Below are 71905 nucleotides of genomic sequence, written 5' to 3' on the forward strand. Positions count from 1 at the left end.
ACCGGCATCACGAGATACATCAAAGAGGAGTGTCATATTTGCCCTACAATCTCAGGAGATACCATCACTATTTTCTGTGAACGATGCAAATCCAGGGCGACGAGTTAGTCGAAAACGAATTTACCAGGAACCACACAGCTCCCACATTTCGGGCTGCCATCTCAGAATACACATGTTTATATTTGTATCGCTTTTCTGTGTTGAATGTAACATATCCCAAATATTCTGATGTTTGGGTAGCAGAAAGGATGATCCGGGACATTATCACTGCTGCACCCCCTCGCTATATAACTGCTGGTCGAATATCCGAAGTGAAAAAAAATTCCAGCTGAGACGATGGTATTAGCAAATGAATGTGATTAGTTAGGGAGGTCACAGTGGACGTGAATATAGTGGTCAGTGAGCACTAGCGGTACAAATGGCTAAATTATAAGAAGAGTTGCAACATTAGAGAATTAGTGATTTCTGGGCAACGGTTAAGTCACTCTCCTGCCTCCTGGAAAGAAAGGACGATAAGCCACGTTTGGTATTTTGAAATTTTTATCAATATTTTAGGTCCAAATTGGATGCATTTGAGATTTCCAGTGGTCAACAACTTCTGCACCAAAAATTGCGGACATAGCTCCACGTTATGGTATAGCCCCCTTATAACAGTACCAGCCGATTTTAAGTTTTTGTTCTAAATTTACTGTAATTTGGATTTAGGGTTTGCAGTGGACTGGAATTCCGTAACCGGAATAAAATTATTCATGCCGATATTTAATGTAAACTCTCTGCCGTTACAACTTAAAGGAGAGAGTGAGAAAACTCATGGGGAGTTAATATTCATGATCGGGCTGATTATACGGGTATGTTTTGAGGCACACTTCACCTCTCATTTCACGCCTCAAGCATTTTATCCACCCCATTTAGTCCTATTTTTGCGACTTTCTTGGGGCTAAGATTCATTAGGGTATTTAAAAAGAAGAATACACCCTAGTCCATCCATAAAATAATCGAAAAATAAGCGTACAAAATGCTTGAGGCGTGAAGTGTGTCTCAGAACATACCCGATAATTTAGTTTAGAATATTTCATGGTAGTGGGCATCAAAATTTAGGGCCGGCCTAATTTAATGCTCATTATTGATCGTTTGTAACATTACCTTAAATTCGCCTTGGTTGCAGTGAATTAAACACACACAAAAAGATTTTAAATCTTTATTATTTGTATAAATATTCGTACAAAATATATGTTTGTATAAAAAATAACCATTAATCCAATTTATATACAAAACAGTGTATAATGAATGAGTCAATTAAAATATCTTAACAATTCATGAATTTACAAAAAGTGAGGTTAGAATTTTATTTCATTAAAGAGAATAATTTCGATGTGTTTATGATGAGAGCAGAGAGAATACATACAATAAATGTCAATTAGGTGAGGGAGTGATATTTTAGTTTATAAAATTTAACAATTTTTTTTTCAAAGGAAATACGTTTAAAGTACGATTGAAATTCGTATCAATTCCTTTTAATTGATTTTGTTATGAAAATTTGTACAATATGCAATGCAAATAAATGTTTTTAATTTTTTATAAGGAGGAGACAACTCCTTTCTTTAATGGCTTTTATTTACACCATTGTTGTTATTGTTGTTGCCATGCCATTTATAAGAACCATAATACAGGAAATTACTCTCATGCAACTTTTTATCAGCCTCTTTGGGCCCGCGTGATCCATAAACATAGGGTATGGGTTTGATTTTCTCATCCTCGATTTGATGGAGAATGGGTGTAAAGATGCGCCAGGCTTCACGCAGCTCATCGGAACGCACGAAATGCATTTGTGAACCACAGAAAACATCTAAAATTAAACGTTCATAGGCATCGGGCAAGTAGGAATCTCTGTAGCGTTGTTCATAGGTTAAATCCAGTTCGGTTTCTTCAATATCAAACGTGATACCCGGCGATTTGGTCATCATCTTGAAATACAAAGCTTCACCGGGTTGAACACGTATCACCAATTCATTACGTTTGGCACTGCCTTCGAATATATCACCAGGAACATCTTGATATTGTATACGAACTTCAGCCTTACGTTCGTTCAGCGCTTTACCGCAACGCAATATAAACGGTACACCCTGCCAACGTTCATTGTTTATGTGCAAAACACCCAGGGCATAGGTTGGTGTCGTCGAACCAGGATTAACAGTTGGATCATCCAAATAGCCCAGTCTGGCCTCACCAGTCCCCTCGGGATTGCCAACATATTGACCCAATACCATATCATCCAATGTCAATGCCTTAATCGCCTTCAACACTTTGACCTTTTCATCGCGAATATCATCGGGATGGCAACTAACCGGTTTCTCCATGGCCACCAGTGACAAAATTTGCAACAGATGATTTTGCATCACATCACGTATAATACCAAATTGATCGAAATAACCACCACGTCCCTCGGTGCCGAAGGGTTCCTTGAATGTTATCAAAACTGAGGCAATATTTTCACGATTCCAGGTGGAACCTAAAATCTTATTACCAAAACGAATGGTCATTAGATTTTGTACCATTTCTTTGCCCAAGTAGTGATCAATACGATAGATTTGATCCTCGTGAAAGAGTGAAGCCAAATGATCGCTTAGTTCTTTCGATGAGATGTCATCACGGCCAAAGGGTTTCTCGATAATAACACGATTCCATCCCCTGGAAAGAAAGAAAACAAAAAGAATAATTTAAAATCGAAATCTATGTAAATCAATCAACCGGGAATAATTAAAAATCCTCACTTATAAGGACCAGGACATGATAGATACAGACGAACTACATCGAGCGAAAATAGGACTATCTCAGAAAATAATCTTTAGCGGTGTTTAGTAGCGATTCGTTTTGTTAAACTCCACATATTCAAAAGTGGCGCCCAACCGTTCAACCGAAAATACGTATCGACTAGATACGCGAGTCGTGGCTAAAAATTAAGAAGGCTAGATGTTACTGGTCCGATCGTAATCCTGTATTGTAATCTGAGACTTTCCTACACCTTTCATTGCACCCGGTTTCTGTAACTGCGCGACGCAGTATATTTTCTATTTGTATTTATCTTTTGGTATATTTGTATGAGTGGTGTCTAACCTTTGAAGCTATTCGATAGGAATGTATTGATCTGTCTTTCAAACATGCCATGTGGCACGTTCGTTTTCCCGCGCAATTTAGTTCTACCTCTATCTTCAGGTCTAGGAATGTGACTGCTTCGATTGGTTATAAACACAAAGCTATTAAAGTTAGTTGAGTGGGTTTGGCAGGAGCGTACAAAAGATGCAGTATGTCGTGTGGGCTTGCGCCGAATGCTGGGTAGTTATTTTGCACTGTGTCATCAATCATTGCTGTATAGGAATTTAGACGGCTGCACCATCCTAAACGTAGCTGAGCCAAAACTACTCAGATTTGTCTTGGCAGCTGACTTCGAGGACTATCAAAATCTGCTTGATAGGCTTGCTGATCTAGGGGTTCTTATCTTGTTAGATCTCTCTCTAGATAACGAAGATCCCTTCTGACATGCCAGGATCGAGGAGTCCTATTCACCATATGGTGATTAGGATTGGTCTCATGGTAATACCGGAGCAAGTACTGTAACGAGAGCATTTCATTGTGCTGTCGTACTGTAAGAATCTTCGATTCTCATGCAGATGGCCCACTGATGACATGAGGACAGCTTTCATTTCATTTCATTTATTTCAGTCAATGGAATTACAATTCCTTACAGACTAAGATAATAATTCAAAAATAAATAAGTTTTAAATATTTTAATTTTAAATATTAAAGTTTAAGTAAAAGCATAATAAATTAAACATTTAAACGATTCTTTAGGAGCACTAAAGTCAATGCATGGCTTCTGATCTTTTTGAAAGTTGAGATTTATTAAGTTAAGATTTCTGAGTGCACGCGTCAAAGGCCCATTACATGCATAATTAGTCCGATGTAAAGAAATATTAAGCAAATCATTAAATCGTAATCTCCTTGAGGGAGCAGAAAACGGAATTAAGGACAGCAAATCAGGTGAATCAACATTGTCATTAATCAAATCATAAATGAATACAGAAGATTGGAATTTTCTACGACATTCCAAGCTCTGTAATCCTAGTAGCAAACATCTTGATTGATATGGTGGAAGTTCAACAAACGAAATTGGTTTTAGAGCAAATTTCGTAAATCGTCTTTGAATTCGCTCAACACGACTAATTTGGGATAAGCTATAAGGGTCCCAAATAATGGATGCATATTCTAGCTTTGATCTTACAAAGGCAGTATAAATCAATTTAATAGTATTGGGATCAGAAAACTCTGAACAATTTCTCTTGATGAATGCGAGGACTTTGTAGGCTTGGGGAATAATAAAATCCATGTGAGGAACAAAAGTCAAGGAGTAATCAAAAATTACCCCGAGATCGTGAATTGAAGTTACTTTATTTAGTATAATGTGACCAATTTTGAAAGTGGTCTGAATGGGATTAAGTAATCTATAATATGAAACATGAAAACATTTAGATAAATTGAATGCAAGATTATTATGAATACACCATTGTAGAACATTATCCAGATCTTTCTGCAAGTCGATCGCATCACGCAGAGACTCAATTTTATAAAAATAACTTCAAATCATCGGCATAGAGAAGAAACTTTGCCTTGGAAAAGCACAAAGATATGTCATTAATAAATAAATTAAAAAGTAGTGGCCCCAGTATACTGCCCTGTGGTACCCCAGAAGTTTGAAAGTAAGACTCAGACACAAATTCCTCTATTCTTACTTTGCATAGTCTATTATGCAGATATGAAGCAATCCATTGCAAAAAATTAGAATGCAACCCTATTTGTTCTAATTTAGATAATAAAATTACATGTGAGACTTTATCAAATGCTTTGGCGATATCCGTATAAATAGCATCCACTTGAAAACCACGCTCAAAAGCAGATAAACAATACTCAGTAAAAAGGATTAAGTTGGTAGTAGTAGACCTACCAGAAAAAAATCCGTGTTGATGAGGAGTAATAATTGATTTGCATGTGAAAAACAGTTTTTTGTGAATCACGTGTTCAAATACTTTAGAAACGCACGATAATTTAGCAATAGGCCTATAACAGGTTATATCATCCTTACTGCCACTCTTAAAAATCGGTGTGATGTATGCAACTTTCCATCTGCTAATGAATACACCTTCTTCAATAGAACGATTAAAAATTAATTTTAAGATTGGTGATATGAAAACTGAACAATTCTTCAAAAGGTGAGCACACAAACCATCAACGTCACTTTTGAAACTATTCTTGATTTTACAAATAGCTTCCAAGACATCTTCTTCTGAAATTAAAATGTTACCCAAATTTATGGCAGATACAGAGTTTGGAATAACGTTATTATTCACAGTTGACGAATCAAAATTAGTCTTGAAAAAGTTTGCAAACATATTGACAATGTCAACACCTGATTGCGACGTTGTACCATTATACCTCATAACAGTAGGAATATCAGACGATTGTTTTTTTGATTTCACAAACGACCAAAAACTTTTGGGATTTGTTTTAATATCGTTTTCTTTATCTAAAATAAATTGCTTGTAGAGGAACTTGTTTAAAAAGTTAAATTCTCGTTGATAGTGTTTAAATTTTAACTGGTCATCTGAACTTCCATTTAATAGAAAACGTTTATGGAATTTATTTCTCTGATTTTTTAGCTTTTTAAGACCTTTAGTGTACCAAGGTAACTTATATGGTTTATTTCTTCTAATAGACACATTATTTTTAAGAATATCTGACATTTTTCCAATAAATAATTCATAACAAACCTCAACTTCATGATCTGCAAAAATTGTCAACCAATCAATAGAGCCAAGAATCGAATTTAGCACTTGGAAATTACAAGCGTTATAATTAAAGTCTGTCAGAGCAAACGATGTGGATTTTAAGAATTGAAAACAATCGATTTCAATAACAACTGGAGTATGGTGCAGGTTGGAAGAAGATATCGGCGTCAACGATTCAAAAACTTGAAATTTAAAGTCATGAGGAACAAAAATAAGATCGAGGAAACGATGCAACTGGTTTGAAATATGGTTTATTTGTACCAGATTCAAACTCAACAAAGTATCAATAAACTCAATTTCATAACTCTTATTAACATTTGTGGGAGTTAAAAAATCATTGCTATCAAATTTGGACCAAATGATACTTGAAAGATTAAAATCTCCTAGAACACAAAGACAAAAATTTGACTCCAAGCTTGCTTCCAACGAGACAACATTACCCAGATGTTTTAAGTAAATACATTCATTACTACATGGAGGTATATAAGATAAACAAATTTTAAGATTTATATTCAAACCAATAATAGATACGGCAACTTGATCCAATAATCCGTTATCATCATCTACTTCATGTAAAAAAGACTTATATTGATTTTTGACTGCAATAAGCACACCACCACCTCTAGTAGATCCAGTCATTGAAACACTCCTATCTTTGCGATAGACAGAAATATAAACTTAGATTGAAGAATTCAGCATCATGAAAATCATTGTTTAACCAAGTTTCCACTAGTGCTATTACGTCGAAATCACACTGGTTGGTAAAATCTGAAACCGCCTTTGACTTAGTGCGCATTCCAGACAAATTTTGATAATAAATTTTTAAACCGTGTACGACATTAATTACAACGTCGTCGGTTGCGCAGCATTTCTTTGAAAATTTACAAATGGCCGAATTCTGATATCCTTAGGCCACAATTTAGGATTTACGATTTCCTCATAGCAACATGGAGAAATTCCAATCTTGAAATTTACTCTTTTTAAAGTTGTATGATCAGCATCTTTCTTTACTAACATGTAGCAAACAACATTGACCCTTTCAATTTTAGAATTTTTCACAATATAGTTGATGATTTGTTCACACGTTACTGACGGTTTAAATGATGAGACGTGTAACCACTTTTTAGCTACTATAACATCCAAGTCATTGGAATCAACATTTTCTCCATAAATTATGTTATTCCTCCTTCTTCTACGCCTCTGAGCACGCATCCAATTTGATGTTGTTTGCGTGTTTGATTCAAACATATTTGCATCATTATGGGGTTTCTACACGGTATGTTTTTTACATATTCATGCATTGCAAATGTCTCTTTTTTTTCGCCCATATGTAATTCCTTCTGCACGGCAAAATTTTATTTTTCATTCGTTTTCTGTTGTTTTCTTTAATTATATCGCGTACAAACAAAACAGCTGTTTATCATTGTTTGTACAGACGAGAATAGAGCGCGTTCTATTCGAAAAATTTACATATGTATGCACATAACACTTTCACGCATTGAAATTTCTGTATGGTTCACACCATGTGTACAAAATTCAGATACGTAAAAAGTGACAGTTGGCATGGTTTAATAAGAAAGGTTAGCCAAAGCTTTATGTCAATTTAAATTTTTTCATTCGAGTATGCCTAAAACTTCAAAACAATATAAACAAACTGTGTATGTGTGTGTGGTGTTTGAATAATATGCCAAACAATTTTAAAAACAATCGAATTCAATGATTTTTAAAATTGTTTTTAGACCATTTGTATGGAAGAAATTGGTGAGATTTGCATTGAAACAATCAGTTTATCATATTCACATCTCGATTATGTGGAGAAAACTTAACTCTTCATTCATTTTTCGTGTTTTTTATAAAATACTCAAAAAATACATTGTAAACAAACCCACTTGTTGCTTTTATTTTGAAGTTTTAGGAATTCAAGAAAAACAAGGGTTCTATAGATTTTTTTCATTTAAATCTACCTCTTTACTTATACCATGACAGTTGGTATGCACCATTATGTAAAAAACATACCGTGTAGAACACACTTTAGCATTCACATCTTGAGTGTTTATCGACGACACAGAGGATGCATAATGCACAACATGTTGTTTGTTGTTGTTATTAGATTCTGTTTCGGCACCATTTGAGACAGGTACATATGAACTTTGTACCGAACCAACAACATCACCAGAACTAACCGTCGCATTGCTTTGGGTTTTGTTTTGATGTGGTTTTCCTTTTTTTGCTTGCTTGTTATTCTCCAATAATTGCTTTAATTCTCGCACATCTGCACTCAACGAAGAGTCAATAAAATGTTTAAGTTCTCTTACTTCGTTTTTCAGAGAAGTTATAACAGCAACAATGTCAGATGTAGCACTTAAACAGTCATTGCAATTAAATACTAAATTGGTATTTTTAATAAAAAGTTCACCAATGCTAACATCGATTTCAGCACAAAATAAATGATATTTTGACCTGCAAACATGACAGGCTATAAATTTTACGTTTGCCGGTTTAAAACATTTAGCGCAGAGAGAATTACTAGGGAGCTCCATTGTAACACGTCTAAACGATTTAACAACAGTCGAACTTCATGAATGTTATTCCGTTGTGTTTCACTTATGTCCGAGAACCTAGCTACTTCTGATGATGGGGAGGAGTAAAGCCCCTACAGTATTTGCTATAGGCGATAACATCAAAACCGGCATGTACTATTCACCTGGAATCCTGATTGGCTTCAGTTGGGGACCACTCTCCATATTTTCCTGACTACGGATACGATGTGGGTGGCTAGCGACAGGCTGAGAACTCTCGTAAGATACTCAGCTTCTGGCTCAACCAGCTGTTTCAGCATTATCATGGAGATACCGTCAGAAACTAACGCTTTAGATGGTGACATTTGCAACATCATCGATTTTAAATTGTCTTGGTTCCTCCTCGGCAGGAGGAGATATAATGCGAAGTAGTTCTTTTCTCTTCGACTAGTCACTCCCGGGGTGCTTGACAAATTGTCAATTAAAATAGATTGCGCACCTCTTCGGATCAGTGAGCATAATGTCGCCAAACGTGACTGAGGTTCTATCTTTCTTCTTTCCGGAGTTTGAGAGTGACTTTACGTTGCGCACAATTCACTTACAGCCTGTTTCTGTATGTCGAAAGAAGAATGTGTGCGAAAGAAACACGTCCAAACTCTTGTGTGTTTTTCAAAATTATTTCGAAAACTAAAGTTCGGGCGTGTTTCATTCGCACACATTCTTCTTTCGACATACAGAAACTGGTCTCATGGTAATACCGGAGCAAGTACTGCAACGAGAGCATTTCATTGTGCTGTCGTACTGTAAGAATCTACGATTCTCATGCAGATGGCCCACTGATGACATGAGGACAGCTTTGAATGTTATTCCGTTGTGTTTCACTTATGTCCGAGAACCACACTGACGTAGCATAGGTTTCCACAGACCGACCAACCACTTTATATGTGGTCAACAAGGTTTTTTGTCTGCTCCCCAAGTGCTGCCGCTGGGAGACCTGGTTTCTACATCTCAGCTTGCCGCACATAGCTGTGATATGCACAGACGACGTGGACATGCTGTCAAATGTAAAGCTGTAAACAGATACAACGTTTGATTAAAGTTTTGTGTCGTTTTGGCCGTTTTTACACTGTTGGGCATGATGCCGAAAAATTCAATTTCATTTGAAATACATATATGCCGACAAACAGATAAACGCTGGACTTTGGTGTTGTCGTCGCCCTGTTGTTGTTGTTTTTTCTCGACGCCCAACGCAAAACATTAATCAAACGTTGTATCTGTTTTCAGCTTTAAGGTGTGAACAGAATGAAATACGCCGCTTTTTTTCACGCTCAGTTTCATGTCATAGATTAAAGGCCAAGTACTACCTAATTCAAATGCTGCCTGATTAATTTGAATTAGGTAGTACTTTGCCTTTAGTCTTTTACATGAAACTGAGCGTGATAAAGCGGCGTATTTCATTCTGTTCACACCTTTAAGGCCTGCGTACATAATAAAAATAAAAGAATAAAGAAGGCCGAGTAAATTTCGGACAGGGTTGCTCTTTTCTTTTTTATTCTTTTATCAGAAGCAAGCAAGGTAAGCAGGCGAGACAGCTTATGTACGCAGGCCTTTGGAATCTTAGGGTAGTTGATAGTCGGAATTTGGCTGCTACATACTTTCACAAAAGACATCAGGAATGATAACCGACGCCAAGTATCTTATGGTCCTCATAAGTAACGATCTCTGGGGTGGAATATAGGAAAGATAAAGGTTAAACAGTTCCGGAGATACCATCACACCTTCGGAAACTCACTGTTTCAGTGTACAGGGCTTCGACTTCATGTTCCTGATTTCCGCGTACTAATGGCGTTTCCACATATTAGCTCTGTTCCTTTACGTTCAAGAATCTTCAAGTTTTACCACTTTTTACACGAAAAGCGTTCCTTTACTTGATGTAAGCATACAATTGATATGAGAGCAGTTCACAACTTTTGCTACTTTTTTTTAAAGTTAAGGAACAGACCAATTATTGATTATTCAAAGTTTCAACCTTGGTCCTCAAACAGCGTTGAATGCTTGAGAGTATCAAATGCTTTTGATAAGTCGAACACTTTCAACACTGTCCTGTCTCAGCGGTTTGCAGCGCTACTCTGTGTTGACTAGCTACTTCTGATGATGGGGAGGAGTAAAGCCCCTACAGTATTTGCTATAGGCGATAACATCAAAACCGGCATGTACTATTCACCTGGAATCCTGATTGGCTTCAGTTGGGGACTACTCTGCATATTTTCCTGACTGAGAACTCTCGTAAGATACTCAGCTTCTGGCTCAACCAGCTGTTTCAGCATTATCATGGAGATACCGTCAGAAACTAACGGTAACTAACTAACTAAGGTAAAATTATTTCGAAAACTAAAGTTCGGACGTGTTTCATTCGCACACATTCTTCTTTCGACATACAAAAACTGGCTGTTATTCCGACTCCAATGTTGCAACTCTTCAGACGATTTAAGCACTTGTTCCGCTTATGATCACCGAACAACCTGTTAACTTCCAGTGTCAGCTCCCCGACTCTGGTTGGCACAACGAAGCTCATTACGCTCATTTACTGATCCCGTCGCCTCTGCCGGGAAGTTTGGTCTCACTTCAGGTATTCGGCCAGAAGCGGCTGCAGCAGTGATTTTGTCTCGGAACGTCCGTTCTGCTATCCGAACATCAGAAGGGTTGGGCTCTTTGGACTCTTTTTCGCATGATTGACGAAATTACGGCGTTCAGAGATGATGAAATCGGGCGGTCTGCTGAGGTAGACAATTATGGGGAGATGGTCTCATCCGAGAGAAATTACGAGTTGCCAGGTGAAGTCATTTGTCAGACCAGGTGACACGATGGCTATGTCTGGCGAACTGTGACACTCTCCGCTAATTCTGGTAGGTGCGTCTGTTCAGCTAACGCTATAACCCTCTGGCCATAACCTAAGACCGAAAGACCCTACTCACCATGAGCATTAAAGATCAGTCGGTTATGACCTTCCAAAAGCGACCTATTGTTGGGCCTATAACCTAGCAACTCTACATAGACAGTTCCACTCTTGGCGGCTATCCCCATATAATAATTGTTCCACAAACATCCCAGATGGGACAAGGGAGACTTCTCTCATATCAATGAGTGCACCCCGATTCATATTAGCTCAATGATATGGGACCTACAGTTTATCTCCGTGTCCGAACGGCGTGTCTAAGGCACCACTTTTGTAGAGAAGTTTTACATGGCTGAAATACTCAGGAAATGTCACCAACATTACTGAGGGTATATTGCCACCGTTGAAAAGTGTTTTGATGTTGCCTGGCTGGGGAATCGAAACCACGGCCTTGTGTGTGCAAGCGGGTGTGCATACCATTGCACCACGGTGGCACCCCATATATTCCAGGTAATTTGAGCCAGGCTCAAGCGAGATTGGGCTTTATTTAACGCTGCGGTGCATCAGAAAAGCTGGTCCCCCACCTCCACTTCTGTTGGGATCCTTCCGCAGTACGTTGTAACCATTACAACGCTGTATGCTGCAGTTGTTCTTCTTATCCATGATATTCTTCCGACTCATAAGGTCCATTATTTCCTCGATCTTACCTCGGAGTGCATTGCAATTAAATCGCAAAAAAATATGAATTTTTAGGGAATAGCAACAAGTGCTACGTGTGCGGCAACAAATATTAATGGCGCCCAACGTTTCAACTGTTTGGGAGGAACATATTCATAATGACTCGAAACGTAAGATGTGGCTAAAAGGGTTGAAAGTAAAGGTGTATCTGGTCAAATTAATGTGTTTTGGAAAGATCTTCTTTGTTTTTCCCGCAATTCAGTGGCCAACAATTAGCAAATGTTTTACATGGAGGAGACTATAACCTCACTCGAATTAATGAAAAATTATATGTACGATTATTACCGGTATACATCTTTAATCGGTTTTAATTTTTTCATATTAATGGCGCCCAACGTTTTCAAATATATTAGAGAGACATATTAAAAGTGTTGAAACTAGTTGGTTCTACATAAAGGTTCTGCATTAAATTGGACAGGGACAAATTAGGAACATTGGGCAGATTTCCTATCCAAATAGATAGGGTTTCATCATCAAATACTATCGGAACTTGAGGTGGGCGATTGTCGTATTCGTGGCAAACACGTAAAACACTTTAGCACCGACTAAGAAGTACTAAAGTACTTGGGTGCCACCGTGGTGCAATGGTATGCACACCCGCCTTGCACGCTGAAGGTCGTGGGTTCGATTCCCCGGCCAGTCAACATCAAACACTTTTCAACGGTGGCAAAATACCCGTCAGTAATGTTGGCGACATTTTCTGAGTATTTCAGCCTTGCACAACTTTTCTACAAGTGGTGTCTTAGACACGCCGTTCGGACTCGGCGATAAACAGTAGGTCCCATATCATTAAGCGTGCACTCATTGATGTGAGAGAAGTCTCCCCCGTCCCGCCTGGGATGTTTGTGGAACAATTATATAAACTTTGTTGTGACGTGTTTTCTAGTGTCACGAACACGACAATCGCCTACCTCTAATCGCGACTTAGTCTTGTGTGTTACTTTGCCTATGAATGATTTTCTTAAAATTTATTTTTGTGGTTCTACCTCCTTTACTTAAATGCTGTCGGAATGTGACGCGTGCTTCCTATATTCATCCATCATATGATGGATGTAATGCATCCCGAGACGAAGATATATTCTGTAAGGCAATATAACATACTTGTTACGATTAACATTTTTGCTTAAAAAAGTCAGATCAGGAAGCTTGCAATGAAAGATAAATAGGTTTAGGGAAGATATTATTTTAACCGGCATCACGAGATACATCAAAGAGGAGTGTCATATTTGCCCTACAATCTCAGGAGATACCATCACTATTTTCTGTGAACGATGCAAATCCAGGGCGACGAGTTAGTCGAAAACGAATTTACCAGGAACCACACAGCTCCCACATTTCGGGCTGCCATCTCAGAATACACATGTTTATATTTGTATCGCTTTTCTGTGTTGAATGTAACATATCCCAAATATTCTGATGTTTGGGTAGCAGAAAGGATGATCCGGGACATTATCACTGCTGCACCCCCTCGCTATATAACTGCTGGTCGAATATCCGAAGTGAAAAAAAATTCCAGCTGAGACGATGGTATTAGCAAATGAATGTGATTAGTTAGGGAGGTCACAGTGGACGTGAATATAGTGGTCAGTGAGCACTAGCGGTACAAATGGCTAAATTATAAGAAGAGTTGCAACATTAGAGAATTAGTGATTTCTGGGCAACGGTTAAGTCACTCTCCTGCCTCCTGGAAAGAAAGGACGATAAGCCACGTTTGGTATTTTGAAATTTTTATCAATATTTTAGGTCCAAATTGGATGCATTTGAGATTTCCAGTGGTCAACAACTTCTGCACCAAAAATTGCGGACATAGCTCCACGTTATGGTATAGCCCCCTTATAACAGTACCAGCCGATTTTAAGTTTTTGTTCTAAATTTACTGTAATTTGGATTTAGGGTTTGCAGTGGACTGGAATTCCGTAACCGGAATAAAATTATTCATGCCGATATTTAATGTAAACTCTCTGCCGTTACAACTTAAAGGAGAGAGTGAGAAAACTCATGGGGAGTTAATATTCATGATCGGGCTGATTATACGGGTATGTTTTGAGGCACACTTCACCTCTCATTTCACGCCTCAAGCATTTTATCCACCCCATTTAGTCCTATTTTTGCGACTTTCTTGGGGCTAAGATTCATTAGGGTATTTAAAAAGAAGAATACACCCTAGTCCATCCATAAAATAATCGAAAAATAAGCGTACAAAATGCTTGAGGCGTGAAGTGTGTCTCAGAACATACCCGATAATTTAGTTTAGAATATTTCATGGTAGTGGGCATCAAAATTTAGGGCCGGCCTAATTTAATGCTCATTATTGATCGTTTGTAACATTACCTTAAATTCGCCTTGGTTGCAGTGAATTAAACACACACAAAAAGATTTTAAATCTTTATTATTTGTATAAATATTCGTACAAAATATATGTTTGTATAAAAAATAACCATTAATCCAATTTATATACAAAACAGTGTATAATGAATGAGTCAATTAAAATATCTTAACAATTCATGAATTTACAAAAAGTGAGGTTAGAATTTTATTTCATTAAAGAGAATAATTTCGATGTGTTTATGATGAGAGCAGAGAGAATACATACAATAAATGTCAATTAGGTGAGGGAGTGATATTTTAGTTTATAAAATTTAACAATTTTTTTTTCAAAGGAAATACGTTTAAAGTACGATTGAAATTCGTATCAATTCCTTTTAATTGATTTTGTTATGAAAATTTGTACAATATGCAATGCAAATAAATGTTTTTAATTTTTTATAAGGAGGAGACAACTCCTTTCTTTAATGGCTTTTATTTACACCATTGTTGTTATTGTTGTTGCCATGCCATTTATAAGAACCATAATACAGGAAATTACTCTCATGCAACTTTTTATCAGCCTCTTTGGGCCCGCGTGATCCATAAACATAGGGTATGGGTTTGATTTTCTCATCCTCGATTTGATGGAGAATGGGTGTAAAGATGCGCCAGGCTTCACGCAGCTCATCGGAACGCACGAAATGCATTTGTGAACCACAGAAAACATCTAAAATTAAACGTTCATAGGCATCGGGCAAGTAGGAATCTCTGTAGCGTTGTTCATAGGTTAAATCCAGTTCGGTTTCTTCAATATCAAACGTGATACCCGGCGATTTGGTCATCATCTTGAAATACAAAGCTTCACCGGGTTGAACACGTATCACCAATTCATTACGTTTGGCACTGCCTTCGAATATATCACCAGGAACATCTTGATATTGTATACGAACTTCAGCCTTACGTTCGTTCAGCGCTTTACCGCAACGCAATATAAACGGTACACCCTGCCAACGTTCATTGTTTATGTGCAAAACACCCAGGGCATAGGTTGGTGTCGTCGAACCAGGATTAACAGTTGGATCATCCAAATAGCCCAGTCTGGCCTCACCAGTCCCCTCGGGATTGCCAACATATTGACCCAATACCATATCATCCAATGTCAATGCCTTAATCGCCTTCAACACTTTGACCTTTTCATCGCGAATATCATCGGGATGGCAACTAACCGGTTTCTCCATGGCCACCAGTGACAAAATTTGCAACAGATGATTTTGCATCACATCACGTATAATACCAAATTGATCGAAATAACCACCACGTCCCTCGGTGCCGAAGGGTTCCTTGAATGTTATCAAAACTGAGGCAATATTTTCACGATTCCAGGTGGAACCTAAAATCTTATTACCAAAACGAATGGTCATTAGATTTTGTACCATTTCTTTGCCCAAGTAGTGATCAATACGATAGATTTGATCCTCGTGAAAGAGTGAAGCCAAATGATCGCTTAGTTCTTTCGATGAGATGTCATCACGGCCAAAGGGTTTCTCGATAATAACACGATTCCATCCCCTGGAAAGAAAGAAAACAAAAAGAATAATTTAAAATCGAAATCTATGTAAATCAATCAACCGGGAATAATTAAAAATCCTCACTTATAAGGACCAGGACATGATAGATACAGACGAACTACATCGAGCGAAAATAGGACTATCTCAGAAAATAATCTTTAGCGGTGTTTAGTAGCGATTCGTTTTGTTAAACTCCACATATTCAAAAGTGGCGCCCAACCGTTCAACCGAAAATACGTATCGACTAGATACGCGAGTCGTGGCTAAAAATTAAGAAGGCTAGATGTTACTGGTCCGATCGTAATCCTGTATTGTAATCTGAGACTTTCCTACACCTTTCATTGCACCCGGTTTCTGTAACTGCGCGACGCAGTATATTTTCTATTTGTATTTATCTTTTGGTATATTTGTATGAGTGGTGTCTAACCTTTGAAGCTATTCGATAGGAATGTATTGATCTGTCTTTCAAACATGCCATGTGGCACGTTCGTTTTCCCGCGCAATTTAGTTCTACCTCTATCTTCAGGTCTAGGAATGTGACTGCTTCGATTGGTTATAAACACAAAGCTATTAAAGTTAGTTGAGTGGGTTTGGCAGGAGCGTACAAAAGATGCAGTATGTCGTGTGGGCTTGCGCCGAATGCTGGGTAGTTATTTTGCACTGTGTCATCAATCATTGCTGTATAGGAATTTAGACGGCTGCACCATCCTAAACGTAGCTGAGCCAAAACTACTCAGATTTGTCTTGGCAGCTGACTTCGAGGACTATCAAAATCTGCTTGATAGGCTTGCTGATCTAGGGGTTCTTATCTTGTTAGATCTCTCTCTAGATAACGAAGATCCCTTCTGACATGCCAGGATCGAGGAGTCCTATTCACCATATGGTGATTAGGATTGGTCTCATGGTAATACCGGAGCAAGTACTGTAACGAGAGCATTTCATTGTGCTGTCGTACTGTAAGAATCTTCGATTCTCATGCAGATGGCCCACTGATGACATGAGGACAGCTTTCATTTCATTTCATTTATTTCAGTCAATGGAATTACAATTCCTTACAGACTAAGATAATAATTCAAAAATAAATAAGTTTTAAATATTTTAATTTTAAATATTAAAGTTTAAGTAAAAGCATAATAAATTAAACATTTAAACGATTCTTTAGGAGCACTAAAGTCAATGCATGGCTTCTGATCTTTTTGAAAGTTGAGATTTATTAAGTTAAGATTTCTGAGTGCACGCGTCAAAGGCCCATTACATGCATAATTAGTCCGATGTAAAGAAATATTAAGCAAATCATTAAATCGTAATCTCCTTGAGGGAGCAGAAAACGGAATTAAGGACAGCAAATCAGGTGAATCAACATTGTCATTAATCAAATCATAAATGAATACAGAAGATTGGAATTTTCTACGACATTCCAAGCTCTGTAATCCTAGTAGCAAACATCTTGATTGATATGGTGGAAGTTCAACAAACGAAATTGGTTTTAGAGCAAATTTCGTAAATCGTCTTTGAATTCGCTCAACACGACTAATTTGGGATAAGCTATAAGGGTCCCAAATAATGGATGCATATTCTAGCTTTGATCTTACAAAGGCAGTATAAATCAATTTAATAGTATTGGGATCAGAAAACTCTGAACAATTTCTCTTGATGAATGCGAGGACTTTGTAGGCTTGGGGAATAATAAAATCCATGTGAGGAACAAAAGTCAAGGAGTAATCAAAAATTACCCCGAGATCGTGAATTGAAGTTACTTTATTTAGTATAATGTGACCAATTTTGAAAGTGGTCTGAATGGGATTAAGTAATCTATAATATGAAACATGAAAACATTTAGATAAATTGAATGCAAGATTATTATGAATACACCATTGTAGAACATTATCCAGATCTTTCTGCAAGTCGATCGCATCACGCAGAGACTCAATTTTATAAAAATAACTTCAAATCATCGGCATAGAGAAGAAACTTTGCCTTGGAAAAGCACAAAGATATGTCATTAATAAATAAATTAAAAAGTAGTGGCCCCAGTATACTGCCCTGTGGTACCCCAGAAGTTTGAAAGTAAGACTCAGACACAAATTCCTCTATTCTTACTTTGCATAGTCTATTATGCAGATATGAAGCAATCCATTGCAAAAAATTAGAATGCAACCCTATTTGTTCTAATTTAGATAATAAAATTACATGTGAGACTTTATCAAATGCTTTGGCGATATCCGTATAAATAGCATCCACTTGAAAACCACGCTCAAAAGCAGATAAACAATACTCAGTAAAAAGGATTAAGTTGGTAGTAGTAGACCTACCAGAAAAAAATCCGTGTTGATGAGGAGTAATAATTGATTTGCATGTGAAAAACAGTTTTTTGTGAATCACGTGTTCAAATACTTTAGAAACGCACGATAATTTAGCAATAGGCCTATAACAGGTTATATCATCCTTAGTGCCACTCTTAAAAATCGGTGTGATGTATGCAACTTTCCATCTGCTAATGAATACACCTTCTTCAATAGAACGATTAAAAATTAATTTTAAGATTGGTGATATGAAAACTGAACAATTCTTCAAAAGGTGAGCACACAAACCATCAACGTCACTTTTGAAACTATTCTTGATTTTACAAATAGCTTCCAAGACATCTTCTTCTGAAATTAAAATGTTACCCAAATTTATGGCAGATACAGAGTTTGGAATAACGTTATTATTCACAGTTGACGAATCAAAATTAGACTTGAAAAAGTTTGCAAACATATTGACAATGTCAACACCTGATTGCGACGTTGTACCATTATACCTCATAACAGTAGGAATATCAGACGATTGTTTTTTTGATTTCACAAACGACCAAAAACTTTTGGGATTTGTTTTAATATCGTTTTCTTTATCTAAAATAAATTGCTTGTAGAGGAACTTGTTTAAAAAGTTAAATTCTCGTTGATAGTGTTTAAATTTTAACTGGTCATCTGAACTTCCATTTAATAGAAAACGTTTATGGAATTTATTTCTCTGATTTTTTAGCTTTTTAAGACCTTTAGTGTACCAAGGTAACTTATATGGTTTATTTCTTCTAATAGACACATTATTTTTAAGAATATCTGACATTTTTCCAATAAATAATTCATAACAAACCTCAACTTCATGATCTGCAAAAATTGTCAACCAATCAATAGAGCCAAGAATCGAATTTAGCACTTGGAAATTACAAGCGTTATAATTAAAGTCTGTCAGAGCAAACGATGTGGATTTTAAGAATTGAAAACAATCGATTTCAATAACAACTGGAGTATGGTGCAGGTTGGAAGAAGATATCGGCGTCAACGATTCAAAAACTTGAAATTTAAAGTCATGAGGAACAAAAATAAGATCGAGGAAACGATGCAACTGGTTTGAAATATGGTTTATTTGTACCAGATTCAAACTCAACAAAGTATCAATAAACTCAATTTCATAACTCTTATTAACATTTGTGGGAGTTAAAAAATCATTGCTATCAAATTTGGACCAAATGATACTTGAAAGATTAAAATCTCCTAGAACACAAAGACAAAAATTTGACTCCAAGCTTGCTTCCAACGAGACAACATTACCCAGATGTTTTAAGTAAATACATTCATTACTACATGGAGGTATATAAGATAAACAAATTTTAAGATTTATATTCAAACCAATAATAGATACGGCAACTTGATCCAATAATCCGTTATCATCATCTACTTCATGTAAAAAAGACTTATATTGATTTTTGACTGCAATAAGCACACCACCACCTCTAGTAGATCCAGTCATTGAAACACTCCTATCTTTGCGATAGACAGAAATATAAACTTAGATTGAAGAATTCAGCATCATGAAAATCATTGTTTAACCAAGTTTCCACTAGTGCTATTACGTCGAAATCACACTGGTTGGTAAAATCTGAAACCGCCTTTGACTTAGTGCGCATTCCAGACAAATTTTGATAATAAATTTTTAAACCGTGTACGACATTAATTACAACGTCGTCGGTTGCGCAGCATTTCTTTGAAAATTTACAAATGGCCGAATTCTGATATCCTTAGGCCACAATTTAGGATTTACAATTTCCTCATAGCAACATGGAGAAATTCCAATCTTGAAATTTACTCTTTTTAAAGTTGTATGATCAGCATCTTTCTTTACTAACATGTAGCAAACAACATTGACCCTTTCAATTTTAGAATTTTTCACAATATAGTTGATGATTTGTTCACACGTTACTGACGGTTTAAATGATGAGACGTGTAACCACTTTTTAGCTACTATAACATCCAAGTCATTGGAATCAACATTTTCTCCATAAATTATGTTATTCCTCCTTCTTCTACGCCTCTGAGCACGCATCCAATTTGATGTTGTTTGCGTGTTTGATTCAAACATATTTGCATCATTATGGGGTTTCTACACGGTATGTTTTTTACATATTCATGCATTGCAAATGTCACTTTTTTTTCGCCCATATGTAATTCCTTCTGCACGGCAAAATTTTATTTTTCATTCGTTTTCTGTTGTTTTCTTTAATTATATCGCGTACAAACAAAACAGCTGTTTATCATTGTTTGTACAGACGAGAATAGAGCGCGTTCTATTCGAAAAATTTACATATGTATGCACATAACACTTTCACGCATTGAAATTTCTGTATGGTTCACACCATGTGTACAAAATTCAGATACGTAAAAAGTGACAGTTGGCATGGTTTAATAAGAAAGGTTAGCCAAAGCTTTATGTCAATTTAAATTTTTTCATTCGAGTATGCCTAAAACTTCAAAACAATATAAACAAACTGTGTATGTGTGTGTGGTGTTTGAATAATATGCCAAACAATTTTAAAAACAATCGAATTCAATGATTTTTAAAATTGTTTTTAGACCATTTGTATGGAAGAAATTGGTGAGATTTGCATTGAAACAATCAGTTTATCATATTCACATCTCGATTATGTGGAGAAAACTTAACTCTTCATTCATTTTTCGTGTTTTTTATAAAATACTCAAAAAATACATTGTAAACAAACCCACTTGTTGCTTTTATTTTGAAGTTTTAGGAATTCAAGAAAAACAAGGGTTCTATAGATTTTTTTCATTTAAATCTACCTCTTTACTTATACCATGACAGTTGGTATGCACCATTATGTAAAAAACATACCGTGTAGAACACACTTTAGCATTCACATCTTGAGTGTTTATCGACGACACAGAGGATGCATAATGCACAACATGTTGTTTGTTGTTGTTATTAGATTCTGTTTCGGCACCATTTGAGACAGGTACATATGAACTTTGTACCGAACCAACAACATCACCAGAACTAACCGTCGCATTGCTTTGGGTTTTGTTTTGATGTGGTTTTCCTTTTTTTGCTTGCTTGTTATTCTCCAATAATTGCTTTAATTCTCGCACATCTGCACTCAACGAAGAGTCAATAAAATGTTTAAGTTCTCTTACTTCGTTTTTCAGAGAAGTTATAACAGCAACAATGTCAGATGTAGCACTTAAACAGTCATTGCAATTAAATACTAAATTGGTATTTTTAATAAAAAGTTCACCAATGCTAACATCGATTTCAGCACAAAATAAATGATATTTTGACCTGCAAACATGACAGGCTATAAATTTTACGTTTGCCGGTTTAAAACATTTAGCGCAGAGAGAATTACTAGGGAGCTCCATTGTAACACGTCTAAACGATTTAACAACAGTCGAACTTCATGAATGTTATTCCGTTGTGTTTCACTTATGTCCGAGAACCTAGCTACTTCTGATGATGGGGAGGAGTAAAGCCCCTACAGTATTTGCTATAGGCGATAACATCAAAACCGGCATGTACTATTCACCTGGAATCCTGATTGGCTTCAGTTGGGGACCACTCTCCATATTTTCCTGACTACGGATACGATGTGGGTGGCTAGCGACAGGCTGAGAACTCTCGTAAGATACTCAGCTTCTGGCTCAACCAGCTGTTTCAGCATTATCATGGAGATACCGTCAGAAACTAACGGTAACTAACTAACTAAGGTAAAATTATTTCGAAAACTAAAGTTCGGACGTGTTTCATTCGCACACATTCTTCTTTCGACATACAAAAACTGGCTGTTATTCCGACTCCAATGTTGCAACTCTTCAGACGATTTAAGCACTTGTTCCGCTTATGATCACCGAACAACCTGTTAACTTCCAGTGTCAGCTCCCCGACTCTGGTTGGCACAACGAAGCTCATTACGCTCATTTACTGATCCCGTCGCCTCTGCCGGGAAGTTTGGTCTCACTTCAGGTATTCGGCCAGAAGCGGCTGCAGCAGTGATTTTGTCTCGGAACGTCCGTTCTGCTATCCGAACATCAGAAGGGTTGGGCTCTTTGGACTCTTTTTCGCATGATTGACGAAATTACGGCGTTCAGAGATGATGAAATCGGGCGGTCTGCTGAGGTAGACAATTATGGGGAGATGGTCTCATCCGAGAGAAATTACGAGTTGCCAGGTGAAGTCATTTGTCAGACCAGGTGACACGATGGCTATGTCTGGCGAACTGTGACACTCTCCGCTAATTCTGGTAGGTGCGTCTGTTCAGCTAACGCTATAACCCTCTGGCCATAACCTAAGACCGAAAGACCCTACTCACCATGAGCATTAAAGATCAGTCGGTTATGACCTTCCAAAAGCGACCTATTGTTGGGCCTATAACCTAGCAACTCTACATAGACAGTTCCACTCTTGGCGGCTATCCCCATATAATAATTGTTCCACAAACATCCCAGATGGGACAAGGGAGACTTCTCTCATATCAATGAGTGCACCCCGATTCATATTAGCTCAATGATATGGGACCTACAGTTTATCTCCGTGTCCGAACGGCGTGTCTAAGGCACCACTTTTGTAGAGAAGTTTTACATGGCTGAAATACTCAGGAAATGTCACCAACATTACTGAGGGTATATTGCCACCGTTGAAAAGTGTTTTGATGTTGCCTGGCTGGGGAATCGAAACCACGGCCTTGTGTGTGCAAGCGGGTGTGCATACCATTGCACCACGGTGGCACCCCATATATTCCAGGTAATTTGAGCCAGGCTCAAGCGAGATTGGGCTTTATTTAACGCTGCGGTGCATCAGAAAAGCTGGTCCCCCACCTCCACTTCTGTTGGGATCCTTCCGCAGTACGTTGTAACCATTACAACGCTGTATGCTGCAGTTGTTCTTCTTATCCATGATATTCTTCCGACTCATAAGGTCCATTATTTCCTCGATCTTACCTCGGAGTGCATTGCAATTAAATCGCAAAAAAATATGAATTTTTAGGGAATAGCAACAAGTGCTACGTGTGCGGCAACAAATATTAATGGCGCCCAACGTTTCAACTGTTTGGGAGGAACATATTCATAATGACTCGAAACGTAAGATGTGGCTAAAAGGGTTGAAAGTAAAGGTGTATCTGGTCAAATTAATGTGTTTTGGAAAGATCTTCTTTGTTTTTCCCGCAATTCAGTGGCCAACAATTAGCAAATGTTTTACATGGAGGAGACTATAACCTCACTCGAATTAATGAAAAATTATATGTACGATTATTACCGGTATACATCTTTAATCGGTTTTAATTTTTTCATATTAATGGCGCCCAACGTTTTCAAATATATTAGAGAGACATATTAAAAGTGTTGAAACTAGTTGGTTCTACATAAAGGTTCTGCATTAAATTGGACAGGGACAAATTAGGAACATTGGGCAGATTTCCTATCCAAATAGATAGGGTTTCATCATCAAATACTATCGGAACTTGAGGTGGGCGATTGTCGTATTCGTGGCAAACACGTAAAACACTTTAGCACCGACTAAGAAGTACTAAAGTACTTGGGTGCCACCGTGGTGCAATGGTATGCACACCCGCCTTGCACGCTGAAGGTCGTGGGTTCGATTCCCCGGCCAGTCAACATCAAACACTTTTCAACGGTGGCAAAATACCCGTCAGTAATGTTGGCGACATTTTCTGAGTATTTCAGCCTTGCACAACTTTTCTACAAGTGGTGTCTTAGACACGCCGTTCGGACTCGGCGATAAACAGTAGGTCCCATATCATTAAGCGTGCACTCATTGATGTGAGAGAAGTCTCCCCCGTCCCGCCTGGGATGTTTGTGGAACAATTATATAAACTTTGTTGTGACGTGTTTTCTAGTGTCACGAACACGACAATCGCCTACCTCTAATCGCGACTTAGTCTTGTGTGTTACTTTGCCTATGAATGATTTTCTTAAAATTTATTTTTGTGGTTCTACCTCCTTTACTTAAATGCTGTCGGAATGTGACGCGTGCTTCCTATATTCATCCATCATATGATGGATGTAATGCATCCCGAGACGAAGATATATTCTGTAAGGCAATATAACATACTTGTTACGATTAACATTTTTGCTTAAAAAAGTCAGATCAGGAAGCTTGCAATGAAAGATAAATAGGTTTAGGGAAGATATAGGAGAAGAGAATGTGTTACTTATTTTACACGCAAACTCGATTTTATTTCAATCAAAAAAGTCATAGTTGGTCCCAAAACGACTCGTCTAACCTGATGAATGTGATAGCTATAATTTTAGTCATGGTCAGAAATATCAATTACACACATAGATATGTACACACGTATGTTTGTAAATAATAGCGTGTGAAGTAACAAATAAAACTTACTTCTTTGACAAACAGATTTCTTTCACTTGTACCGTGACGGTGTTGAATACAGACGGTGGCAGTGCCAAATAAAAGATACGATTAGCTATGCCCTTATTTTCCATGGCCTCCATTTGCTGCTGTAACATTTCATAACCCAAACGTCCATCATAATTACCCGAAACATATTCATTCAAATGCCAAAACTCTTCGTATAGCTTTTGTTCGTGTGGTTGGACCTAAAGAAGAAGAAAGAAGCAATAGTAAACAAAAGAAATATGAGAAACAAAATAAGTACAGACATTAAATGATTGTAATAATAGCGTGTACTATAATAACATACAACATGGTATAGAAATTTAGTAAGATGAGTCATAAACTTTCGTTATAGGCCATAAAGATATGACATCATTAGCCGGATTTAGCGCGTTATCAGGTTTTATTGCTAAATCCAGCCAAAATCTGCCAGATTTACCATACAAAAATAAATCCTCGTATTGAGTCGATTTGTTTTAAATCCGGCATAAATCCCCGTATACAACTTTGTTTTTTGCAACATATTGCCAGAAAGTACAAAAAGTTGCAAGCAAGCACAAGAAACAAGGTAAATGCATCGGTGAATTGCTACAACAAAAATAATTTAAAATGTCTAAATTTGTAAACAAGGCGAAAAAATTAAATTTGCTTTGATATACAAAGTTGATTTTTATCAAGACGAATTTAACGAGGTGATACAAAAGGCGAATTTAAACCGTAGTCTTCATTTGCCGTCAAAATTTTTTTGCGCGTAATATCCACAAAACGTAAAAGAAAATTGTAAAATATTCTTCGCGATGCTTAAATAAAAATGTTGTACACAGATATTCTTAATAGAAGCGAACTATTTGTTATTTATTTTTGATTAAAAGTATGTTTTGACAGCAAATGAAACATCAGTTGGTATTGCTGTATCACTTTCTTTCTTTCTTGCACCATGGTCTAAACGGTAAAATAATTCTAATTAGTAGCATAATGTGCTAACATTTTCAATATTAAACAATAAAATTGTATTTTTGTGTGACGAATTCAATTTACAACAACTTCTTCTCACGTTTCAAATTCGATGAGATGGGCTGATGCATCTACCTTGGTAATTGTGCTATGAACAAAAATCAGCTGACTGCTATTGAAATCCTCCAAAGTAGAGTTGTGCAAATTGAACTATATTGAACTACCTAGTTCACAATCTAGTTCAATGGACACCGGTCGTTTCTTTGAACAAAATGCGTATACTTATTATTTCACGTTAGTTTGTATGATGTTACTCATACGTTTTTGAACTAGGACAGTGAACTAGGTCGTTCAATTGCCCAACTCTACTCCAAAGGTATATCAAATGCAATGAGATTTGTACTTGATTTATTAAATCCAGTTAAGGATTTATGGCTAGTCTAAATGAGGTATTAGAATTAGCGGAGAGTGTCAAATGACATCGCTTGACACCCTGTCCTTCCTCTTGGGTCAGACCATCTCCCCATAATTGTCTCCATCAGCAGACCGACCGACTTCATGACCTCTAAACGCCTCACTTTTATCAATCATGGGAAATGACATCGCTTGACACCCTGTCCTTCCTCTTGGGTCAGACCATCTCCCCATAATTGTCTCCATCAGCAGACCGACCGACTTCATGACCTCTAAACGCCGCACTTTTATCAATCATGGAAAAGCTTATAATATTCGGGTAGCGGAAGGATATTCCGGAACATCATCACAGCTGCAGCCACTCGCTATAACCCTGCGTTTACAAATGCCAGTATTAGCAAGACAATAGCAAAAATACAAACCTTTTTCACAAATATATTTGTGTAAAATGTATACATTTATAAATTTTTAAATATGTATAGAAAAAAGTATGAATGTATTGGTGAAAATGATTTGTAACTTTGCTATTGTCTTGCCAATACAGTCTGTGGTGTAAACGCCTAGTAAGTGAGACCAAATTTTCCAGCAGAGACGGCGGGGTAAGAAAATGAGTGTGATGACTTTCGTGAAGCCAAACCTAGCGAACCCTAGAGTTAGGGAGCTGACACTGGAAGTTTGGGGGCTGACACTGGAAGTTTGGGGGATTGTTCGGTGAGTACAAGCGAAACAAGTGGCGAGATCATCTGACCGCAATTAGTGAATTGTGGGCAACGCTTAGAACCCTGGAAATAAGAAAGATAGGACGTCAGTCACGTTTGGCGACGTTACGCTGATCTGTAGAAGTGCCCAAGTTGTTTTAAACGACAATTTGATGGGTGCTTGGGATGTGACAGCGCGAAGAGAAAAATACTAAAAATACTCTTTTCGTCGAAAAAGAACCACCACAACATATAATGGATGATCTTGATACATGAGCCAAGAGTTGAGTATCCCACGAAAGTTCTCAACCTATCACTAGCCGCCCACATCGTACAAGAAGTCTGGCAAGGATTCCAGCAAAGGTGAATCGTAGCAAAGTATCCTGAGGTTATACTCCTTCGCAGCATTATAAATAGCTATTCAGTTGTCTACAACAGCGGTGCACACCATCTCCACACATACATACATATTAGTCGAGGTCTCAACCAGAACAAGTAGTGCGATAGGACAGTGTTGATGATGCTCGGCTTGTCAATCGAATTGTTTGAGGACATTTTTTCTCAAAAACGAATAGATTTCGAGCAATCGGGCCTTCTTTTAAAAGTGCCGAAAACTTTGAAGGGTAATATAGGTGTATTCTTACATGACAATCCCCTGATTTTTGATTGAGAAAATACTCTTACTACATTCCTAACAAATCCATGAAGTTATATGAATGTAAAATTTTTTATTAAATTTTTATGGCATATTTAAATTTTTCATCAAAAGTCGAAAATTGCAAAAAGTCGATTTTTTGAAATGCATGTGAAATGACAGACAACAAACAATTGGTCTGTTCCTTTACTTTTGAAAATGGTAAAACCGGCAAAAGTAATAAATGTTGTAAACTGCTCCCATATAAATTGTATGGTGTCTGAAGTAAAGGAACGCTTTTCGAGTAAAAAGTGGTAAAACTGGAAGATTCTTGAACGTAAAAGAACAGAGCTAATACTATAACCAAATGCAAAAAAACCCACAAAAATAAGCGAAAATACCCGAGCTTTACGTCAATTTTTGCAACCATTTTTGGTGGCGTATTAACCCAGTGGATTTGGATTTCAACTGTCAATTCCATAGCGCAAACGTCAAATAAATCCTCTCGAAGTGGGTTAATCCGGCAAAAAACTCTTGTGTAACCGTACTATAAGTGGGTTAATGTAATTGTTGAAAGATGGAACTCTTATTTCATCGATCTTACCACCTTTCTCCACGCGATTAATATGCAAATACCTGCCATTAAATGTACTGTGTGTTTGAGAGAAAAATTCTTCGAAATATCTACGGACCAATCTGCGTTGACGGTGAATATCGACGTCGCATGAACCACCAGCTGTATCTGCTATACAACGACATTAATATAGTTAAACGTATCGAGATGCAACGATTGCGTCGGCTAGGCCATATCATAAGAATGAACAATGATGGACCCGCTAAAAAGGCGTATAAATACGGACGCTTTGCAGTGCACGCAGAATTGGCAGAATTCTTAGTTCGGCCTATGGAACAAATGTTGTGTAATGGGCCAGTTAAGTAAGTAAGTAAATGTACTGTCACTCTGCTCACCACATGAACTGCGAAGATGAGCACAGTCTTGAATTTGTTGGTCGATGGTAGCAGAATTCCGACCACTAACTATCACACGATTCTAGAGGTAACATTCGACATCATGTTCAAGTCTGAGCTGAGATGTAGGAACAATGCCCTCAAGTTCCTAACTGCCACCACTTGGGATGCATACAAATAAACCTTGTTGACCACATTGTTACGCTATAAGTTGGTGTGTGGTAAGCTATCTGGCGCCAGTGTGGTCTGCCAACACAAGTACAACTCGAGGATGTAACTATATTCAAACGCCGCCCCTCATGCCGAAGATTCCAGTATAGCTACACAATGGCATACTCTCTTTGCAGTACAAGATCGTCTATTACAATGAGAGTCATCCCAATCACCGTGGGGGTTATCATGAACGGCAATTCCCCGTGATTTTTTTCACTTTATCCCTTAAGTTGCAACGGGGGAAAGACGAAACTCACGGGGAAATTTCATTCATGATAACCCCCCGTATGTTGTATAGAAATCCCCTTCCCAGGCTAGAGAAAGAGGTCCAACGATGTAGGAGAGAAGTCCTACATTAGCAAGCCATATCAAGCAGGTTTCGATAGCATTCACACAGATGCAGTGACAGGTCATATAAACAACTATCGTGTAAATACGGTTCTTGGTGTACCACCCTCATCTATCACAGGAGATGAACGTCAGCTGACACGTTCAATTCAAACGACTCTAGTACGTTCGGGATGTTGTATTCGTCTGAAAATTCTAAAAATCGGTCCATCTGATGTCCAACTTTACTCAAACGTTGGATGTGTTTAGGGCTTAACTGCCCTGCTAAACGTACTCAACAACTTTGTGGTTACAACCCATCGAAGCAGCCACATTTCTAGACCTGGAGATAGAGCCAGATTAAGCAGGAAAACGAACATAGCAATAGCAAACAATATCCTGTTGCCCTTCGGTTTTCAGTCTTTTACCAGAAATGGCAACAAAGGCAAGAAAGCCAGCCGCTTGCGTGCTGAGGCCTCAAACCGAAAACACATCCAACGTTTGAGTAAAGTTTTGTGTCATTTCTGGTAGAAGAATAGAAGAGCAGTGGCAACATAGATTGAATTTTATTCTATCAGAAATGACGTTCAACTTTGCTGAAACGTTGGATGTGTTTAGGACTTAACTAACTGCCTGTTTCTGTATGTCGAAAGAACGAGAGAATACTACCAAACTCTTGTGTATTTTCCAAATTTGTATTTTGTTTTGAAGCAAAGCAAAGGTAAAAATATTTCGAAAACTAAAGTTTGGACGTGTTTCATTCGCATACTTTTTCGTTTCGACATACAGAAACAAGCTGTAAGATAAACACACCCCTTTGAGGTCGGCACCAATCGATCTTAACTAAAATATCTCCCTAGGGAATATGCTATTAAGTCTAACCTTATTCTACAATGCGCCTACCAAAGTTTCCACTCTGAAGTGAAACTACTAATTCGCTAACACACATTTGGACGTTACCCTCTCCATTGTTATAAGTGGAGTCTATCTAACACTCCTGATTTTCTATAGGTCAAGCACCCTGATGATAATGCCATTCCAAATTCGAAGAGGGAGGCTCCTTCCAACGAATAGAGAGTACAAATTTCTAAAATTTCATTTTAAAATGGTTCCCATATTTTTGCCACACAAGAAAATTTGTTGCGACGTTAATCGCAAAAATTATTCTATTCTTAACTGTTAAGGCCTGGGTACATAAGCTGCCTCGCTGCTTGCCTTGCTTTCCTGCTTTATTTCTGACATAAGAAAAATAAAAGAATAAAGAAGGCCGAGGAAATTTCGAACTGGGTTGCCCTTTTCTTTTTTATTCTTTTATCAGAAGTAAGCAAGGTAAGCAGGCAAGGCAGCTTATGTACGCAGGCCTTAAGGCCTCGACACATAAGAAGCAGGGCATTCTTGATGAAGTCAAATCTGATAAAAGACTAAAGACCAAGTTCGACCTAATAAAAAGATTTCAGAATTACATTTGTATTAGGTCGAACTTGGTCTTTAGTCATTTAACAGATATGACTTAAGCAAGAATGTCATGCTTTTTATGTGTCGAGGCCTTAAAGGCCTGCGTACATAAGCTGCTCTGCCTGATTGCCTTGCTTTCCTGCTTCATTTTTGACATAATAAAAATAAAAGAATAAAGAAGGCCGAGGAAATTTCGAACTGGGTTGCCCTTTTCTTTTTTATTCTTTTATCACAAGTAAGCAAGGTAAGCAGGCAAGGCAGCTTATGTACGCAGGCCTTTAAGGCCTGCATACAAAAGCACCATAGCCTTAAAGGTGAGAACACAGTCAGCTCTTAGCTTAATTTTCCTGCTTAGCTTATTTCGTCACTAGGCCGCTTAAGGTAGAAACACAATTGGTCTGTTCCTTTACTTCTGAAAATGGTAAAACCGGCAAAAGTAGTAAAAGCTGAAAACTGCTCCCATATGAATTGTATTGTGTCTGAAGTAAAGGAACGCTTTTCGAGTAAAAAGTTGTAAAACTTGAAGATTCTTGAACGTAAAGGAACAGGGCTAATGAAATACGCCGCTTTTTTCCAGGCCAAGTACTACCTAATTCAAATGCTACTTAATTCATTTGAATTAGGTAGTACTTGGCCTTTAATCTTTTACATGGAACTGAGCGTGAAAAAGCGGCGTATTTCATTGTGTTTCTACCTTTATTTCTTGGTATCACACACACATCGGAATAAATAAGCAACAAAAATCCATTGTGTTCTCGCCTTAAAGGCCTGGCTACATAAGCTGCCTCGCCTGCTTGCATGCTTCATTTCCGACATAACAAAAATAAAATAAACAAAAGAAAAGGGCAAGTTCGAAATTGGCTCGAATAAAGAAAAATTCTTTTATTTTTGTTATGTCAGAAATGAAGCAGGCAAGCAGACGAGGCAGCTTATGTAACCAGGCCTTTAGTTTTCCTAATGGGTACTTTACACGATATGTTTTTTACATATGAGTTGTCACTTTGCATATACCTTTTGTATGGGAGAAGTGACAACTCATATGTAAAAAACATACCGTGTAAAGTACCCATAATGCTATGTTTACATTTACGAAATCCACTCGATTTCATCTGTCAAATTCATAGGTTAAACGTCAAATGAAATCCAATGGATTTGAGAGGAGATTTCATTTGACGTTTGAGCTATGGAATTGACAGATGAAATCGAGTGGATTTCGTAAATGTAAACTTAGCATAAGTTCCGGTCATGGCAGAACTACCAGGTAGTGGTCCCTTTATAAAAAAATATTTTTTTTTTTTGTAATTTCCCCAACAACATAAAGAAAGTTTTGACATAACATATTCAACATTTTACGATGCCACTACTTGGGTAATTGTTCCATGGTATAATCATTACAAGGTAGGTCATAGCAAACAGCTGATTAAAATTTTTTCTATTGGTTTGCTTATTCTTCCAAATCGTTATACACAATTTGTATATGTACATATGTGTATTGTTTTGAAAAATGTGACAAAAGTTTTTTAAACATATTAAAATTAAGTTGGAATTTTTGTTACAACATTTATTGAAATTAATTTATCAACATTGTGATGAAACAAACTTTTGAACATACACAGAAGCTGACTCTGTAAAGGAAACTTTTGCTTGGTTTACATTTACGAAATCCACTCGATTTCGACAGTCAAGTCCTTTCCGTATACGTCAAATGAAAACTCCTCTGAAATCCATTGGGTTTCATTTGGCGTTTAAGCAGTGGAATTGGCAGCTGAAATCGAGTGGATTTCGTAAATGTAAACCTAGGATTGGCCTCCCATTCATTTTTCGCGTTTTTAGTAATTGATCGAAAATACCAATAGTGCAACCTGTTGCATATTCATTTATGGTAATTCTGACAGAATAAGCAAATACACCCAGGCCTTGTTTTTCACAATTTGTTCGAACCTGACCTACCTTCTAGATTATTGTACCAAGATTATTCCATGGTCCCGGTCCACATGAAATTAAGTGTTCTTAGATCGATTTCCTCACTACAGCAATTTCATGATTTCACTCTACTTGAGCGCCGACCATAGGAATACAAACAAAACGAATGCATGCGTGAATGTATGAGTGAAAAAAGCAACAACCAAATGATGTTTTTTGTTTGTTTTTGTTCACACATAAGGTCTGTAAGGATAACCCAAAAATTTGTACAAATTCGTACAAATTTTTACTGAATGTTGTTCGATAACAAAATTATACAGCAAAAGAGAGCGAGTTTGAGAAGATTTTTGGAGAGTTTTGTGACTGAGAATGTTCAAATTTTTGCTGGGAAAATTTTTCCCGCAAAAATTTGCAAGTGTGATCAGCTGACTTTTAATCACCTGTTCAATGTAAACAACTCGAAATGTTAACATTTTTGACCAAGAAAATTTCACAATTGCAAATGTAATTCGATCTAAAAATGCATAATTTCATAATTTTTTCAATGAAACCACTCTAGTGTGGACCGGGACTAACAGACTGCAATTTCATATCATTTGCTCATTGAATTTTGTTCCGCCACTTCATGCAATTACTTACCTTCATATATTTCTCGCAAGATTTTCTAATATCATTACAGGTAATTTTGGAACGGGCATATCCACAAAATTTCGTTGGTTTGGGCAAGAGATTATCACGATATAGCCACCACAGAGTGGGATAGATTTTCTTTTTGGCCAAATCACCGGAAGCGCCAAATATCACAAAGGTGTGAGGAATTTTGCCATCAAAATGTGTACCCTCACACACCATGGTGGGCGATTTCAAGGCCTTGATAATGCGATCCAGCGTATGTTCGTGATTGTCCTGATCGTGACCTAAAGACACAGAAGCAAAAGACGAGAAATTAGTGCCAATGAATGCAGCAACTTGAAGAAAATTAATAATAATAATGACGATAATGTGAAAATAATTATATTTAACCTTGAACTTTGTAAATGTTGCTGTTATTGTTTATTTGCTTCTTCTTTTTATTTTTTTTCTTAATTTTATTGTTAGCGATCTACGTTATTATTTGACCGTTTGTCTATATCATACGAGGTTGCAGGGCTTACTAAAAACTCGTCTTAGCATGACTTTGAAATATATAAACGTTTTTTCTATTGCATTTCGTTTGTCATTTGTCTCTTTTCCTTTGAACAGATCGATACCGCCGAGCCCCCTTGAATCACTTTGAATGGGAGAAATTGCATTCATTTTGAGTGCAAGCTTAGGTAAATACCTGTACAAACCTACACACTTACAAATGGCATGACAATTAATTCAAGTATCTAAACACTCGAATGGTTCCGTGCTGCATCTAAAATGCAACTACACTTTTTCCATTCGTTCTTCAAGTGAATAACGTAAATCTGAGTAATAATAAGCATATAAATTAGTACAGGGTAACAAATAATTAAACACAGATGATGGGTACATAAGCTGCCTCGCCTGCTTGGCTCGCTCCCCTGCTTCATTTCTGACATAACAAACATAAAAGAATAAAGAAGGCCGAGCCAATATCGAACTAGGTTGCCCTTTTCTTTTTTGTTCTTTTATCAGAAGCAAGCAGGCTAGGCAGCCTTCAGCCAGAAAGCCAGCCGCTTATGTGTCGAGGCCTTCAAGACTGCCTAGCCTGCTTGTCTTGCTTGCTTCTGATAAAAGAATAATAAAGAAAAGGGGCAACCTGGTTCGAAATTGCTCGGCCTTCTTTATTTATTTGTGTTTCTTATGTCAGAAATGAAGCAGGGGAGCGAGGCAAGCAGGGTAGGCAGCTTATGTACCCAGACCTTAAGACGTTCTTTAATAGAGCGGTCACATACATCAGGCTATAAAACTAGGTTGTATTTGATTCATATATTCTTCACTGTTGGCCACTGCAGTATTTTCTTCCATGGCCATGATGACAATTACTTATTGGTACACCCTGTACATTATTGAAGTATCAATACAAACAATGACTAGAGATTGATAAAAAATTCCTTCTAGTTTAATGAAAAAGAGATAGAAATTCTCATAAATGTTGAACTTTGGTGTGTGATGGATTTCGTAAATATACAGTACATGTAATATTTCTCTCTCTAATTTCTCGCATAAAACCATTCCTCTATAACGTGTTGTTACGCCATACACAAGCTCGATCGTACCTTATATACTTTATTTCGACAATCTCTGTATAGTATTCAATAAACAATGCTAAAACGTGTGGTGAAGATCACGCGATATATTCTAAGTTTCTTTGAGTTGAGGGGAAAAAATCGTGCTTAAAAGTTAGGTTTCATAGACATACAAAGAATGTATGTATGTACTGTGTGTGATATGCCACCATTGCTTCAATAATGAATAACAACAATATATAAATACGCGGTTAAAACGCATTAAAGCCCACATTTCGAAGTCTATTTGTTTAAAATACAGGTATTATATGACGTCTACGGGGCATTTGTTAAGCTAATTAAGTTCTGAGTCAAAAAATAAAAAATATACATATATTTTATAATATGTGTGCATATGTATAGTTTATGTACTGTTCTTTTTAAGGCTTTGTGTAAACACAAAGCTAGATGTTAATTAAAAACAAAGTAAAAAAAAATAGTGACAGATTTTTTTTAATTCGTCCTGTTGGGAGCAAAGATAGATAGGGTTTTCAAAAATTATCTCAATCTTACGCGAGCTATAGTAGCATGTTAACTATATAGCTTTTTGCCGGGATAATCCCAAGGGTTTTATGAATTATTTGTGGTGGAGTTGACAATTTATATACTCTGGATTTACTAAATCCAGTACAATGTAAACGTATTCGATGGGTTGTAACCACAAAGATACTGGAGTTATTTGAGTAGGTTTGACAGGACAATTAAAAAGGTTGCGGTGTGCAGTGCGCGCCTGTACCGCATGCTGAGCAGATGTTTTGTGCGGTGTCAACAATCCTTGCCCTGTAACAAGTTGAGCGCCTGCATCTTCCCAAACGTAGTTGGTCAAACATTACATTGGCTTGTTTTCAGCTGCAATACGTGGGGGATGTACTCCAAGTTGGGCATTTACATGATAGTTGTTTATGGCATGTGCGACTGCATCTGTGTGAATGCTATACAAACCTCATGCTCGATAGGCTTGCTTATCTAGGGATTCTCTCTTGTATCGTTGGACCTCTCTCTCTCTAGATCAGGAGGAGGCATTGTGACTCACAAGAGAGCCCATGTGCTCTAAGTGAGCGTAAATTTGTTATCGCTCACAGCCTGTGTAGATCAGCCAAGATCATCCATATACGTTAACGTATGTGAGAATAACAATCAGTCGTCGTTGAGCAGCCGACAAGTAAACATGTGCATGGATATACGCATAATTTTAGTGGGGACACTGAATAAAACCGCACACACCTGCCACATGTTTACAGGTCTAGCAACCACTGAATGCTGATACAAACTTTCTTGTGATTCTCTCACTACTTTACTCTCTTTTTTATTTTGAGCATCAATGGTGTAGATGCTAACACGTTGTGAACAACAAAAAATGTACGCTCATTGAGAGCACAAGAGAGACCCAAAAATATTCTCTGCCTCACTCTGCTCTAGATGATGACATGCCTACCCACCATACAGTGATTAGTATGGCTCTCACGGTAACACCCGCAAGTACTACAACGAGATCAATGTATTGTTCTCCAGGAAGAATCTTTTTCACTCCATGTGGATGATCCACTGAAGACATGAGGATGAACTCTTTTGCAATTCCCAGGGCGGCGTTCGAACAGGTTTGAATACTGTTCCATCGCATTATGCACTTATGTTTGGGGACCACACTGGCGCCACATAGCATACCACAGACTGACCTATCGCTTTATATGTGGCGAACAAGGTTTATTTATCTGCATACCAAGTTCTACCGGCTAGAGATTTCAATATCTCGTTCTTATATCTCGACTTGTCACGGACAACGTGCACACACAATCGAATAATACCCCAAGAATCTTGGGTTAGCAATTCTGTTATCATCGACCATTCCGCGCCCGGAAAAATTTACAGAATAACTTTGAAGGCCTTATATAGATGACAGAAGAAGAAGCTTTTCTATAGACAACGGAAGGCATTTGAAAACCTTTGTACTTCTTTTATAGATGACAGAAGACCTTTGAAGGTCTACTCTAAACGACAGGTTTGAATATTTTTTTTTCCATCGCGTTGCACTTATATTCGCGGACCGCATTGGCGCCGCATACTTTACCTTAGACCGACCTATCGTGTTATGTGTGGTCAAGAAGGCTTCTTCATCTACACCCCAAGTGCTGGCTTCTAGGGTCTTGAGGACCTTGATCCAAGTTGTGGCATGCGCGGACGACATAGACATTCTGTCGAATGTGATCTCTAGAATCTTATGGCCGTAGATTTAGTGGCGGATATTTGAATATTCCTCGCGTCAAAAAATGTGGTAAGACCAGACAAACAGCAGTTCAGCCTTTCACAAATGACATCAGGGAAGTTACCCAACGCCAAGATTGTACACTCATCCGCATACATTAAGATCTCCCTATTTCACTCCTCGGGTTCTGAATTTAACGTACGACCGACGATCACACACATAATTGATTATCCAACGTTTCAAACTTGGTGGGAGGGTAGTCTGCTCAATGTCCTCAAACAGCGCGCGGATTGCTTGACAGCATCGAGCGCTACCAACACTGTCGTATTGCACGACTTCTTCTGGTTGAGTCCTCGACTTATATCGTCGTGTCACGGAATCCATGCATGATGATCGGCATCTGGATAGCTATTTCTGATAGGGGAGGGGTAAAGCATCAAGAGTCTTTGCTACAGACAACTTAAGCGAAATCGGTCTGTACGATTCACATTCGGTGGCATCCTTGCCTTGCTTGCGTTAAGCAACTTTACCTGGGCAGTTCAACGCCTAACTGCTACTACTATACATTCCATGTATAGAGACATGATCAAACGAAATAGGTCTGTATTGAACAGACTGGTGCAACATGAAAGCTGGTCCACCATCTCCACTTCTAGTGCAATCCTTTCTCAGTACGTTGTAACCATTACAACGATGTTAGTTGCAGTTGTTGTTGAGCTTGGTTTTCTGCACCACCGGGACCATATTCTTCCGGCTCATATAGTACACTGTTGCCTCGTTTATACCACGGAGTCCATTGCAATTAAATTGCAAAAATGATGAATTTCCAGGTATTGGGAAAGCAACGATCGCTGCTAAGAGCGTGTGTGCTTGCTGTTGGGGGACTTCTGTGGAATCTCGTATTCTGCTGGCTACTCACTGAGGGCTATGTTCTCGAAGCATGTAACAACATGGTTCTCTCGTAGTCCCTCACATGGACGAGCCCAGAACAACACTTGAGTTCACCCACTCCCGAAATCTATTGCCTCTCATCGAAGTTTTAGAGTGGTAGTTGAGGATGTGACAAACCGAGCACATTCAAATTGGTCTTGAGTTTTCCTTCGTCACGGCACGGACCAAAAGAATTCGGCGCAGGCATTCCGGGATATGCTGCCCCAACACAAAAAGGTGACACGGATGACTTTGTTGGAGATAAAACAAGTTTGCGCTCCCGGAGTAAATTATGGATAGTGGCTAGATAATCGGAAATCAATCGAAAACAATCGAAATATTTACTGGTGGATTGGAAAGTTTCGCATGATAAAGGTTGAACAAAATGGGTGCAACCACTCCGCCTTGACTTCAGAATTCGACAAAAGCTTGCCTAGCATTAAGGTAATTGGCGAGCCAACGCGTGACATCATTTGGAAGGATGGATATCGGAAATCAGCATTGAATGATCGACCGTATCGATCGACGTCTTGGGCAGGTTAAGAGCTGCCACAATGGTCCGTTCTGGCGGCCGCAGCTGATGATGCGCTTCCCTGAAACCATGTTGGTGGCTAGCAAGACCGAAGGGATCGTAGCAACAAGGATACCAAAACTTTTGCCACAGGTGAGTGGAAGTGTATAAATCGCGCGGTAGTATTTTCCATTGTAGTGGATATTTTGGTCTTCAGAATTGGAATAAACTTCCAAAAATCCGAAATACCTAATTGTGTAATTAACAACTCCAGGGGCTCAATTCTATTTCTATGAAAATTCGAAATGAAAATTTTTATAAAGGAAAAAACTGTCAAATGAAAAGAAATATAAAGAAAATATTTTTCATTTCAATTTTTCATTTCAATTTCATAGAACAAGAATCCAGCCCCAGAACTGTGGTCAGGTAACCAAAGCTTGTTGCACCGAGCTTCTTCAACATGATCATTGAGATTTGTAGATAGCTGTCTCAACTCAACTGGATGTGAAGGAGAATGGTTGCAGATCTTTTTTGAGCAAAATTTCTGCAGGTAAAAAAAGGCAGAACTGATTTTTCGACTTTTGTTTAACGATTATTTCACAATGAAAAAGAAAATGGACAAAAAAACAGAAGAAAAAGTCGAACGCTGACAAAACTGTGAAATAAAAGACGAAAATTGATTTTTTTACGTTTCTTTTTGACATTGCTGCCATATCTACCATTTTTCCGTTCCTTTACTTTTCTGGTAAAAATGTTCATGAGAGAGCAATTTTGAGCAATTTTGACACTTTTCTCTTTTACCACCCTTACCATTAAAAAAGTAAAGGAACAAAGCTAATATGAATCGGGGTGCACTAATTGATATTAGAGAAGTCTGCCTTGTTATGGACCAAAGCTGCTTCCAATTGATGTTGCACTGATTATTTAGAGCGCCAATGCTCTAGAACAAGCACATCAATGAAGGTACCCAGTTGTTCAATTCGGTCATCAGCTGCCAGATTTTCCGAATGAAATTGGCCGCATTGTTGTGCCAATCTGTAAGCCATGGATGGAAAATTTGGTCTCATTAACGGAATTCTAGCCGCTTTGAGAACTGTTTCCCTGAATATTTTCTCACCATTCCTGGTGGATGGGGGTAGCGGCAATGGACTCAGGGTGTTCTCAGTGAATTTTGTGAAGCCTTGCCAATTGACTTTATTATATTTCATAAAGGTTCGTTGATCGGGCTCATAGACATCGTTGGGTTTCTCTACAGTGTCCAGGATTGGAATGTGGTCTGAATTTAGTGCGATATTTGTTTGCCAAAATGTAACAGGAAAGTGTGATGGACGGACGATAGAAATGTCCGGGGACCTCCAACATCTGGCTCTAATTCTTGTAGCGAAATTCTCACTTATGGAGACGAAATCGCATTCATCTATCTGGTTCGCAATAAGCACACCTCGTGGACCGTTCGCTAATTGGGAATTCCAAATCTCGTTACGAGCGTTGAAGTCGCCACAAATAATTTTCTTATCCGATTGCAGAAGGTGGAAAATTTTCGCGTGTAACTGGACCCAATGCAGTTAACGGACAGAATATGATATCTACATTGACGATCTCCTGTATGGACTGCAATCCTAATAAACTCAGGATGAGAAGGAATGAGTGGAGATGTCATAGTATATCTGACGTCCTGCTGGATGATAAATGAACGAGACCTCTAAAGCTGGCCATACACTATCAAATTTTGATGTCAACATTTGTAGTAGTATGTGTAATTTTTGCAAAATTAATTTTTAGAGGAAAATTTGAAGATTTCGGTTGCAGATTGAAGGCTGATTGAATGCACTGCTACACACTTATCAAGCACACACGTACAGAAGGAGTTCATCGGATGGAGAAGCCAATTTGATAGTGTATGGGCCGCTTAAGGGTTGTTGTATTTGTTTTTGACGTTGGGCGCCATCCATGGCACAATAATACAGGTACAACCATGATAAAATAATAAGGTGGCGTAAAATGACCAGATGATTGGTTTCAATCTGTCAAACTTTTTGTTATTGTGAATAAATTGTATGAAAACGTAAACAAACGTTTTGACATATTGAAGAATTTTTGGCAAAAACAGAGTTGTATTTGTGCTACTTACGTGACCTGTTAAATAGATCTTGGGTACAACGGGGAAAAACAGCTGATTATCACACTAGTTGCCAAAATGCATTATTGTGAATAAAATCACATACAAAAGGTAAACAAGCATTTCACAGCAATGCGTTATTGTGAACAATTTTGGCGTTTGGTATGATTTGATAACAATAATTGTGTCATTTACAATACCAAACGTCAAATTTGCTCACAATAACGCATTACTGTGAATTGCTTGTTTACCTTTTGTATGTGTTTTTATTCACAATAATGCATTTGTATTTGGGTGCCACCGTGGTGCAATGGTATGCACGCCCGCCTTGCACGCAGAAGGTCGGTGGTTCGATCCCCGGCCAGGCAACATCAAACATTTTTCAACGGTGGCAAAATACCCCTTAGTAATGTTGGCGTGTCTTAAGACACGCCTTTCGGACTCGGCGATAAACAGTAGGTCCCATAACATTGAGCTAAATATGAATCGGGGTGCACTCATTGATATGAGAGAAGTCTCCATAGTCCCGTATGGGATGTTGTGGAACAATGTTTTTTTTGTACCTGTATTATTGTGCCATGATTTGATGTAACACCTCCTTATTCCACCAACAACATTGGAAAAAAATGGTAAAAGTGGTTAACTGCTATCAAAAGTAAGGGAACACTTTACAGGTTAAAAATGGTAAGAAATGGTAACCTCAGGCACGTAAAGGAACAGAGCAATTATTTTATTTCTCATTTCGATTGCCATTTGTTATTGACAGCATGTTTAAATATGTATGTATATTTCGAAGCTTTGGTTTGGTTTCAAGCAGTTTTTAGTAACCTTGCAGTACCATTTAACCATTATCACCAGAAGCTTGCCTGGCTTTCTTGCATTGCTTCATAATAAAAAATAAAGAAGAAAGGTACAACATAGTTTGAAATTGGCTCGACCTTCTTTATTCTTTAATTTTTATTATGTCAGACTTCTTATGCACCGAGGCCTTATGTTATTAATTTGTGCAACATAAAAATATGACACCTAACATGGGGTTCTGTCACCTCATCAGTCACTTAATGCCAAATATTTTTAGTTTGGACTCCAGATTGGGCGCAATATTGTTACATTCCTTAATACGGCCATAACTTTTTATTGATATTGTATTCAAACAAAAATAATTAAAACAGTTATATATTAAGTCCCAATTTACATTAGGCGAGTTTACTTGCGGAGTTTGCTTGAGAGGCAAAGGGTTACCATATACCTCACCTCTCTCTCCATCAAACTGACAATTGCCGCAAGTAAACTCGCCTAATGTAAATTGGGACTAAGGAACCAGGGTTGTTTTCAGAGTAATACTAAGTTTACATTTGCGAAATCCACTCGATTTCAACTGTCAATTTCATAACTCAAACGTCAAATGAAATCTCATCTGGATTTCATTTGACGTTTAACCTATGGATTTGACAGTTGAAATCGAGTGGATTTCGTAAATGTAAACCAAGCATAATATTTGCATTTGTTTACAACAAAAGCTTTAAATAAAAACATGAATTCATATTTATTTAGAACGGATAAACTTTCATTTATTATGTATTATGAATGACCAAATGAATGAATGAGTGAACGTAATGCCAATAACGGACAGCGGTTTTTACTTTTTGAACTTGATAATGAATGTTATTGCGTGTACATATACATACATATGTATGTATGCACATTCATTTATAATTTATGAATTTATGCGTGAATTGTATTTGTTGTTATACTTTCAGATTTATTGTTAGTTAGATGATGGCGACTTTTGTGGGTATGACCCATATCATTAAGTTTTGTGTTAGAGAGGCTACTATGACCGGCAGGGGGGTATTTATGTACAGCGTTATAATTATTTTGCTATGATCAGGTGGTTATTTTGTTAGTTGTTGTTTTTATGTCAGTTCATTGCCATGAATGTCATGAAGTTGATTGTTAATCTTGGTAATCTTTGTATAGGCAGGTAGTAACATGATCCGTAAAACGATTGTGAATGTGGGATGAGAATGAGGCTATTTATCACGTGTTATTCCGTACATTCATAATAATATGCATAGTTGTTGTTTTTTATTTTAATATATAAAAGTAATTGTAGAAATGTAATGCTGACATGGAAAATTTTTTTTGGCGCCCATAAAATACAGATCGCTATTAATTAGCTTCAGCAGTTTTTACTTTTACATTACGAGTATATGTAAAGTTTACGTCCATAGTATAAAAAAATAATGAATTATGATTTCTCATGCTAAATAAAGTTTTTTTTAGAACTTGCAAGAATATTCAAGTTTGTCATTTCTGTTTTTTTTTTTGCTTTATAAATTTGAGAAGTTTTACAAGATTGTCGGATTAATTAATCATTTGACATGATCGCTCCAAACGATTAATCCAATGAAATGTAGAACTCACAACTAGTTATGGTCAATAAAAATTTTATACCACTTTTTCTTTTTGCATGACTAATATAAAAACCAATATTTTGTATAAGGTCATGGTTTCAAACATCATACGAATGAAAAAAAAAAATAATAAAACAAATAAAAATTATAAATTCATAAATTATTCATAACAAATTTTTCTATAAAATATAAATGTTATGTATTGTATAGAATAATTTTGTTTGCAAAGTATTGTAGATAACAATGAACGCAAACAAACAAAACGATTCCCATACCAATCACACAGTCACAAACTTTTCAGTTTCTTTGAATCGTTTCGCTCTCAAAACAAAACTGCAAACTTTGTCTTATGCCAGACTATGAAAAAATTCATTGAAAACGTTTTGCCATTTTCTTCCAAATTTTCATTGACGTCTACACACATATATGAAATCATATGAAAATTTTGATATTTTCATTGCTTTGCATTCGTTTGAGAGTTACGAATGTAAACACAAAGAATAATTTCAGATTACAGAACCTTGTGTACAGACTTTCACCCCCTTCACACCTCTTGCCTATAAACTCATTTTCACGTATATGAAAATTTTCATAGTCTGGCACAAGAGTTTTCAATGCAAAAAATGGTGGAATAATAAGGTGTAACCATGATGAAATTATAAAGGTGGCGTAAAACGGCCAGCTGGTTGGTTTCAATCTGTCAATTTGTTTGTTATTGTGAATAAATTGTATGAAAACGTAAACAAATATTTTGACATATTGAAGAATTTTCGGCCAAAATAGAGTTGTTGTTGTGCTACTTACGTGACCTGGTAAATAGATCTTGGGTGAAACGCCAAAAACAGCTGATCTTCCTTCCAGTTGTCAAAATGCGTTATTGTGAATAAAATCCCATACAAATTGTAAACAAGCAATTCACAGTAATGCATTATTATGAGCAAATTTGACGTTTGTCATGATTTGATGTAACACCTTCTTATTCCACCATGATGCAAAAATACGAAAACCGTATGATTACTGAAATTTTAGTTAGTGGCCGTAGTTTTTTTACAGCTTTACGTTGCGTTTATACATGAAATGACAGTTGAGTTCATGCAAGGCATATTTATATTGTTGTTTTTGAAAATTAATTGTCAAAGAAAATATTGAATAATAGGGTAATGCATTTTGAAAATCCTCTAAAATAGAACTAATTTGAATCAAAATGTAAATATAAAGCATTCAGAGCTGTCGTAGGTCATTGCGAAGTTTCAAATTTAATGAGTAGACCATAGCACAATTACACAGGTAGTGGTATCGTAAAATATTGAATATGAAATGTCAAAATTTTCTTTATGTTGCTGGGGAAATTGCAACAAAAATAATTTTTTTTATAAAGGGATTTGACATTTCATATTCGAACAGCTGATGTGATACCACTACCTTGGTAACTGTACCATGGAGTAGACCCTTGCTCTGTTCCAGAACCTGCAAGAAGCTACTATTTTTGCTACGATAAATTTTTTTTCTTTATGCTATCGAGAAAAATAGTAGAAATTAGTAGATTCTTACATTTACAAAAAAGTAAGAATATAGCTGATTGTCACTTCTACCCCAGCAAAAAGTTTGCATCCGCAGATGCAGTTGAATCACTACATCTGTACGGTACCCAGCAAAAAGTTTGCATCCGCGGATGCAGCTGAATCACTACATCTGTACAGTACATTTGCCGTTGGAGTACATCTTTTACTATGAATTCACTTATGAATTTGACAAGAGAGCGCGCAGCTAGGATGGATTCCATCTCGCTTCCACAGCTCACAGCTAGGACGCACTCCATTTTCGATCCAAATAACAGCTTTTGATGTAGTGTTTTAGATTGATTTTTTTAGCCTGTCTAAAGATGCAATAAAAATGCAAGCCATTGCGAAATATCCAAGAATAAATAAAATTCATTTATTATTTGTGTAAAACAATAATACAAAGAACTTTATTATATAAACACAAATTAAAAAAAGTTTCCATTAAATTCAATCACATTTGAGTTTACTTTCTCCGTTCTCCATTTAATTCAAACGCATCTGATTTTGCTTCATCATCCTAAAGGTTTTTATGTTGCCTTCCCATCACTAGTTCAGCTTTCGACATGGACTCCACTCCATTAAAAATTTCCGTCTCGTGAATTACCGCAAAAATGTTCGCAACTTAAGTTTTTATTTCTTTATTTTATAACAAATTCTTCTTTGCAGTGGTTTGGGATCAACCAACTGTTTTTGTTTTTTAGGGATCTCTAAAGCAGCTGTTTATAAATTGTATCCAACGGAGTGAATTTTTCATAACTCCGTGTGGACTGCATCGAAGGATGTTGTGAAATCATAAGTCCACATGCACAACTTCCAAAAATTTTTACTGGGACCTTATATAAATATGCCCTGAGTTCATGTATTGATTGTCAAGCCCCCAAAACTTGCATGTGTGACGTAGGCGTCCCGACAACTGCAAAAGCAGTTATAAAGTTATGAATGAAAATCATCGACTTCTTTTAGTTTTCCGTTCACATATATATTTGGTTATTCTTTTTTTTTTTTGTTGGCGTTTTTATTGTTGGACTGCAGAATTTTTCATCTTTGTGTTTATTTCAGCTTTAGTCCATATTTCGTTGTATTCAAGTATTTGAATAGCAACAAAATGTTTTACAGTGGATATGAAATTGATTAGTTGCGGGCGGAGGGTAGGGAATACTATAGTTTCAGTTGTCACCAAACAACTTCATCAGTTCCCTTTTCCGCCGACTCTGTATCGATAAACAGGTTAATAAGCCCATCCAGCAAATTAAACAAAATGAGAAATTTGCTATATGGCCCTAAAGCTGATTACCCTACAACTTGAGTCGAACTAAAGAATTTTATATCCACCACTGTTTTTATGTCGTCTTTGCTTTGCAAAGAATACGAACATAGGATTGTTGCTTCAATAAGCGGGGGTAAAACAACGAGAAAGTTGTTGTTTTTGCATTGCATTAAAAAAAAATTCTTTAGTTCGACTCAAGTTGTAGGGTAATCAGCTTTAGGGCCATATAGCAAATTTCTCATTTTGTTTAATTTGCTGGATGGGCTTATTGACCTGTTTATCGATACAGAGTCGGCGGAAAAGGGAACTGATGAAGTTGTTTGGTGACAACTGAAACTATAGTATTCCCTACCCTCCGCCCGCAACTAATCAATTTCATATCCACTGTAAAACATTTTGTTGTTATTCAAATACTTGAATACAACAAAATATGGACTAAAGCTGAAATAAACACAATGATGTAAAATTCTGCAGTCCAACAATAAAAACGCCAACAACAATAATAGGCATCAGCACGGCCTTGTTGATCAATGCGTAATGCAAAAACAACAACTTTCTCGTTGTTTTACCCCGCTTATTGAAGCAACAATCCTATGTTCGTATTCTTTGCAAAGCAAAGACGACATAAAAACAGTGGTGGATATAAAATTCTTTAGTTCGACTCAAGTTGTAGGGTAATCAGCTTTAGGGCCATATAGCAAATTTCTCATTTTGTTTTATTTGCTGGATGGGCTTATTGACCTGTTTATCGATACAGAGTCGGCGGAAAAGGGAACTGATGAAGTTGTTTGGTGACAACTGAAACTATAGTATTCCCTACCCTCCGCCCGCAACTAATCAATTTCATATACACTGTAAAACATTTTGTTTTTTTTTTTTTTGTTTTCAACCCATTTCAATTATGATCTCACTTGTAAAAAATTATGGACAGTTGGGAGACATTGTGTAGTAAGTCAGGGTTGTATTTGAAGACAAATTGTTTTGTGTAAACGCCTAGTTATGTATGTGTGTATATACATATATGCTAATTACAGCGATAATTTAATCTCAAAACAATTTTGCAAGTTGTCATTCATTGTAAAGGTAAATTTAAGTATATTTATAAATAAATAAAAACTACGCAAAGTAATATTCCTACTGATAATAAAAAATGATAACTATAATGATGATGATGCCAGATAGATAAGGTGAGTTTGTTAATGCCATGTTCATACCAGAGCTTTAATTACGTTGTTCGGTCACACAATATTGTACGCGAATTAATCCAACCATGGTACAATAATACAGGTAGCATTATCATGCCAGCTGATGGTAACATATGGCCTGTTCCCGTACTTTATAAAGTGGTAAAAGTCGTAAACTTGTAAAAGTCGTAAACGATTTTCATATAAATTTTGTGTACGGGAACGCAAAATGTGTTAAAGTGGTAAAAATGGTAAAAACTTTTTAGTTCTGGAACGGAGCTATAGTCAAATTTTGACACCTCATGTTACCAACACCCAGTCAGCATTTTTTGAAAATTTTAATCAAATTCGAGTCTTTTTTGATCCGACTGCACGATTAAAAAGCTAGAATATGAGCTCATTTTCTGAGCATAAATGACTCCTTTGTCGGTAGGAAAACATAACCTCAGGCGACTCTTCTAAACAAATCACAAATGAGTCTTTTTCGAGTCGTATTTCAATCATTTATTGGTGTTTTGTTGATTAATTTCGGACCCTTTTTCGAGTCTTTTTAGAGTCATGTTTATAATCATTTATGAGTCTTTAGGGAGTCATTTATGAGTCTTTTTGTTAGACGAAATAAATTAAAAAAATTTTCTTTTTATTCTTCTTTGTTTCTTTCCTTTGTTTTATAGTCTTTTCTGCTTTGTTATGTCTTTTAATTATCCTTTATGTTGCTTGGTGGTTAGTATACTGCTTCTTCATTTCACTTGGCAAAACCTGTTGTGTTGTGTTTGTCTGTAATATTAATATTACACGTTACATTTATATCAAAATTTTGTAGAAAGTGTATATGAGAATTTTATTTTTTTATTTACAACCAAATAAAAATAAAACAAAGCAATCAGTTTTTAATCACCTAACTGTTCAAAATATGATCAGAGTATACATAATTATAATCACTTTTCAAACACCTGTATGACCCTTTTTTGATTAAGCATTTTTCAATCTTCCAGATGATCAAAATGTGACAATAAATAACAAAAAATTGTCACATTTTAAACACCTCAATGATTTATTTGTGATTGCTACACATTTGTTGTTGTATTTTAAATTGAACTCTTTTTAATCATTACAGGGAGTCACTTTCGAGTCCCTTTCTGATCACACAAGCGACTTAATCAATTTTTGATCACCAAAAGGACTCTAAAAAGACTCCTCAATGTGATTTTTGACAAAACAGTCTTCTAAATGCTATCTGGGCAATTGCCGATACGGCTACCTGTGTATTTGTACCATGATACCAACATAGATTATATTAGCTTCATTCCAGTACTTTTTTAATGTCGAAAGTGTCAAATAAACTGTACAAATGTCAAAGTCGGCGTGTGAGACAATCAGAAGCCGGCAAACATATTGCACATTTTTTCTCGCCTAAAATTTGTGGTGTAAAAAGTTTCAGAAGGGAAAGCCATTCAGCTTAATTTTTGTTCAAAGAGAAGTGAATATTTTGCAACGCATTTTGGGAAATAATGTCCAAAATGTGTTAAATGTGTAAAAACTCTTTAGTTCTGAAACGAAGCTATTTCCATACTTTTTTGTTAATGTTAAAGGAAGTTTTAACCAAAAGGTATATAAAATTAGAACTGGAAAATTAATTGTCCTGCCATACAATATATAGTTAATCTTAGACTACGTTTACATTTACGAAATCCACTCGATTTTTATCTGTCAATTCCTTTGTGTATACGTCAAATGAAAACTCATCTGAAATCGATTGGATTTCATTTGACGTTTGAGCAATGGAATTGACAGTTGAAATCGAGTGGATTTCGTAAATGTAAACATAGTATTAAGCTACATATGTATATTCTTTTCAATAGCGTTTCCTATTCTTTCTCAAAATTTTGGTTTTTTAATACATTTTTTTTCCATTTTCAAAATTAACGTGAGAGAGACCTGCCAAAATAACTTTTCGATAAATACTCTCATTTGTTAGAGATGGGAGATAATTTAAACGCATTTTACATTTAACATGTTTTATAAAATATGCATCATTTAAGTTGTCAATTCCATACAATATCTGTCAAATAAATGACGTAAACTCCCAAAACACCTGTTTAAAGAGCAAGTTTAAAATGCGTATTATCATCGTTCGGAGAGTAATTTAAAATGGACAATGTACATGAATGGTAAGTAATTAATTTGTAATTTGGGTTCGAACCATGATGAAATAATAAGGTGGCGTAAAATGACCAGATGATTGGTTTCAATCTATCAAATTTTTTGTTATTGTGAATAAATTGTATGAAAACGTAAACAAACGAATTTTTGACAAAAACAGAGTTGTATTTGTGCTACTTACGTGACCTGTTAAATAGATCTTGGTTCGAACAAAGAATAGAGAGCGAACCGTCAGTATGAACAAGGCATAAAAAAGAACTGAGAATAATTGCAATTAGTTGCAGGACTTTGCAAATACTGTTTACTTGGTCTAGGTCCACACTAGAGTAAATTTCATTAAAAAGTTTCATGAAATTAGGCGTTCTTAGGTCGAATTCCCCACTACAAGAATTTTATGATTTTGCTCTACAATGGAACTCGATCTAGAAACGCATAATTTCATGAAGTGTTTTAATGAAATTACTCTAGTGTGGACCGGGACTTGCGAAGTTATCGAACAAGCCTAATATCAACAGCATTTCTTTTGAAGTGTTTGAACAAAACGGGCCTACTTAAAATGTTGTTTTTTAATAAAGTACGAAAGTATGTACAGTCGAGTTTCTCTATAACGACAATATCCATAACGAATAATTAATTGTCTGTAACGAATTCTTTTAAAAAGTTCAAATATGAGTTCTCACACAAAAGTACCTACGTTAAGCCGCATTTGCATATTGAGTACCTGTCAAATAATGACGTTGTATTTGTCCCAAATACTTCCCAGCAAAATGTTCGATGCCAAAGATGACATTCAATCATGGGTGCAAGTGATCTAGCATGTCATCTTTTTAGCATCTTCATCGATGAATTTTATATGAGCGTGGACCCCAAAAGATGACGTTCTTTTCTGGATCCTAAGCATGTCATTTTAACCAATACGTTGACATGTCATTTCCACCAATGCTTTGGCATGTCATTTCCACCAATGCTTTGGTATGTCATTTTCACCCATGCTTTGACATGTCATTTTAACCAATGCTTTGGCATGTCATTTTCACCAACCCCTTGGCATGAAATTTTCATGTATTGTTTGGAAAATGGAAATGCTGTATTGAAATATGGTTTTCATGAAAAACAAAACTCTTTATTAATTAAAACGAATTCATGAAATAACTACAATTAATTTATCAGTTTAGCTTTTCAAAAGTTTACATCCAAAATTGCAATGTAATCACCACCGCTGCAACGCAAAAGATTACTTCCTCCGTTCTCCGCAACTGATATTCTTTCATCTTACAAAAGGTTTTTTCAATTATCTTCCCATCACCAGTTCAGATTTCGAAATGGACTCCAAATGCACTCCTTTAAGTATTTTTATTTCGTAAATTACTTTTATTTTATAATTTTGTTATTTTATAACAACATTTTGGTAATTTATACTCTTTTGTTTAGTGACGGAAATATGTAGGGATCTACAATCCGGCTTGCTTTAGGGATCTCTAAGAACAAAATGTAACGAACGGGGAGGAGAGACTTTTTATGGAAAATACCATTTATGCTTAATTAATTAATTTTTAATTGTTTCTTTCCAAAAGTAGTTTCTTCTTTATTTTCAGATTCTTGTTCCTTTTCGTTTCGGACTTTTTTTTCAAATTCCAAGAAGCGAGATTTGATTGATTCATTCTACATACACATAGCCCAGAAAGTCTGCGTTCACCTTACTACTTTTCAAAAACGATGCGAAAACTTTAATAAATAGGTAAATGAGATCAGTTTTTCTTTCATAAATATGTTATTGGCACTCTTTACTACCAGAATAAAAAGAAAAATTCCTGAAAATATATTATTATTACGAACATAACGGTAAAAAAGTGTTACAACTGCTAAATTAGAGCCCCAAAAAGTCTGCGTTCACTTTGTATGTTGCAATAATACCGTTAATTTTTTTGATTTTTTTGCAGTTTTCTCCCATTTTTAATCAATATTGTCACAATTGGTCATTCTGTGAGGTCGTTTACACACTTAACTTAAAAAAGTAAAATATTTCAAGAATGGAAAACAAGGACAAAGAAATTGGCATCGATAAAAGGAAAATTCTAGGTAAATAATGGAAAAAGCTATCGAAATATTGGAGAAACTGTAGGTAGAACATATTAGTCTATACATAGAGTGATAATTACCTATAAAAAAAATCGGAATTTTGAAGTCAATGCCCAGATCTGGACGGTCAAAGCTCAGTTTTGGAGGGTCAAAAATATTATCAGAACGGGAGGAGCGTAACATAACTAATATAGTTAAAACGAACAGTCCGATAATTACTTCAAAAATTGTTGAAAATGTGAAAATGGCATCCAAAAAAAGTATTTGTGCACAAACCGCCAGAAAAATACTGCATAAAGCTGGATATCATGGTATAGTCGCACGGCGAAAGCCGTACATATCACTAGTGAACAGGCAGAAGCATATTGAATTTGCTAATGAATACATAAACAAGCCTCCAAGTATTCCGGAATCAAGTCATATTTTCGGCCGAAAGCATGTTCTATATGTTTGCAATGAAAGGACTTCAAAATGTTTGGAAAAGCTCAAACAGCGCTTGAAAAAACAAAATCTTGTTTTACACTGTAAAAAATGGCGAGGGTGCTGTTTTGGTTTAGGGTGTGTAACAGCTTCTGGAGTGGGCCAACTTGTATTTATTGAATCGACAATGGACAAGTATGGTTACCTAAACATCATGAAGCGCAATTTGAACCAAAATGCAGAAGAACTACGAAATTTTGGTTGCAACAACATAACGTTTCAAAGCATACTGCTGAGACTGTAAGGTTTTGACTCCTATATAATGCCCAGATCTGGGTTTTGACGTAAAAATTCCGGTTTGTTTATAGTTAATTATCACTCTATGTATGGACTAATTTGTTCTACCTACAGTTTCGCCAATATTTCGATAGCTTTTTCCATAATTTATCTAGAATTTTCCTTTTATCGATGCCAATTTCTTTGCCCTTGTTTTCCATTCTTGAAATAACTTACTTTTTTAAGTTAAGTACGCAAGCGACCTCACAGAATGACCAGTTGTGACAATATTGATTAAAAATGGGATAAAACTTCAAAAAAAAATCAAAAAAACTAACGGTATTATTGCAACATACAAAGTGAACGCAGACTTTTTGGGGCTTTAATTTATCAGTTGTAACACTTTTCTACCGTTATCTTCGCAATAATAATATATTTTCTGGAATTTTTCTTTTTATTCTGGTACTAAAGAGTGCCAATAACATATTTATGAAAGAAAAACTGATCTCATTTACCTATTTATTAAAGTTTTAGCATCATTTTTGAAAAGTAGTAAGGTGAACGCAGACTTTCTGGGCTATGTGTATGTCAGATTTAGAAAAGACAAGGGAACTTTTAAAATAGCAATGTGTGCAGTCCGATTCTATTTTTAGCTCGATGGTTGGGACTTCATGTAATACCAATTGTTTAGAAGTTTTAGTTGTTTGATATGCAGGAAATGTAAGACAACATCACGACGACAGTTCTAACAACTTTGGTCTGTACCAGAAACTGCAAGAATCTACTTATTTTTACTACGATAACAATTTTTCCTTTATGTTATCGGAAAAAATAGTAAAAATTAGTAGATTTTTGCAGAACTGGAACATACCAAAATGAAAATAAACAGGTGTGTAAATAAAAACACAAACATCATCTCTATTGGATCGATGGAATGGGTACAAATGCCGATGAAAAGATCGGATCTTTCACGACTTCCTTTGCAGTGGTTCACATCCTAATGAAAAGATTGGATCTTTCACGACTTCCTTTGAACCAATGCAAAAGATGACATGAAATCACGTCATCGCAAAGAACCCCTTCCGTCAAATTTTGCTGGGTTGTTTTAGGTGCCAGCATGGTACAATAAAGTAGAGGTAGGTTAGGTATGAAAATCGCTGAAAAATACAACCCTGCAGTCATGGCTTAAAGCATCAAATGGCATGGTACATTAGTTGTGTCTTTTTACTTTTTCAGTAATAATTATTCAGTAACTTCTTTTCAGAGAGCAAGAGAGATTTACTCTTTGATACGAAAATAGAGAAAAAAAGTAAAAAGACAGCATTTAGTAAACTTTAGTAAGGTAATGCTACGTTTAGACTTATAAATCCACTCGATTTAAAATGTCATTTCCATAGAACATACGTCAAATAAATCGTAGCTATAATTTGACGTATATGCTATGGTATTTTTTCCACAAAAGTAAGATAAACATTGAGCAGCTGACCATTAGCAGATGATTAAAACTTGCTACATGTTGCTGGGAAAAAAATCTATCAGCTACTTTTAGCAATTTCTCAGCAAACAATTGTCAAAATTGTTCTCTCTCTTCGCTCTCTTTTACTGAACTTTTGTGTAAAAAGACAGCATTTAGTAAAATTTCGTAATAATTATTACAAATTATCACGTAAAAAGACACACCTAATAATAAGAGCTCTGTTCCTTTACGTACAAGAATCTTCAAATTTTACCGCTTTTTACTCGGGAAGCGTTCCTTTGCTTCAAACACCATACAATTCATATGGGAGCGGTTTACAACTTTTGCTACTTTTGCCGGTTTTACCATTTTCAGAAGTAAAGGAACCAAAAGAAAGATGTATCTTCGTATTTAGACCGTTTTACAAAAACATATGGAATTTAGAACATCACTGTTTATATGTTTAAAGTACCAAAAAGAGTAAAAAATAAAAATCATTTTAGCTAAGCTCCAGAATATGATTGCTGGAATAGTGTTCCAAAAATAGCAAAAGTTGTACCCAAACTTATGACAGTGAAAAAAAAATCATTCTCTTATTTTCTACTTGACAAATCGCAGATACATTTTAGGTAGAATTTTTTAATAAAAATGTAAATTTTACATTCCCGTAGTTTTGGGACGAATTTCAATTAATAGCAATATTTGCCGAATCGTTCTCTCGCAAGTTAAAAAATTCACAATTTAATTTTGCCACGCGAATGTAAATCGTTTCAACTTGTTGTTAATTGTAAGATATATTGTCTGTCCTTTACTTTTGAAAATGGTAAAACCGGCAAAAGTAATAAAAGTTTTAAGCTGCTTACATATGAATTGTATGGTGTCTGAAGTAAAGGAACGCTTTTCGAGTAAAAAGTGGCAAAACTTGAAGATTCTTGCACTTAAGGGAACAGACCTATAGCTTTGCAGCAGAAGTATTTTGTGGAACAATTCACCGCTGCATCTACCATTATTATGCCATAATGTCAACAATAATAAAAAATGTCAACTCTGCTTTTGACAGAATAGGCCATAATAAGAAAAAAATTGTATTCAGCTGTTAGCAGTGGCCTACCTACCTGTAAAATTGCGTTTTATAAAGATGTTCGACTGTACCAAGATCTATTTAACAGGTCACGTAAGTAGCACAACAACAACTCTATTTTGGCCGAAAGTTCTTCAATATGTCAAAATGTTTGTTTACGTTTTCATACAATTTATTCACAATAACAAAATATTTGACAGATTGAAACCAATCAGCTGGCCGTTTTACGCCACCTTATAATTTCATCATGGACTGTACCACCTGTACATGTAAGTACGAATGTAACAAAAGCTCCACCAATACTCACCATTTTGATTGATATCAACTCTCAACGTATTCATGGTGATGTCAAATGTGTTTAATGCAAAAAATTACTAATTCACTGCAGTTGAAAACAAATGTATTTAATTAACAATTATAATTATTTTCTCCCTTCCGTTTTTACTCTTCTTCAATTTTTTAATTCAATGCAATTTCTTTGTTATTGTTATAAGTTCACTATGAGGGTTTCGAGTGGAATAAACAGTATAGTTGTTGTTGTTATTGGTTGCACTTGTATAAAACACGCGTTTTGATCGTACGATCGCGCCAATCTTCTTCTGTAACTGTGAATAAGCAGCGGCGGCGGATTCTAAACAATGTAGTACCGAGCTTCACCACTTCAATTATGCGACTGAAATGCTTGAATCATTATATGGCGTAGCTTTGAAATGCAATGCAAAGTGTTTGATGTGTTGTTGGCCACCAACAACCATTTTCCTTAAAGAAATACAAACAGAAAAGCATCAGCCGCAACAAACACACCAAAACAAATAGTAATATAATAAAACTTGTATTTTTAAATTTGTTACGAGTGAATCATGGCATTTTGTGTTTGATCAACAAATTCATTTGGCTTTGGTTTAAATTTTAACTTTGTCTCTTTGATGGCGCAGGTAGCAGAAAAATCTATTATAAAAAAGAGTTGAACACAAACCTTGTGTTTTTGTTGTTGTTGTGTTTCTTTCAACAATCATTTGCAATTTTTTACTAGTAAGCATGGCTGCCAGATTTTACGATTTATCGTCATATTGACGATTTTTGGTCAACAATTGAAAAACTACGATTTAACGATTTTTGCTCAAAAAACTACGAGTTTTTGTTATTTTACTAATATGGCAATATTTGGGTTCTTTTTTGTTATGGCAACATCAAAAATGTTTTTTGAAAACAATTTTAAAAGTTTATCATTATATATAGTTTATTTATTATTATATTATCGCCATATCCTTAAAGAATTTCCACAAAAGCAAAAATTGGATTCAGAATTTGGTGAACTATGGTATTTCGATTTTGATCAAATTTGTGAAAATAATAGGTGTGTACGATAACTTCGCAAGTGAAAAGTACTTGCAAGCTCTCAGCAAGTTCTCAGTAACCTCTCTCCACCAATTTTACTCTCTCGAAGCAAAAAATTTGCAGATTGTTATCGAACAGCAATTTGCAAAAACTTGCAAGAAGTCAGCTGATTTGACAAACAAGAAGTTGGCGGGAAAGATTAAATTTAACAATTGAAGATGTCTACCATTTCTTTTTTAACTCTCGAACGGATCAATCGATTCGGTTCAAAGTTTGGGTATCGAAATATTTTGTCCAGATTTGATTTAAGTTCGAAGATGGGCCATATCGGTCCACTCCTTCAGGTACCTCCCCCTCAAAAGTTCAAAATTGTTCGGAAAAATTGTCCGCACGATAACTCTTGAAGGGAGTAACCGAATTAGTCCATACTTTGCACATCGTGACATTTCTACCAGTCATAGATGAGGTTCCAATATGGACTCTTTCGGGTACCTCCCACACAAAATTTTGCATAAGTGCAGTTAAAGGCCTGCTCTGATTTTGATTTTTGTTGCAGCCATTTGTATTCACTACCCCCATTACGACGATATAATTTTTTCAGGAGCAAGTCCATACTTCCTCAGAAATCAGCACAAAAACTGCAAACAACCCATATAATACCATGTGTCGTAGTTGGAGCGCACGATAACTCTCGGACGGATCAACATATTTGGTCAATATTTTGTCCAAACTTAGTTAAATTCGAAGATAGACCATATCGGTCCACTCCTTCCGGTACCTTCCCCACAAAGGTTCAAAATGTTTCGCCAAGATTGTGGGCATGATAATTCTAGGAGGGAGTAACCGAATTGAGTCAAACTTTGCTATTGGTAATATTACTTTCAGGCATAGATCGGGTTCTAATATGGACTATATCGGTCCACTTATTTGGGTACGTCCCACACAAAATTTGTGATGCAGCAGGTTGCAATTGCGGCCCCTGTTACGACGTTGTAATTTTTTTTGTGGGCAAGTCCATACTTCCTGAGATAATGACCCAAAAAGGTTTAGAAAATCCTACCGGCACCACCTAAACTGGCTAATGTGTAAAATAATCCTTTAAGAAAGAAATCGATTTAACTCAAACTTTGTATATTGAAAAGTAAAATTGTAATATATTTAAATTTCAAAAATTAAGTACAACATTTTTTATTATATAGTCTGTAAGGAAAATATCCATAGACTAATAAAGAACAAAAATATTTCCTACAGATTTGTATTAAGTCCGAAAATATACTACATCGGATCACTCGTACGGGATCATTCTGAATTTTGTTGCAACATGTAGTTTTTTGCGGCCCTTTCCATCCTGGAAAATTTTCCCAACAGCTAAAAAACCTACAGAAGTATTGTGTTAACTTTTTTTCTTCGGGTACGTGGCTGAGGGTATATCTCTATCGGCTCAGCTGACTGATACTTTCTTACTTGTTTATTTTCAATTTCCTTCAGGTACCTTCCCCACAAAAGTTCAGAAATGTTCGAAAAAATTGTGCGCACGATAACTCTTGATTTGGTCCTAATATATCTACCAGATATAGATCAGGTTCAAATATGAACCATATTTGTCCACTGCTTCGGGTACCTCCCACACAAAATTTCGGATAAGTTCACTTTAAGACCTGCTCTCGAATCACTTTCAATATTTTTTTAAGAAACTTGCATTCGCTGCCTCAATTACGATGGTAAAATTTTTTCAGGACCAAGTCCATACTTCTTGAGAGAACAGCCAGAAAGTTGTAAAAAGCTCTATGGCACCATACGTAGTGGCTGGAGTGCACGACAACTCTCGAACTGAACCGAACAACATCGTCACATTTTGTCCAAATTTAGTTTTTAGTTCGAAGATGGGCAATACCGAATACCGGTCCACCAATATTTAAAAAATGTCACTAAAATGGTAGCACAATATCTCTTGAACGGGGCAACCAATTTGGTCCACACTTTTGATCTCCTAATATTTTGTCCAAATTTCATTTAACTTCTAGAGTACCTCCGCCACAAAAGCTCAACATTTGGGATCCTTGGGAAATGTAACCGATGCTGTTCGTTACGGTCCTGGCTTCGGTACATAAGGCTGAAATAATTTCTGCCTCTTATGTGACGAGGCCCTTATAATTCCCCTTCCTAATCCATGGATGCACCGCTTTTTGCTGGGATTTGATACCTTTAAAATAAAAAAATAGTCACCACAAACTACAAAATAAGTTATTTTACTTACATTATCGTTTTTCATAATATATTTAATAATTTTTTCCCTTTTTTATATCAATTTATTTTAATAGCCAAACGTTTGTTTATGTTTTTGCCAAGAAGTTCGCCACAAAACATTCGAATTTAAGTCAGCTGATCAAACTTGCAAATTCTTACAAGAAAAATTTTCCTTGCAAAAACTTGTAAACAAAAGTCTCCAAAACTCTCCAATATTCTCTCACAATTGTCTCCAAATTCTCTCTCTTTTACTTTGCAAGTTTGTTATCGAACAGCATTTTGTAAAAGTTTGTGCAAATTTGCACAAACTTTTGGGTTATCGTACATACCTAATGAAACGGATCTATTTCGTTTCGAATGTAATATTTGATATGTTTTTCCTATAATAACTAAATTTGTACGGAAGATAATGGTATTAGCCCATTCCTCAGCAAATGTTGTGCTTGTTTTTAGTCAAGTAAATCTTAATAAAACGAATTCCAGTACTGCAAAAATCTACTAATTTTTACTATGTTTTTTCGATAACATAAAGGAAAAAATGTTATCGTAGTAAAAAATAGTAGCTCCTTGCAGGTTCTGGAACAGTGCAGAAATGTCGAAATTCCCTCAATAACGATTCAATGGCAGGTGTACTTTTTATCAAAGACTATTTGAAACTAAAAAAAAAACAAATTGTTATGACACATTAATTAAAACCGACTTGTTGAAAATGATAAACTAAAATTTTTATTTACAAAATGAAGAAATAAATAACATTCTTGATTAACTTAAAGTACAAACGTGTTTAATAAATTGAATACCTAATTTATGTTCCTTTTAATAAAAAAAATATATTTGAATATATTTAAATGTGCGTACTTTAATTTTTGACGATTTTTTTACGATTTTATAAATTCCATGGTTTAATAATAAAGGTTAGCCAAAGCTTTATGCCAATTTAAATTTTTTCATTCGAGTATGCCTAAAACTTCAAAACAATATAAACAAACTGTGTATGTGTGTGTGGTGTTTGAATAATATGCCAAACAATTTTAAAAACAATCGAATTCAATGATTTTTAAAATTGTTTTTTTAGACCATTTGTATGGAAGAGATTGGTGAGATTTGTATTGAAACAGTCAGTTGATCATATTCACAATTCGATTATGTGGAGAAAACATAACTCTTCATTCATTTTTCTCGTTTTTTATAAAATGCTCAAAAAATGCATTGTAAACAAACTCACTTGTTGAATTTACTTTGAAGTTTTAGGAATTCAAGAAAAACAAGGGTTCTATAGATTTTTTTCATTTAAATCTACCTCTTTACTTATACCATGATAAATTCTATTTTAAAAATCGTCATTTTGACGATTTTCCATTAAAATAACCTGGCAGCCCTGCTAATATGTGAGAGCAATTGGAGAGTAAACATAAACAAAAGGCATCAGAGATGCCAACTACTCCGATGTAAAAATCGCTACAAACAAGTTGTGTTAAAGATAACCACAAACCTCTATCGACTAATGCCAAGTTTACACTTGCGCTCCAAAATCCACTGGATTTCACAAAATCCGGAAATACACCCCGGAGTTTAAACTTATTTTTTTGCTGATTTCAAACATATCACAATAATCAAGGTAGATGCATATGCGCAGTTGATAAGTGTTCGGAAACAAACAGTACCTTATCATAAGGTACCGTACATGTTACACAAACACAAAAAAATTTATAAAGTTTATGTACACGTACACAAACTTTAAAAATCCATTTTACCGTTTATGTACATGTACCCAACGAGAATCGAAAAGTTCGTCAAACACACATATTTGGTACGCAACCACCATCGTAATGTAACAACCACGTACCCAACCGAAATGATTGGGTACAGAAGCGCGTACATTAAAAAACCACGTAGTGTACATCATAATGTACCTTTAGAAAGGAAGTCGTGGTAGGGTACACTTACATATGTTTGGTTAATAAATTATTAGAAAATATTAGGTTAATTTTTTGTGGAATAAATGCAAATAATATATAATTAAATATAAATGAATATTTATCTTCTATTTATTAGTACTAGGTATAATGACATTATTTAAATGTCATAAATACATATGCAAGAATTGAGTAATGCCTAAGCAAAACGCTCCTATCTAGTTTTTAAAATTTTGACAATTTGTAAAAGGTTTGCTATGGGTGATAAAGGTATAATTTTGACGATTTGAACTTTAAAGGCCCCCACTCATTACTCAGTCTGACTGCCAGCATTTATGGTAGTATGTGTAAATTTTTGAAATTTTGAGAATGTATGTGTGAGTTTTCCAAGACTGATGAAAATTAAAATAGTTTTGATTTCAAAATGAACCCCCATCAGTCTGGGTGAATTGTGTTTATTTTCAAACTGTCAATAAATAATTTTGAAAAACAGAAAATAATGTTGGTGTTGGAACACAAAAAACGTAGAATTCATTCATTTTTGGAGGAGAAATTCAAGATTTTTAGACTTGACTGATGGTTCGTGCTACACACTTGTCAGTCACACATACAGAAAGGGTTCATCGGACTGACGGCACAGACTGATAAATGAGTGGGGGCCTTAAGGGTACGAAGAGTATTAAAATTGTTCCATTTGCATTGTAAAAACAAGTGGAAGCATAATTACAAAATATTCTTATACATATTGTCCGACGGATGGTCGGGACCGAAGGCATTACGCATAATCGATTTTTACGGATAATGGAGGCAAAGCTTTTATGCAGTTTTTGGACATATTTTTAAGTAAATATTACATAATATTGTACAATAATATGAAAATCTTAAATTTATATTAAATTTTTTACGGTAATCCACCAAATTTTAGAAGGATACACGATATCATCATCATCACATTCATCTGAACTGACTTTGTCCCATGGTTTTTGTGATACCATAAATATACAAATTTTTTAATACGGGAGAATTTCCAGTTTTCGTTTGTTTACCTTTTGTTTGCTTAATCAGATTAATTGGAAAGTGTGTTTTTACTCCCTGGCAATGAAGTTTATAACGAAAAATAGAAGAAATGGAAAAAGTCCAACATTTCTTTTCTAACACTGATAATGGAGGTTCCCGGATAATCGATTCACGGATAATCGAGGTTCAACTGTATTTTTAATATTTTTTAGCAACGTCAAGAAGAACATTTAGAAAATTTTATTTTGAGTTTGATGCTAATACACTAATATAATAAAATATCTTGTCGTTTTATGATTTCAGAATAAAAATAAATTCTAAATCACTATAAGAATTACTTTTATGTTTTTTTTTTTCAAATTATGAATTGCCGTTGATGTACTCAATGACTGATACTTAGCGATGAATTCAACATCCGTTCTTTGGGTCTGCTCTATTTTTACAGTTTATTGTATAGGTATAGTTTGAAAATCAGAAAATCATCGAAAAGTAGGTAGAAGCTAGGTAGAAGTGACAATCATATGTATTTTTACTTTTTTTTTTTTTTTTTGTAAATTTGGGTTTCAAAATGTAATAGGGTCTACTCATGAAATTTTAAACTTCGAAATTTGCTACCATAAAATACTTCTTTCCTTCATAAACGTGTAATAAAATAACTACGACAGTTCTGAATTCTTTACATATATAACACATTTTGGTTCAAACTTGTTCTGTCATAAAAGATTTTCAAAATATATTTATGTTTTTCCTGAGAAAATGTTTAGAAGATATATATATATATATTTTTTCTTTTAGGGCGAAACCTATAGCTCTGAGTGTTGCGTGTGCGTTTAAAAATACAAAAACAAAATACATGTATTTGTTGTTGTTTGTCCCGGTCCACACTAGAGTAATTTCAAATTTTTCATGAAATTAGGCGTTTCTTGATTGAGTTCCCCGCTACAGCAATTTCATGATTTTGCTCTACTATGGAACTCGATCTAGAGACGCATAATTTCATGAAATTTTTGCAATAAAATCGCTCCATTGTGGACCGGGACTTTTCAATTTGAAATACATGTATTTTTGAACGCACACGCAACACGCAGAGCTATAGGTTTCGCCCTTACATTTAATTTTCAATAACAACAATGTTGTTTGTCGTTGTAATTCATGCATCTACCATATATACATATATAAGCTCTGTTCCTTTACGTGCAAGAATCTCCAAGTTTTGCCACTTTTTACTCGAAAAGCGTTCCTTTACTTCTGACACCATACAATTCATATGTGAGCAGTTTACAACTTTTACTACTTTTGCCGGTTTTACCATTTTCAAAAGTAAAGGAACATACCAATAAATACGCCTTGAGTGGAGGTATTTGTATAAGTAACAATTCCCACTAAAGCTATAAAGTACCTGATCGTTTTTATCTGAAATCATAAGAGGAAACCACATCAACAAGCAGACCACATGTAACCAAATCTTTTTGGAACTCTCAGAAAACCACCATCAGCGGGATTGCTAATACCATGGTATAAGTAAAGAGGTAGATTTAAATGAAAACAATCTATAGAACCCTTGTTTTTCCTGAATTCCTAAAACGACAAAATTCGTAAGCACAAAAGCAACAAGTGGGTTTGTTTACAATACCATTTTTGAGCATTTTATAAAAAAACGCGGAAAATGAATGAAGTGTCAAGATTTCTCCACATAATCGAGTTGTGGATATGATAAAATATTTGTTTCAATGCAAAGCTGACGAATTTCTTCCTTACACATGTTCTAAAAACAAATTTAAAAATCATTGAATTCGATTGTTTTTAAAATTGTTTGGCATATTATTCAAACAGCACACACACATACACAGATTGTGTATATTGTTTTGAAGTTTTAGGAACAGTCGAAAGAAAAAATTTAAATTGACAAAAAGCTTTAGCTAACCTTTCTTATTAAACCATGGCTAATACAGTGCCCGAAATAAACATAGGTTCACATGTAATTTTCAGATGACTTTTATAGGATTTTATAATTTTGTATTATGGAGTTGGGCACTCCCCATGATGTCAATATATCAATTATTTGGTTTTGCAACAAAATAAAAACTAGTAAAATTTAAAATGTTTTTTTCCTTATTTTTGGTGCGAAATAATGATAGGTTCAAGGCAATTATTAGGGATTACACGCATAAACTTGAGGAAAACTTTTTACAAATAGTTGTTTTTTTAGATAACCGATGTCCAACGAGTAATTTGGTTTGGAAGTTGTCCCAGAATTATTTTCAAATGACACTTTAAAGCAGTTTTCAAGAAACACATTTTTAACGTGAGAGAGAAGGCAAATCTGTGGTTGTCAGAGGCAAGGATCATTTCAATTTGCATGAAAAGAGTAATGCCAAGTTTATACTTGCGCTCCAAAATCCACTGGATTTCACGAAATCCTGAAATACACCCCGGTGTTTACACTTATTTTTTGTTGATTTCGAACATATCACAATAATCAAGGTAGATGCATATGCGCAGCGGATCGAACATGAATTTTCAAAACAAGTTGTTGTAAATTGAATTAGTCATCAAAAATATACGACAATATAGAACTTTGCAACTTTATTTCGAAAATTATCGTACAATTATCTATATATCGTATAAATTGTGTATAGTACTAACAAATGAAAAAATACAAAATGATTTTATCGTTGAGACATAATAATAAATTTTGATAGATAAAATTTGTGTTCAGAACTTGCAAAATATTAATACTTGCAGCAGTTTTCCCGTTTAGTGCTAAAAATGTGTTCCCGTATTCCGAAATCTAGCAAGATTTGCACTTCTCTTCGAACAAAAATAGCGCCGAATAACACCCTATTCTCCTGTTTTTGGCAATACAATTTTGGCCTAGTATAAACTAGCAGCATGTTAATTGGTATCTAGATACCATAGCTGATACGTTGATTTTGACATTTCTGCTGCAGTCTTTGCAATTTCCGTCATTTTTTCGTTCCCGTATTTTTTTTTAAGAAATTTGTATGGGAAAGCAATTTTTGACAATTCTCTTTTTTTTCTAGCACTACCATTAAAAAAGTACGATAACACAATGAAAAATAGCATTGTAACAAAGTAATTTAATATTTCTTTCACATTGTTTACAAATTTTGATACAAAATTTTTTTTTTGTTGCAGCAATTGACCATCTACCTTGTTTATTGTCATACGTGAAAAGTGTTGCAACTGTTGGTACTTTTTTAGGCAAAAACTGGGTTGTATATCATGTGTACTGTGATTTCGATGTTGATTTCGCTGAAATCACGAAATGAGATGATTTCATTTTTGTATGCGAAATCATGATAAATTTAGCTTGATTCCGCTCGAAATCACGAAACGCCTTCGAAATCACGAAAAGACGCCGAATGTAAACCAAACATAACAATCAAAAAACTAATTCCAGTTTTGTCAAAAGTTTCATAAATTGGGCTCCAATTTGAACGTCAAAAAAGCCTGGAGGGTTTTCCAACACCACTTTGACGTCAAGAATCGCTTATTTTTATACCCTCAGCCTTTAGGCTAAAGAGGGTATTTACACTTTGATACGACCAAATGTGCCTCATCGAAATAATGGTTTTAGACCCCATGTATGTTTGTACGATATCCGTTTCAGACAATTTTGAGTAGATCTAGCAATGTCCGTCCGTCTGTCTGTCCGTCTGTCTGTCTGGCTGGCTGGTGCGCACGATAACTCTCGAACGGACCAATCGATGTGGTTCAAATTTTGGGTATCGAAATATTTTGTCCAGATTCGATTTGAGTTCGAAGATGGGCCATATAGGTCCACTCCTTCAGGTACCTCCCCACAAATGTTCAAAAATTCTCGCAAAATTTGTGCGCACGATAACTCTTGTAGGGAATAACCGATTTGGTCAATACTTTGCACATCGTGTAATTTCTACCAAACTTAGATGAGGTTCCAATATGGACTCAATCGGCCCACTCCTTCGGGTACCTCCCACACAAAATTTCGGAAAAGTTCAGTTTAGGAACAGGTCTTGAATGGCTTTGATTTTTGTTTACGCAAGTTATATTCGCTGTACTCTAGACGACCCTATAAGTTTCATTAGGGGCAAGTCCATACTTCCTGAGAAAATAGCCTGAAAGATACAAAAAATTCTATGACACCGTGTGTAGTGGTTGGAGCGCAAGATAACTCTGGAACGGATATGCCGATTCGGTCCAAAATTTGGCTTTCGTAATATTTTGTCCAAACTTAGTTCAAGTTCAAAGATGGATTATATCGGTCCACTCTTCCGGTACCTCCCCCACAAAAGATCGAAAATGTTCGGAAAATTTGTACGTACGATAACTCTTGGGGAGTAACCGATTTGGTCCATGCTTTGCACATTATGACATTTCTACCAGACTTAGATGAAGTTCCAATATGGACTCAATCGGTAAACTCCTTCTGGTACCTTCCACACAAAATTTCGGAAAAGTTCAGTTTAGGACCTGCTCTCGAATCGCCTTGGTTTTTGTTGTAACATCTTGTATTCACTGTCCCCTATACGAAGGTTTAAGTTTCCTCAGGGGCAAGTCCATACTTCCTGAAAAAATAGCCTGAAAGTTTAAAAACAAACCCTATGACACCTGTTTATGGGTGGAACCGCAAGATAATTCTCGAACGGATATGCCGATTCCGGCCAAAATTTGGCCTTCGTAATATTGTTTCCAAACTTGGTTTAAGTTCGTAGATAAGCCATATCGGTCCACTCCTTCAGGTACTTACCCCACAAAAGTTCAAAAATATTCGGAAAAATTGTGCGCACGATAACTCTTGATGGGAGTGACCGATTTGGTCCATACTATACACATTCTCATAATATCTACCAGGTATAGATCAGGTTCGAATATAGACTATATTTGTCCACTCCATCCCGTACCTCCCACACAAAATTTTGTATAAGTTCACTTTAACCCATTAATGCCCAGATTTTTTTGTTAGGGTTTTGCCTGAAATTTGATACCCGTGGTCACATTATATCTCTACGAATAAAACAGTAATTCTACATTTTTTTGATCTAAAACATAATTAAGATATATTTCTATATATACAAACACACTTTGCTATAAAATTAGTTACTACAATAGAAAAACTTTTATTTTAAAACAGCAGTTTTCGCATGAAATATGATTTTTAAAACAGGTCAAAAATTAGCAGCTTATAAAATTCAAACACGAGAAGCAATTGACATGAAATAAAACAAAATTAAAAATAACATGTGTATACTTAATTATAATAAAGTTACTTTTCTATTTCCAATTCCCAATTCTTCTCTCAGAGTACAACAAAGTGTAAGATGTCATTTGGCAACTTAAGTTGCCAATGGGCATTAATGGGTTAAGACCTGCTATTGAATCACTTTGATTTTTGTTGAAGCAACTTACATTCTCTGCCTCAAGTACAATGGTAAAAGTTGTTTCAGGGGCAAGTCCATACTTCTTGAGAAAACAGCCCGAAGGGCGTAAAAACCCCCTATGTCGGTCCATTCCTTTATGTACCTTTTCCACAAATTTTTTGAACTTTAATCCTAATCAACATTTTTGTCGGTTCATACGACCAAAATTTTGAAACCCCCTAAATACATAAGTTTTTTGTGAAAAAAGTGTTTCATTTTGCACAGGCTGAGGGTATATCTCTGTCGGCAAAGCCGACTGATACTTTTTTACTTGTTCCCATTTATTCGAGTTAAAATAATTTGTCGTCTCAAAACAACAGCCAACTTGATCTTTAGGTATCGAAAATGCGACGTAAACAAATGTTAGTAAGCTCAAATCGACCTAGAAATAATATAAAAATTGCCAGTAAAACTGCAACCGAGCCCAAAAAAGGAAACCGCCAGATTTCGTCTAAAAATTACGGAACTGTCATGCAAAATGGCTGGGATGGATTTTTTCTATCACTCAAACAATTTCCCATCCATTTTTATACCCTCAGCATTTATGCTATAGAGGGTATATGGTAATATTCAAAAATGTTTTACAATCGTTGAAGTTGAGGTTCACCATTTAATAAGTCGCGAACTGTAAATATATTTTATACAATATGAATATATTTATATTAATTGAAGTGTTTTAGCCGGGGTCGCATAAAAAATAATTTATAACAAATAATTTATGTGGAAGCTGTGTTGGTGGTAATATTAAAAAATGGGTAAAAATGTGTTGAAGTTTACAAGATTTGTTGTGTTCTTTCTTGATTTCTGGTCAAACCACGAAACATTCAGACTTGAGATCAAAGAAAGAATTGAAGAATACCCCTTGGGCAATATGGTTCTAATGTATGACTTTTCGATATATACACTGTATCCCCCTAAAATCGATGCTGACATTTTGAAGTTTTGAAATCTGGGTGTTTTGAATTTTTCTTATAATTGGAGGGCCCAACCAGATAATTACTATTTATTGGAGTGTAGAACTCGTGATTCCACGTCGTTTGATGTATATCTCATGAGTGTGCTTCATACAGCTCCCTAGTTATAGGAGTCCAAAGTCGAAATTTTGGTGCGTAAATTTTCTTTAAAAACATATTTTTTGGCTTTAAAATTTACAACTGTGACTCGGGTACCCTTGAACCCCGCGTGATTTTAGTTTTTTTACGCGCCGGATCTATTGAACCCTTCCGCTTTCAAATCCATCCACTAAAATGACGGTTATAGATACCTTCAATGTAGGATTTTCTGCAAAATTATATTTTGATGATTCCGCGCATTGAACCGCGATTTTCTTTGGTTATTTTTACATAAATTGAATTCAGCATAGACGGTATAACAACACTGTTGCTTTTCTCATAAAAATAATGTCCCTGAAGATGACTGTCGATGACAGCCGAAATATCGGATAAATAAAAAAGAAACAACCACGAACACCTTTGTTTTTTATTTGACCAAAAGCCAAAATAAAACCACCAAATATAAATGTTATCCTTTATACGCGATTATATTATTTCCCAAAACCGTGTGGCATAAATTACCGAGATTCTGGAGTAATATTCGTATCTCGTATAAAATAGAATTTGATAGCACATCGGCGGTTCTTAACGAATTTGTTTAAAATTTGTTATAATGACGTATTTTTTATAGGCGGTCACTGAAATCGGATGCGCCTTATATTCTTATGTACATCGCGCAATTTTTACCCACATAAAGGTTTTTTGAACAGTAAGATGCAGCTGACGGCACACTTTGGCCGCTGAATGAAAAGTGGAAAAATCGCAACATATTGATAGAGATGCACTCGCTGTATCTGAAAAGCGCATGCGCCTTAACTGATTTTAACGAATTCGCGAATTATACGTTTTTTAACTTTTATGTTTTTTCTTTGGTTGTAATTTCAATATTACTTTCTATTTCATAATCCTATTGTTTATCAAAGTAAGCAAATACACTTTCGGGTTTGTCATCGCATTTTCCCTGAAGAAATTTCAGCGAAGTCCGTCAGTCCTTGCATCGAAATTTAGCGAAATAGTAGAATAACTCCCAAAAATGATTTTTCTATTTTTCGTATTAAACAAAAAATATATTTTTGAAATAATATTCCAACAATAAGTTTTCGTCTATTGTTGTTGCTGTAATATAGCAGTTATAAATCCTATCGTTAAAATCTTGGTCACATATTTTTCTACGCGTTGTCTAGAATCTGTACGTATTTTTAATTTATTTTTTTCGAGTTTTATTTGGACTCTAAATTAGAATAAATTAAATTTACCCCAAGATTTTTTCAGCATTTCTTGATTATCCGCGAAAATGGAAATACATTTAGTAAATATTTAGGCATATTGTTACGAATGTAACTGATAGATTTATGTTAATTTAGTTTAATTTCCGTTAATTTAAAAATTTGAATTGTAACGTAAAGTTTTATTACGCAGTTACTTTATTTAAACAACAACAACTACCATGTAGAACTCTCTTCATTATTCTAGATGTTACTTTACCTTTCATTAATGTGCTTTTATTTTGTTTTGCCATAATCATGTAATTATTGTTTAGTTTGTTACTTCTTTATTGCACTTGTTTGTTGTTGTAGTTACGTCATTACTGTGCTTGTCGTCCAATTGTATTCCCCCATGTATGTATGTGAGTATGGTTGTTCGCTTAGTGCGAATGTGCGTCTGTGTGTTCGCTGCACAGATTCGAGATGTTGCCATATGTGTTCTGGAGGACTCTAGAACAGGGAGACTTTGGGATATAAATACCGGGGAAATGGCAATGACGGAGTAGTTGTGTTTTAAGCGTTGAACTGAACAGATCGGTTAAAGAAGTGCTGCGTGCTAACTAGAGACTTGCTGTGTGCTTAGTAATTAAAGTCGGTTCTGAATAAGTGTAATAAAGTAAATAAAGCATTGTAGAAACGTAATCTAAAACGAACCCTGTTTTATTTGGTACAAATCGTATCGGGGAATAAAACAACGTCTACACGGAGATTAGTTAAATCTAATTCCGTAACAATATGTTAAATATATTAAATGCTGTTAACGCTTCATATATATACATTTTCTTATTACAGCAAAACTGGAATTTTTAAATATTTGTTCTTTATAAGGGAATAAAACCCCCCATAACTTTGGAGCGCAGCATCCAATTTTGTGAACGCGAACTGATTTGAAACCACGACTTTTTTTCTTAATCTATGTATCAAAAATTGCGGATGTGCTCGCAACAATTTTTTTAACGTTTCTTCCAATGGAATTGCAAAAGAAATTTGAAATTTACCATATACACTTTCATACGGACAAAATGTGCCTCATCGAAATAATGGTTTTAGACCCCAAGTATGTTTGGACGAATTGTGTTTCAGACAATTTGGAGTCGATTGAGCAATGTCCGTCCGTCTGTCTGGCTGGCTGGAGCGCACGATAACTCTCGAAGGGATAAACCGATACGGTTTCCAATTTTGGCTTTCGTAATATATTACCCAAACTTAGTTTAAGTACGAAGATGGGCTATATCGGTCCAATCCTTCCGGTACCTCCCCCACAAAAATTCGAAAACGTTCGGAAAATTTGTGCGCACGATAACTCTTGAAGGGAGTAAACGATTTGGTCCATACTTTGTCCATCGTGAAATGTGTACCAGACTAAAATAAGGTTTCAATATGGACTCAATCGGTCCACTCCTTCGGGTACCTCCCATACAAAATTTCGGAAAAGTTCAGTTTAGGGCCATCTTTAAGTAACTTGTATTCACTGCCCTCCCTACGACGGTGAAAGTTTAATCAGGGGCAAGTCCATACTTCCTGAGAAAATAGCCTGAAAGTTGCAAAAAAACCCTATGACACCGTTTGAGGTGGTTGGAGCGCAAGATAACTCTCGAACGGATCTGCGGTCAAAATTTGGCCTTAGTAATATTTTGTCCAAACATAGTTTAAGTTTGAAGATAAGCCATATCGGTCCACTCCTTCAGATACCTACTTCACAAAAGTTCAAAAATGTTCGGAAAAATTATTCGTACGGTAACTCTTGAAGGAAGTGGCCGAATTGGTCTATACACATCCTAATATATTTATCTACCAGATATAGATCAGGTTCAAATATGGACTATATTTGTCCACTCCATCCGGTACCTCCCACACAAAATATCGGATAAGTTCACTTTAAGACCTCATATCGAATCACTTTGATTTTTGTTGAAGCAATTTGCATTCGCTGCCTCTATTACGATGGTAAAAGTTTTTTTCAGGGGAAAGTCCTTACTTCTTGAGGAAACAGCCAGAAGAGTGTAAAAGCCCCCTATGGCACCATATGTTGTGGCTGGAGATCCACTTCCATAACGGTCAATGTCGATCCATTCCTTTTAGTATCTTATTGTCGAAACGCCCAAAATTTTTAAAACCCCCTAAATACATACGTACTTTGGGAAAAAAAATTGTTTCAATATGGACAGGCTGAGGGTATATCTCTGTCGGCAAAGCCGACTGATACTTTTTTACTTGTTCATAAACATTTTTAATTAAACCTACGTCTGTTCTTCCTCAGGCTCGATTGCTGTTTTACTTGCTAATTTTTGTATTCTTTCTAGGTCGATTTGAGCTTACTAACATTTGTTTACGTCGCATTTTCGATACCTGAAGATCAAGTTGGCTGTTGTTTTGAGATGACAAATTATTTTAACTCAAATAAATGGAAAAAAAGCGATTCTTGACGTCAAACTGTATTTAGTTTTTTGATTGTTACTCTTTTCATGCAAATTGAAATGATCCTTGCCTCTGACAACCACAGATTTGCCTTCTCTCCCACGTTAAAAATGTGTTTCTTGTAAATTGCTTTAAAGTGTCTAACTTATCTGCATTTTGAAAATAATGCGGGGACAATTCCAAACCAAATTTCTAGTTGGACATCGGTTATCTAAAAAAAACAACGATTTGTAAAAAGTTTTCCTCAAATTTATGCGTGTAAATCCCTAATAATTGCCCTAAACCTATCATTATTTCGCACCAAAAATAACGGAAAAAATTTAAAATTTTTTATTTTGTCGCAAAACCAAATAATTCATATATTGACATCATGGGGAGTGCCCAACTCCATAATACAAAATTATAAAATCCTATAAAAGTCATCTGAATTATGAAAAAATTAGAAATTTACATGTGAACCTATCTTTATTTTGGGCACTGTATTGTACAGGCAATACCGTCAACCCAAGTAAGCGTGGAACGTTTATTTTCAGCTATGAAGTACATTTTATCTGATCAGCGCAACCGGGATTTCAATTATAAAAGTTGAGCTTTCTCCTGTAAAATTCTAAATTCTTTAGTATTTCATATAATCTGTTACATATGTTTTCACATGTGAAACTTTTATATATTCGTTAAGTTTTTATAAAATAAATAAATGTTTTCATATTTACTGGTTAAATATAAATGTAGCTACTTTTGTATTTTATTTATACGATATTCACTCTTATTTTTATGGTTGTAGTTTCCGTCATACCATTCATATTTAATATTTCTTTATAAACACCACTCAGGTGTACACAACCTCTATTTGTTTTTTAGGGTACATAATGATGTACGCTACGTGGTTGTTACTTTACAATGGTGGTTGCGTACCATACATGTACGCTACGATTTTCGTTGGGTACATGTATATAAACACTAACACATTTTTAAAGTCTCCCAGCAAAAAAATTTGGAAGTTGTGCAATTGGAGTTATAATTTCACAACATCTTTCGATGTAGTCCAACAGAGTTATGAAAAATGCACTCCATTCGATACATTTTATAAGCAGTTGCTGTAGAGATCCCTACTGAAAAAAACAGTTGGTTGATCCCTAAACATTTCTTCAAAAGATAAACGAGAGTGT

General features: G+C 35.8%; 2 protein-coding genes across 3 annotated transcripts; both read right to left on the reverse strand.

Annotated features, from left to right (window-relative positions):
* Positions 1-1184: 1184 nt before the first annotated feature.
* On the reverse strand, positions 1185-4842 carry LOC141397244 (glucose-6-phosphate 1-dehydrogenase-like). The gene has a single exon (XM_073973342.1). It carries the CDS (start codon positions 2553-2555, stop codon positions 1602-1604), a length of 954 nt encoding a protein of 317 aa, XP_073829443.1. The 5' UTR covers positions 2556-4842; the 3' UTR covers positions 1185-1601.
* A 9523-nt stretch (positions 4843-14365) lies between these two features.
* On the reverse strand, positions 14366-55069 carry Zw (glucose-6-phosphate 1-dehydrogenase Zw). 2 transcript variants are annotated; one of them, XM_073973041.1, is made up of 5 exons: positions 55037-55069; positions 54368-54819; positions 32798-33075; positions 24557-24774; positions 14366-15869 (listed from the first exon to the last, which is right to left on the reverse strand). In XM_073973041.1, the coding sequence occupies exons 2-5, from the start codon at positions 54399-54401 to the stop codon at positions 14783-14785; spliced, it is 1617 nt and encodes a 538-aa protein (XP_073829142.1). In that variant the 5' UTR covers positions 54402-54819; positions 55037-55069; the 3' UTR covers positions 14366-14782. The 2 variants fall into 2 exon arrangements, with proteins under 2 accessions (XP_073829142.1, XP_073829143.1); XM_073973042.1 differs by lacking the exons at positions 54368-54819; positions 55037-55069 and adding an exon at positions 33182-33570.
* Between the last annotated feature and the right edge of the window lie 16836 nt (positions 55070-71905).

This window comes from Musca autumnalis, unplaced genomic scaffold (genome assembly GCF_047663935.1).
Source record: "Musca autumnalis isolate F117 unplaced genomic scaffold, ASM4766393v1 scaffold_3, whole genome shotgun sequence".
Lineage (NCBI taxonomy): Eukaryota > Metazoa > Arthropoda > Insecta > Diptera > Muscidae > Musca > Musca autumnalis.

Bases quoted from the DNA above. Each gene is read 5' to 3' on its own strand.
- LOC141397244 (XM_073973342.1), bottom strand. From the start codon at position 2,555: ATGGTACAAAATCTAATGACCATTCGTTTTGGTAATAAGATTTTAGGT.
- Zw (XM_073973041.1), bottom strand. From the start codon at position 54,401: ATGAATACGTTGAGAGTTGATATCAATCAAAATG. The intron at 33,076-54,367 runs GTGAGTATTGGT...CTGTGTCTTTAG, and splicing joins AGTTGATATCAATCAAAATG to GTCACGATCAGGACAATCAC. The intron at 15,870-24,556 runs GTAAGTTTTATT...CTTTCTTTCCAG, and splicing joins GAAATCTGTTTGTCAAAGAA to GGGATGGAATCGTGTTATTA.